Below are 72,089 nucleotides of genomic sequence, written 5' to 3' on the forward strand. Positions count from 1 at the left end.
CGATTCAGGAACTACACATAATTTCATAAATACCAACCTAATGTCTTTATTTATTCACCCTGTTTCAGTTACTAATCATTTGCAGGTTTCAGTAGCAGATGAGTCTACATTACAGAGTACACAATTTTATTCTCAGATACCATGTTCAATACAAGACTACCATTTTAACACGAATTTGAGAATCTTAAAAATGAATTGATTCTAGAAATAGAGTGGCTTATTAAATTGTTAGATATTTCATGGAATTTCAAACAATTAATAATGTCATTTTATTTCTACGATAAAAGGTTTATAATTAATAGTCTTACATCTACCATGCCTAATGAGGGAAAACAAATGACAAGTTTCAAAAAAGAAATTAAGTTTGACAAAGCTACATCATTGACAAATTGTGTTTCTTTATCTCCTCAATTTTTTTCAATCTATACTAACACGGGTTTTGAGTGGCCAAGAGAACAATTAAACTTACTTTTGGATGAGCTTAACTTTTATTTTAGGATCCCACAGAGCTGCCTCCCATTAGATAGTAAGATCATCAGATTGTTATTAAGGAAGGGGCGGTCCCAATTAGCCTCAACCCCTACAGGTACCCTGCATTGTATAAAACAAAAAATAAAAAACTGATTGTAAAAATGTCTAAACAATGTATAATTAGACCGAATAACAGTGCATTTGCAGCACCTGTCATTTTAGTTAAGAAGAAAGATACAAGTTGGAAACTTTGTATAGACTATAGGAAACTAAATAGCATGACAATTAAAAATAAGTTTCATATATCTATTATAGAGGAAATCCATTATAGAGGAATTACTTGATAAACTTCATGCTAGTTGTATATATACCAAACTTGATTTAAAAGCTGGATTTCATCAAATTCATTTGAATCAAAAATATATACATAAAAAACATTTAAAACTAATGAAGAGTTATATGAATTTCTAGTCATGACATTCGGTCTAACTAATGTTCCTTCTACATTTCAATGTATCATCAATACAATATTTAAACCATATTTGTGAAAATTTCTCTTGGCATTTTTTGATGATATACTTGTGTATAGCAAAAATTGGAAGGATCACTCAACTAAAGGAGTAAAGGAGTAGAAGCGGATCTTGATAAATTGTTAGCAATGAAATATTGGCCTATTCCTACAACAATTAAAATGTTAAGAGGATTTTTAGGACTAACATGCTATTATAGAAGATGTATATGTAATTATGGTTTAATTGCTAGATCATTAATTAATTTGTTGAAAAAAATATAGTTTTGTATGGTCTGAAATCTCACAAGAAGCTTTTGACAAATTAAAAACAACAAAGTGTACCCCACCAATTTTGACATTACCTAATTTTAATGATACATTTATTGTAGAGACAAATGCAAACAATATTGGTATGGGGATGTTTTAATTCAGAAACAGCAACTCATAACATTCATAAGTAAGTCTCTTTCTCCTAATAATAAACTTCTTCCTACATATGAGAAAGAATTACTTGCGTAAATTATGGATGTGGAAAAATGAAAATTATATCTACAATTTAAGCCTTTCATAGTCAAAATTGATCATGAACCGTTAAAATATCTATTGGAGTAGAGAATACACACAGTTAGCCATGAAAAATGGTTATATAAGCTTATAGGGTTTGATTTTTCTGTTACCATAAAAAAGGTAAAGAAAACATTATTACAGATGTTCTTTCAAGAGTGGAAGGTCATTGCTGAGCTCTTTCCACTATTAATTTATCTTTTTTAGATACTATTTCATCATTATGGAATACTAATCCGAATCTTTAAAATATTATTATGGATATTCAGAAAGATCAAGACACTCACCCCTACTATTCTTATACCAACAATCATCTTAGAAGGAAAGACAAACTAGTAATAGGATTTGACACGAATCTTATAAATAAAATAATAGAAACAGTCCATACATCATCGGTGGGAGGACATTCAGGAGTAAATGTAACCATAAAGAAATTACAACTCACATATTTTTGGAAGGGTATGACAAAAAACATTCGGGAATATGTGCGTAATTGTCAAGTTTGTCAACAAAACAAACCTGACTCACATCTCCCCAATGGATTATTACAGCCCCTTCCAATTCCTAATCATGTTTGGACTGACATTTATATGGATTTTATTGAGGGTCTTCCAAAATCACAAGGTAAAACTGTAATTTTTGTTATAGTGAACATATTATCTAAGATGACTCATTTTATAATAATTACACATCCGTATACAGCCTATTCAATTGCTATGATTTTTATTGATAACATATTCAAAATGAATGGTATGCCTAAAAGATTTACTAGTGACAAAGATAAAATTTTCTTAAGTACTTTTTGGAAATAATTACTTAAATTACAGGACATAGAACACAAATTATCTACCGCTTATCACCCTCAAACAGATGGACAAACAGAGATAGTCAATAAATGTGTGGAAACTTACTTTAGATGCATTATTAGCCAAAGACCACACTTATGGAGTAAGTGGTTATCCCCAACTGAATGGTGGTATAACATCAATTTTCATTTTGTAAGTGGTATATCTCCATATCAGTTAGTATATAACCAGGAATCATTAGTGCAGGTCCCATATTTGTTGGGAAGACGCTTCTATAATCAATACGAATTTTCCCAATCTTAGATGGAAATAGAAGGGGCTTCGTAGGAGGCAACGCGCTCGTCTTCAATCTCATGGAGGGAGTAGTGTTACACTGTTACGACATGTCTAACCTAAATGTCTAAACCTAGCGTCTAAAGAGTTTCAACAAAAGAATATGTGGTCAAGATGAAGTTAAAGACAATCTAACAGCTGAAATTATAATATAATATTTATTAATTTGTTTATTATTAATTATTGAAACATTCAATAATTACCTAAATACCCTTACTCTTACATATAAAGGGATTAAACATGTAAAATAGTATTACGTTTTGATTTAAAGAAAAACTCACTTCTTTCTTACTTCTTGATTTCATCTCTTCCTTATTTAGTCTTCTTCTTATCTCTTCCTTAATTCCATTTCACCATTTCCATCCATGTTTAACATTATCAACGAAGCAGCACGTTACACATTATTAATGTGAACTTGGTGTAAATATCAATTATTAGTAGCAGATAATGCTAAGAGCATACGAACTGTAACAGGTTTACAACTGGGAAAAAACTTTCATTATAATCAACACCCTCTTTTTGAAAAAAACCTTCAGTCACTAACCTTGCCTTATGCTTGTTAATTATTCCATCAACATTTAACTTTAGCTTACAGACCCATTTAAAACCAATAGCTTTTTACCTTCTGCTAATTCAGTCAATACCCAAGTTTGGTTTCTTTTTAGAGCATCTAACTCTGCTTACATTGCATTAACCCATTTCTTGCTTTTACTGACTTGACCATATGAGTTTGGTTTCTGTAAAATAGAAACATTTGCCAAGAAATACATTTACGAGTAATCTAAGCATGCCGAAGTGTGGCATGGATAGGTTTGTGGTGTATGATATGAGGTAAAAATAGTGGGTTGAGCATGGTTTACTAATGAATCTTAGTTTCTGATGTATAACCAGGTTTAACTATTGAATCATAGTTATTCATATAAACTTGATAATCATGTATCCATGTAGGTTTATGTTTGAATCTAGAACCTTTTCTAGTCTCTCACTCAAGTCAATAGAAATATTTGACTTAGATGAAGAATGATCAAGGAATACTGAATTCTTTTGTTATACTTGAGTTAAAGCATTATTGATTGGAGACTTGTAGATGGTGAATGTCGACTTTCAACACAAGGATTAGGATTATGTGATGGATATCAGATTAAGTAGAAGAAGGATCATAGAAATTGGAATCATCATCAATGTATAAGAATAGAGGCAAATAAATGTCCTATGTTTCACACACTGATGTGATGAAAGGAAACAAATGCTCATGGAAAACAATATCTCTGCTGATAATTATTTTTCCAAAATCAAGATTATATGTTTTAAATCCCTTTTGTCCATCATTATATCCCAAGAAAATAAATTTTGAGGCTCTCGAATCAAATTTAGACTTATGTATGTGAGGATTCGCAACATAGCATAAGCAACCAAAATCTCAAATACTTGAATAATTTGGTTCATGTCCATATAACATGTAAAATGGTGTTTTCCACTTAAGATTCACAATGGGCGATATGTTTATAAGAAATGTGGACATAAGAATTGAGAATGGCCAGAATTTAGATGGAGATTTAGATTCAAACATCAAAGCTCAAGCAACTTGAAGCAAATGCTTGTGTTTACGCTCCACTACACCATTCTTTTGTGGAGTATATACACAAGTATTTTGATGTCTAATTTTATAAGATTAAAATAGATTTTGACATTCGACACTTATGAATTCACTCTTAGTGTTTGTTCAGATTGTTTTAACAGATTTATCAAACTTTTTTTTAACAAGAATTAGAAAATCTTTAAAAGTTTTAACCACTTACACTTATTTGTAATTAAGAAAGTCCAAGTGAATTGACTATAGTTATCTATTATAGTAACCATAAACGGAGTGTTTGTGAAATAAGGTTCACGATAAGGCCCTAAATGTTCACATGTATAAGCTGGAAAAAGAAATCAAATTTTCTTTGACTCAATGGAAGTTTGATCGGATAAATTTCGCATATCTAAATATTTTTAGCTAGCTGCTCAGTTAGAAATATAGAAATGAATGGAAAATACTTCAACACATCAACAGAAGGATGACCAAGACGTTTATGCCAAATTTCAGCAATATTATTTGCATTAAAATTCAAACTATTACATTTTTTTAGAATTAAATGAGAACAAACATGATACCCCACTACTATAGTCTCCCGTTTAAACTCAACACGCTTCTAAATGGAATAAACTCTATCATGGATGCATGAGTTATCCTTTTGGTTATTGAAACTAGAATAATCTAAAACATAGAGATTTTCCTCATTTCTTCCAATTGTGTCTTTCTTTTCAAGGTCCTACAACAGACATTTATTTGTGAAGAAGGATAATGACAAGTGAGAATTCTTAGTCAATTTGGAAACCGATATTGGGTTATATTTGAAATCTGGTATGTATATGACATCTATTAGGATCAATTATGGATGGACTCTAACTAAGCTCATTTGTTTCACAATTTTAAAATATCCATCAGGTAGGTGGATAAGAAACAAAATGGCTATTAGTTCTAAGATTATGCATCATGCTTAGATTAGAACATACATGACCACTACCTTCTGTATCTATAATCTATGAACCATGAACCATATATCATATAATCGTTTATTGAAAGAGCATATAAGAATGAATCAATACCTGCATATCCACCACAATGAGCAAAGTTAACCTAATTTCCTTTGAGTGCCTTCATAATCTCTTGTTGAATCAGCACAATAAGTTCAGTTGGTGCATCATCAACATTCTTCCCAGCATCAATAGAGGAATCAACCAAGTAAACTTTGTTCTTTCCTTTCACAGTCATATCCTTAGAGCCTTTGTACCAGTCTAGAAATTCCAAAAGTTTGAAACATCCATCAACATTGTGTCCATCATTTCCACAGTGAGAGCAATGCATTTGCCTTTATCCTTCTTTCCTTCTGAGTTTCCTAAATTAGTGAATTTGTCTCTGGATTTGTTGAATGGCTCATCGATCATCATTGTCAAGTTTCCCAACTATTATCAAATCTTGTCATATTAACCACCATAGAATCATTTTATTGTTCAACAAGTAACATGGAATAGGTTTTGTTGACGTCTGGTAACAGATCTAATATCATAATTTGTCTCCTAACATGTACATACATCTCATTCAATCTCATCAGGAATTAAATCAATTTATCAGTGGACAATTTATCCAAAATTCTTTTTGATGCATCACATGTACAAATATAGGTCACTAAAAGGCAGTACAACTCATCCCAAAGTTTTTTTAGTTTGGAGATATAAACATTCAGCGACATATTACTTTGAACGATACTATTGGTCTCCTTCTGTAAATTGAACAGAATAAGACAATTTCTCTGTACATTTCACATCTGCAACTCAGTCCAAAGCTCCCTAGCCAATGTGGTATAGATGAAGCACTCATAATTTTCTTTCGAAATTGAGTTAAGAATCTAGGATCTAACCATACAAATGATACAATTCCACTACTCGATTTCAATAGTTCCTTCCTCTAGCTTCGCACAATATCCATTATATAGCATAACTTCATCTTAGCAACAATCGCAATCTTCACTACTCGACTCCACCGGAGGAAATTTCATTTTGCTAGCTGGATCGATACTAGGCTTGTACCAGGATGATCAAAATTATGAAGAAGTAGAAATTCATCTTTAAACTTCAATCGTACTTCACTCATTTTCTCAACAATGACTTTTTCTCCCTTTTCTCCTAACTCCGACACCATCTAGAATTAGGTTAATAGAAAGATATGTAGTGAAAAGAATGATATAAAAACTTTATCAAGGAATTAACCCTATTTATATACACTTATCAAATGAATTAGTTACAAAATGAATAATAGAAAACTAATTCTAAACAAACTATTTACAAATTATTAACATCATAAGCTAGAAATAACAACCTATAGGAAAAATCACATACATATAATTCTACCATAAGGTATATACTTCAAGTCTTAACACCGAAAACCACCTCTTCGTCGTTGCTATCGTCAGACTCGACGACTCCATCTGGGCTCGAAGCTCTTCGTTTCTTGAGGTAGCTAGTTAGGGTTTCTTCCCGCATTGAAATTAATTAAAGAAACTCTAAGTTTGATTTCCATTCATTATTCATTATTCATTATAACAGGTTAAGGCAGAGCATTACTACTGATTTTAATGAACCATATTTTCTTGCCCCAACCAGTTTACACCTAGCCGGTGCAAAGTACATGATTATTCAAGGAGAACCCAGTGCTGTCATCCGTGGGAAGAAGGTAACATTATAATTTTATTTTAAATTAATGTTAAAATATAAAAAAAAAAATTTAAAGATTCTAAAAAAAATTGTTTGAAATAGTTACACTAGTAGAAATAGGGTTTTTAACAACAAACATTAGTGACGGCGAACATACGTTGTGATTAATAAATATTATTAGTGTCGGCGACTATTTCACTGTGATTAATAATATTTATTAGTGTTGGTGATGTAACGCTGATGTTGATATCAGCCACGGCTTTCGTTGTCGACGTTGTGGATAATATTCTGGCTTTCCCGCCACTCTTCTAGGGAATAACACGCTCCTCTCTCATTTATTTCTTAAGAAATTTGAGATTGCCAAATAAGTGAAACTACTGATTTCCTTCTAACCAATATCAAATTGGGGTCCTCTCAATCTCTTTAGAGATATCTCCATCTTCAATTTATTAAAAAGGAAATTGAAGATTTCTCAACAAACCCCGATTGGATATTGGTTAGAAGCACATTGGTTAAAGATCGCATGAAAATATTAAAGCCATTGATTATATTAGGGACGACGTTATGCTATAGCCGTCACTATTAATCAATATTTGGACTATCAACGACCCACCGACAAATATCGTCGCTGATAGTCTTTGGAAAATAATTTTCAAGGCCTATAAATAAAACATTTCTCTTTCGTTTCTCCATAAGCAATTTGAGATTCTCCTAAACTACTAATTTACTTATAACCAACATGGAATCGGGGTTCTTCTGAGATATCTCTATTTTCAATTTGTTAAAAGGAAATTGAAGATTTCTTAAAAGACCACAATTGTTTATTGGTTAGAAGCACATTGGTTGAAGATCACAATGATAAATTAATTAATTCTTGCAGTCACTTAGCACGCTCCTTTCTCGCTTCTCCTTAAAATAATTCTCATTGATCATCAATCTCATCTAAAATATCTTCGATCATCTTTAGTTGTTTAAAAGAAATTAAAGATGAAGATATCTCAGATGACCCTGATTGTCTATTGTCTATTCAAGTCGTCCATCAATTATTTAATTATGATTCCAAAACAAATAATTGAGGATTGTGAGGTATACTAGTAACATTTGATCTTGAAATATTCAATAAAATCTTCAATTTTTAATTTGAATTATCTATAATATTCAACAAAACTCTTATATTTTAAATTTGAAATATCAATAAAATTCAACAAATAATTGAAGATTGTCACAAATGTTTCAATATTTCACAAATTTCTATATTTAAAAACAATTTCATTTTCATTAAATTCTCATTAGACTTTATGGTATGATAAAATATTTCATTAATAAAATATTATTAATGTCGGCTTTAAGGGACGTCAACGTTAATATATTGTAATATTAGTGTCAGTTTTAGGTAAAGTCGACACTAATATGTTTGAGTTTCTACCAAATTCAAATTTTTTTTCGGAAAGCAATATTAGTGTCAAAATATTAACGTCGGCGCACGACAACGCCGACGCTAATAATGATATTAAAAATTTTGGCTTCTTTTTTTTCTTTCTTCTTCGTCGCTCTCCTTCCCTCTCTCGCTTCTTTCTCTCCGCTGATTCTCCGTTTAGTCGTTCGTCCGCCGCCAGTTCAGTGTCCATCTGCGCCCTTATTCATATGTTTGTTTCGTTGGTCCAGGTAATATTATTCTCTATCTCAAGTTTAGGTTATTTGATTTTGGTTGTTTGATTTAGGTTGTTTGATATATATTTTAATTCATTTTGGTTGATTTTGGTTATTTGATTTTGGTTGTTTGATTTAGGTTGTTTGATATATATTTTGATAGATTTTGGTTGATTTTGGTTATTTGATTTTGGTTGTTTGATTTAGGTTGTTTGATTTAAGTTGTTTGATATGTATTTTGATAGGTTTTAGTTGATTTAGGTTATTTGATTTTGTTTGTTTTATGTTATTTGATTTAGGTTGCTTGATACGTATGACTGATAGATTTATGTTTGATTTTGGTTGATAGATATTATTGATAGATTTATGTTTGATTTTGGTTGATATATATTATTGATAGATTTATGTTTGATTTAGGTTTGATAAATTTGATTTATTGATAGATTTATGTTGATATTATTGAATTAAGTTGGAATGTTTGATCTATTTGATATATTTGTTGATTTTGGTTGATTTAATTTGTTTTGATACATGTTTTCTGATAGATTACCGTTGTTTTTTATTTTTAGTTTTACCGTTGTTCTTTATTTTTTTGCGGATATCATGGAATCTAAACGGAGTACTAGACGAGCACTATCGAGACATTTGGACGAGCTCCAAGCTCGTACAAATGATGTAAAGTCCGATGATTCTATATACTTTATGGGATCACAATTTTATGATATTAAGATACTAAATGATCAAGATTCTAGCATTCCCGAGGAGTCTATAATCCCAGAGGGGGTTCTCCCATTCCCGAGACTACAGGTAGTTAATAATAAGGGATAAAAAGGACACAAGAGGGTGACCGAGATGGGATCGGGAATACATTCAACTCACTTTAGACCCAATCAATGGGGAAGTTCTTTCTCGAGCGTCAACTCACGTGTGTCACAACAAACGTTGATGGAGGAGAACAAAAACCTACGAGAGGAGATGAAGCAAATGTGTGCATGGCAGGGACATGAGATGGAATATATGCGCGCACAGCAAGACGATGATGCGCATAGCACAACAGGACGCACGGTAGGATGCTCTACAGACGCAGATTGAGGCGTTTTTGTTTAGGATGCCCCCTCCTCCCCCGATTAGTATTGACATGCAATTTGAGATTTTGTTGAAGCTTGGAATTGATTTTCATTTATGAATGGTCTTTGTTTTTGCTAAATAGGCCTCACACAACAATATTGAAATAGATTTTATAAAATTCAAAATAATGTCAAAACCCGAGAGTATGCATTATCAACGTCGATGTTAGGGGAGTGTCGACGTTAATTAGAGAACCATAAAGGTTCAAACAACCCAAGAGAAATGATTATCAGTGTCGGCGTTAGGGGAGGGCTGACGCTGATAATAAGCGATTATTAGTGTCGGCATTAGGGAGGACCGACACTGATAATAAGCGATTATCAATGTCGGTCCTCCCCTAACGTTAACGTTAATATCAATACTTATCAACGTCAGTTCTCCATCTAACATCGGCGTTAAACTAGAATTATTAATGTCGGCTCTCCTTCACTAACGTCATGGTTAAAGATCATAATATTTTAACGACGAATTTTGTAGTGGCGACGGTCGACGACTTTGTTCGCCGATGCTAATAAGTATTAACGTCGACAATAGAACATTTAGTGTATTTTCCAGTAGTGTTATTATAGAAATGTGACAGGAAAAAAATTGATTAACTATCTTAAAATTAGTGTATATGAATTATTAGACTTGTGATTTTGTTTTTGGGCTATACTAGGAACCCGTGACTCTAAGTCATTGTAATATGGTTGTCGAGAGGCTCGGAGATTACCTCCTTGATCAGGGACTATAGTATGTATGTAGTAGTTGACATCTTTTGACATGCTAATTAACTAGCTAGTTGCAAAATTGGCACCAAAATTTGGCGACCACTTTTGGCTTGATTGAGTAATTTCCTTTTGGAAGCTCATGCATTCAAGATTTTATATCTACAATATTAATGTATATATATTAGTCTCTACAAGAAAATGGTGGGAATGAAAGTGGATTCATTGTAAGATTAAGCATATTAGTGAATGTTTTGATGATTGATCGGATTGTTAAATTGATAGTAGTATTAATGTTAAAATTGAACATAAAATTTGAAACATGGTGCCATATATATGATAAATTTTCATAATAGATGACTAGAAATTCAAAATGGAATTTAAAGTTTTCTGATATATTCAAAATGGACCAAATTTAATCTAATAATTTAGTGTTATATAATTTAATCTAATAATTTAATCTAGTAATTTTCATATATATATATATATATATATATATATATATATATATATATATATATTTAAAAACTTTTCTAAATATCAAATTTATATTTTAATTTAATTAATATTCTAAAATATATCTTGATTATATATATTAACAAATTTAATAACGTTTTCAAACAAAATAGTATCTTATTTGAACAGTGAATGTATTTGTTTTGTGAAATAAAATATTAGTATAAATTTATGGTTGCATAAGGAAATTTGATGGAATAACCCTCATAGGGTTATTACCACTTTTAGCATTCCAGTTATAATTTTTTTATTTTTGACCTTTTGCCAAGGCAAAATGTCACTTTTGCCCTTTAATTAAAAATAAATAAATAAATAAAAAATTTGATTTTCTATTCTCCCCCGTCGTTTCCCCTTCTCCTTTCCCTCCCTCTCTCTCGTTTCCAACTTCCCTTTCCTCTCCCAAAGACGACCGATCAAGCCCAAAGACGACGACGACAACGAAAAGCCCCTGAAACATCGACGACGTCCTCTCCCCCGAACCCCGACGAGCCCCCGACGACAAACAAGAGCCCCCGACGAGAATCACAACTCCAGAACGACGAAGGTGAGTTTATCTTCCCCGTTTCTATCCTAGTTCTCCGTTTTATATCGTTTATATTCCATGCATGCTATAATGGAAGAATGGTTTAGGGTATTGTTTAGGTTTAGGTATGGGTTTAGGTTTAGGTAGGGTTTATTGTTTAGGTTTATTGTTTAGGTTTAATTTTGGGTTTAAAATACTTCTATCGAAGGCTGTTGCAGGCTGTCAATGGCGACGATGCATTTTCGCAGGAAACTGTGCATCTGTCGCAGGCGACGGTGCATCTGTCGCAGGCAGAATATGCACCGTCGTCTGCGACAGATGCACCGTCGCCTGCGACAGATGCACCGTCGCCTACGATAGATGTCTTATTTCCCTTAAATAAGTGGTATTTACTTTCATTATTCTGTCTTATTGTTTTTTTGCAGATGGCACCAACCAAATGCAAAAACAAAACGGTAATTGAGAACTTTCCTGGACGTGTTTCATGGAAATCCACTTGCACCTGCTTGTTAAAGACCAATGACAAGTTTAATCACTTTGGTCTTATGGAAAGGGCTATGAAGAGTCAATTTTAGTATCTATTGAAAGACCCGACTGTCATTTTCTCAGGAACAATAATCCACTAGATGTTGATCGGGAAAAGCAGCTCCAATTCGTAGGGAATAACTTTCTTAGTCAATGGTCAGCAGTTGTACTGGGGCATGAAGGAATATGCCTTGGTAACAGGCCTAAATTTTGGAAGATTTCCTGTGATTGAAGACTGGCACGTTGAAGAATGTCCACCCCTAGTCTATAAATATTTTGGTGGCAAAACAATTGTTAGAGTGACAGAGGTTCAAACTGTTTTCCTCAAATGCTCTGAGAAGGAGGATGCATGAAAGCTTGGGCTCATCAACTTTATTTACCAGTGTCTTTTTGGATCTGATAATAGGAAGAGGGTATGTTTGAAGATCTTCAGCATGGTGAAGGACATGGAAATGTTCCTTCAATTTCCATGGGGAAAGGTGTCATTCAATTCAACTTTGAAGGGTATTGACAAGGACATGAAACATCTTGTCAAAATGCTTTTGAAACGGTGTATGCGCGATAAGCCAAATCAAACTCAACATGGCAGTTATCAGTTTTAAATTTGGCCATTATATTCATTTTGATGTGGTATGTGCATGCACCGTGATGTGCTTCTGGAAAAACCGCGGACAAGGCGTTGACAATACTTGGGTGTCTATCGGATATGAAGACGAGATCCGGGACTGATCCAATTTCCAACCTTAGTTGTTGCATGAAATATGTCCAAGATTCTCTAAATCAACGACATCAAAAGCAACGGGATATAGTTGCTCGTTCGCATCCAATGATATCGCAACCAGTAGTTGACCTCCAACTTTGTGCTTAAGGAAGCTGGCATCGATGCACAATACAGGACGACAACATCCTATGAAACCCCTAATTGAAACCCTTAGAGACATGAACATATACCTGAAGTGTTCTTCCTCATCCGTCTAGATGTCAATTATGGTACATGGGTTCTTCTTCTGCAACATGAACAGGTAGGATGGCAATTCACCATAGGAATCCTCCACAGTTCCTCGCACCGCCATTAAGGCATTTTCCCTTGATCTCCAAGCCTTATTATATGTCAAAGTTAACCCATAACTTGTATGCATGTCTTCCATTATTTTTTAGGCATGTGGTCATGGTGATGGTCCATGTATTTACGTTTGATACACTCCGCAATTATCCATGATGGTGTTTGCCTCACATTGTCTTGTCTCGTCAAAATTGAGCATGTGTGTTCTTTTACAAATTTTCTGATCTCAAACATCTCCGAGAATTTTCCTTTCTTAGCACGCAATTTCCACTTGTAGTTCTCAGCCATACATTTTACAAACCAAAGATTTTTTGTTGACTTCACCACTTTAAGGACAAAGTGATTAGACATCGCATGTCTATGCAACCTCAATTGTATTTCTTTTTTGTTATCAAAAAACGTACCCACTTCCAATGAATTTTCAATTAATGGAGCAGGCGTTTCGATCTCGAGTGGTTCATATAAGAAGTAGTGCTTGGTTCCCTCAATATGGCTGAATGTATTCCAAACATGGGAAGTGCTTGGTTGACTTGGGAAGATATTTTCCTGCTCAAAAACATCTTGCTCCTCACATACATCTCTCTGCTCAAAAACATCTTGCTGCTCAAATATATCTCGCTGCTCAAACACATCTTGCTGCTCAGATACATCTTGTTGCTTTGGGAATACATCTTGCTGCTCAAATACATCGCGCTGCTCACATACATCTCGATGCCTTGGTAAGATATCTTGGTGCTCAAATATGTCATTTTCTGGTCTTTCACTTTGTTGAGTTGAAGGTATTGACTTCTCTACTAAGGAGACACATAGCGGGGCGCGATGATTGGGCAGTGAAGACGAGAGTTCTTGTAAATAGAACGCCACATCGCTGTCTCCAATGATTGTTGCAGGAGGAGAATTCATCATTAACATATTATACTTTACCTTGAACACTAAGTCATATCTTAGTTTGTCCACACCAATAGAATTATAGACAATTGAAGCTAACTCTTCATATGTAGCATTTCGAGGTACATTCACACAACGACACGAACTTGAGACAAAAGAACTAACCCCACAATCATCAGTTTTCTAGTTTTCATCAAAGAGGAGAAAAACACCAACAATAATGTGATCTGCAATTGATAAAAAATCATAGAAGTCAGTGACAATGACCGGTCAGTGTTAATTGCAAGGAGGAAAATGCATCTGTCGCAGGCGATAGTGCATCTGTCGCAGGCGGGAGATGCATCTGTCGCAGGCGGGAGAAGCATTTGTCGCATGCGGGAAATGCATCGTCGCCTGCGACAGATGTATTTCCCGCCTACGATAGATGCATCGTCGTCTGCGACAGATGCATCGTCGTCTGCGACAGATGCATCGTCGCCTGCGACAGATGCCTTCGTCACCTTCGTCGGATGTATATTTCACTGTAAAACAAATCAGCCAAGCTCTAAAACCATTATTCCATGACCTAGCCTACATCCTAGACTCTAAACGACGAAACCCTAAACATTCATCCATTTCCGCGATTAAACGACGAAGGTAGCGTCTAACCTGAATGTTGAAGACGTTCCGGTTTTGTTGATGAAGGAAGGACCTCGTTGATGATGAAGCGTTGATGATGAAGAACCTTGATTAGAAGGGAAATGGGGAAAGTTGATGAAGGAAGGACGGTTGGTGGAGAGGAGGGAAATGGGAGACAAGAAACTGAAAGGCACTAACATTTCAATTTTTTATTTGATTTTTTTTAATTAAAGGGCAAAAAAGGTCAAAAATGAAAAAAATGAAAAAATTATAAATGATATGCTAAAAGTGGTAATAACCCTCTTATGAGGGTTATTCCGTCAAATTTCCCGTTGCATATAAGGTTTGTTGTAGCCAAATTTTCTGGTATATTAAAGGCATTATTTGGGTTTTGAATTATTTAAAATATTTAAATTAATTAAACATTGTTTTACTATTTCTCTAATTCATCACTTACTCACTCATTATTAATGAAAATACTAAAATATTATATTTTAAAGAGGATTGATATTAGAGAAAAATTAGAGTAGAAAATGAAATAACATTATATTATTGCGAAAAAATTTAAGAGAGAAAGTAAAAAAAAAAATTATTATTTTTTCGATTAATATGATTATAGTTCCTTGTTCATTCTCTCTTTCAAATTCTATCATTAATCATTTCTCTATTTTAAATTCTTAATTTTTTTATTATATACTAATAGTATTAATGAGTAATATTTTACTAATATGAATGAGATATTCTTAATATATATATATGTGAGAAATGACATCTAATTGTTGAATATAGAATTGACTTTCATTTGGTTCATAAATATCGTTTATTATAATGGAATGTTCGATGAAAATTATAATTCATAAATCTGTGTGGAAAAAGATAAAAACTTGTCTTTTTTGGGACCAAGGTTATTTGGAAAATAAATAAAAATAAAAAATCCATTTCACTTCATCAATATTCAATCAAATCATTTCAAATCTTATCGACAACCAAAATTAAATTTATCCTAAATTTGTTATGTCTATCTATTTATCAACACAAATTTATGAATTATAATTTACAAATAATTTATTTTACTAACCGACAAGACAAACAATTTATTATTATAAAATTAATTTAGTACATATAATTGAAAATATTACTGTCCCATACCGATTTGATCTTATCCATTCCTTGCTGTCATTGTCAGCTTCACATGCTTTATCTTCATCCACAAGATAAGCTTTTTAATATATATATTTTTACTTTTAATTACAAAATATATAACTAAAATATCACTTTTTATTTAAATAAATCAAATTTATAATAGTTTAAATTCCAAAATTAATACAAATTTTTAACAAATAAAAACAGAAGATATATACCAAGTTTGTGTAATCTTCCGAACGTGGTACTAAATTTGAGTTCGAACATGACCGACAAACAACATATTTCGTTCGTCGGGTTAAATTTGTTCAGTGTTTTTAGTAATTTTTCGAAATAAGTGAAAAACAAAATTAAAAAATATATATATTATATATTTTGCAATAATAATAATAATAATAAGATTGCGAGATTTACCACTATAAAAGCACATTCCACTTTATAATATTCCTTCATCTTCATCACAAAGAAAGAAAAGAGATAATGAAATCGACAGGGAAGGTTAGTAAGGGAAACCCTAAGCAGATGCCGAGCCAGAGGAAGGATCGGAAGTCGGCGACAGGGATGGACGGTATGCCGAAGAAGGGCGGTCACGGCGGCAAGTTTACATGGTCCGGCGACGGTTATTCGCCGGTGGAACTAGGGATCCGTCGAGATACTACTGATGATGAGGACCTCTACTATGATGATCGTGAAGATACCGCCGCCGCCGTGAAGACGAATCAAGAGAAGATCGATTGATTAGGGTTTAAAGTAAAACTGAAATCTGTCTGTCTTGCCCTAGCTAGATTCAAATAAAAATAAATAATAAACCCTCTCATCTGATCATGTAAATATAGAGATTCCTGCTGAAATGTTAATTTTCCTCTTTATCGTAAAACAATATGAGATCGATCCATTCAATTTCATTTTATCATATCTATCTTGTCTTGAGCTCAATCTGAAACAGATAATAATCGGATTTTGAACGAAAGTGAAATCAATCGTTTTGAGAAATGGTTTCAGAAATAAAAAATATTTGTTTCTTAAATATTCAATAAATATTGTATATTTAACTTATAAAATAACTTTATAATTTATTTTTCCGTTTCATTTTTGTAAATTTTCATTAAATAAATTTATTTTCAAATAATTCATCATCAAACAAGCTTTTAAGAAATTTATGCCCATTACTTTGATAATGATTAAACTTAGAACCTTTGGACATGCCATGGTGTTTTTTTTATTATAAGTTAAATTATCTAATGGCCCCCGATTACTCCAGATTAATCATCAAATTATTTTTTAAGCAAATTTGTTCCTCAAACTTTTAAAAAATCATTAATTGTCTTTTGTTAAATTTTTATTATACATAACAGTTTAAAATATTATTTTATATATATTATCTATAATCATTAATTTTTATATTTATATATATTTAATTATTAAATCTCTAATATATATATATATATATATATATATATTATTTTTTATTATTAATTTTTATATTTATATAATTATTAAATCTCTTTTATATAGATAATATATATATATATTATATTTAATATTAATTTTTATATTTTTATATATAATTAATGAATATTTTATATATATAATATATATATATATATATATATATTTAAAAAATGTAATTTATGAGTTAGAAATAAGTGAATAATTGGAAAGTCACCAAAATAATTTACCTTATTTATATATTTATATCGATAAAATAAATAATATATTATATAAATATTATGTATGAAATAGATTTAATAATTATATATATATATATATATATATTAATAAAAAATAATATATATATATATAATATATATTAGATATCCAAATATAAAAATTAATTATTAAAGATAATATATATAATATTTCTCTATATAATATTTAGTTAAATAGAAAATATTATGAAAAAATTGATAAAAGAATCTTTCTTGAAATTTTGAAAGGTGATTTGTTTTAAAAAAAGATGTGATATGAGTAATTGAGGAGTCATCCAATAATTTGTCTTATATTATTTATTTGGAAGAATGTCAATTTTATTTACAAAGTTGGAGCGAGGTGTCAAATTTATTTATAAACTTGCAAAATTCTATTTTTGTTTATAAAGTTGTCAAAATGTGTCAAAAATGAATAAGATAACGGAAGTCATTTAACAGAGTTAGATTTGTATCACGTGGCATCCACATATATATTTTTTTAAGTTATTTGTTTTTTCATTTCAAACAAATCTAGACTTATTAAATAAGTAAATAAAATTATCTCAGTCTTTTTTTTACTTTTTGTTTAACCCTAAACCCTCTTCACCAGCCGTTGCCGTCGCCGCCCTCTTCACCAGCCAAGCCCTAGGGCCCTCTCGCTTCCAGGGGCGGAGCCAAGTGCAAGCTGGCCCAGGCTGTAGCCCGGGGAGCCTTATGTATTTTATCAATAACGACGGTGAATTACCGTCGTTATTAGTTATTTTCCGTCGCTGAAAAGTTATTTTTCGTCGCTAAAAGGCATTGGTGACAACAAACTATAAAACTAGCCCGGATAGATTATTTTAATAAAAAATTAGCCCGGGTAGTTTTCAAATCCTGGCTTCGCCCCTGCTCGCTTCCAAAGTCACCTCACGAACATCACATTAGGGCTTGGTCGTGACGATTTAGTACAGTTACAAAAGGAGCATCCTCATTCTGTTTTGACCCGATATGCAAAAAGAGGACGAATTTGTTAATAAAGGGAAGAATGTTGCTTCCTGTGACAATGAAAATCAAGGGGCGGTCAGTTCTTCATTGGCTTCGGGAAGGTTCAGCCAAAATATCTAGAACCGCAACTGCCACCAATTGTATCGGAAATATCTGAAACAGTTCGTTTATTATATGGACCGAAGAATCACTCGACTACTATTCCACCGTTCTTAGTAACGGGCCCACCTCCTGTTGAGCCAAAGGATCCTAGAGCGTCAATTGTGAACATTGACATTGCCTCTCCAAGTTTAAATGCTGTAGAAGAACAGAGAGGAAGAAAAAAAAGTTCGTCTGTGCCTAAAGATGAATTTGGGGAACAGGCGGTGGTTGAAGAGGAGAGAGGAGACAGTCTCCGGTGGAATTTAACCATGTAGAGAGGAAGGCGTGGAGATATCGTCGGAAGGAACTGTGTCTGATGATTCTTGATTGTGACAGTTAGTTTGAAGTAGTTTATAATTTTCTTTTATTTTCTGTAGAAGATGGTTTAAACTCTTACTTATTTCTTGATTATAATGTGCAGCAACAATATGGTTGTAAACAAAATATAATTATGTAACTTATCTGAATCTGAAAGAGTATGTCTTTTCTTGGATTTTATTTTTTTGTATTTGATATGGAATTATATTTACATGCTTAATGATATTTATTGGTGGTTACGGCTGTTGGCGAAGAGGGCGGCGACGCAACGGCGGGTAAAGAGGGCGGCGACGGCAACAAAGGCTGGTGAAGAGGGCGGCGACGGTGGTTACCGGTGAAGATGTGGGCAAGGGAATTTAGATGAGTAAAAAAGACTGAGATAATTTTATTTACTTATTTAATAAGTCTATGTTTGTTTGAAATGAAAAATCAAATAACTTAAAAAAATATATATGTGAATGCCACATGGATAAATCTAACTCTGTTAAATGACTTCCGTTATCTTATTCATTTTTGACACATTTTGACAACTTTATAAACAAAAATAGAATTTTACAAGTTTATAAATAAATTTGACACCTCGCTCCAACTTTATAAATAAAATTGACATTCTTCCCATTATTTATTATTATTAAATTCGTAAAATATATATATATATATTTTAAATATTTATTTATTTATTAATCATAAAAAATACATTATTGATTGGCTTAGTTGTTTTTACTTTAATTTTGCTAAAAAAAATTTATGGTTATATTGGGCAAGGTTTAAAAATACCGACAGTTTCTGGATGGTCGTTTGGTTCGATTGGAAATCTGGGGTTGCGGAAAATGAAGAAACAGATGTAGAGGTTAATTGGGGATGAAGAACTCGAGAATGTTGACGGCACATGTCAAGTTTGTTCGCTTTGGGCTAAGAATCTAATACATATTCTAAAAAATGGTTCTTCAATTTTTTCTCCTTTCTTTTTTAAACTCTTCCAATCTATTTTCAGCATTATGCATGGTTCCAGATTTTTCAACCAATTATATTTCAAATGTGCTGAATAATTTCATTTTGACTGAAAATAAAAAAAAAATTAAAAAAAAGTTTATCCCAAGTGTGATAAATGTCTCTGTATTTTGAGGAATGGTTATCTTTAGTTGTAACCCTAATCCAATGACAATATTGAAATAAATGTTGAAGTCTTACAATTCTTAGGAAGCATAAGACTTATATATGCTAATGGGCTTTTGGGAGTCTATCAAAATTGGACAATATATAAATAATAACTATTGATAATTAAAGTTTGTATAAATAAGATTCAAGCTTAAATATCCACTTTTCCTTATAGTTCTTTTCGTAGATTTAGTAAATTATAAATTCCTTCACAATAAATAATCAAAGATGACAGTTGTCATCAAATTCTTTCTGATTGACTTGTCTCAAGAATACAAAATTATTTTACTAATAGAGAGTTACATTCCTTTAAGTTGTTAAGAACTGTATTTATTTTATATTAGTATATAAAGAATAACACAAGACAAATTATTGACGCACCATTATATGTAGTCAAAGAAGAGACAAAAGTGTTAGGGCAACTCCAACGGAACCCATACATAAACCCATTCCTATATTTCCCTACAACCGTCCAGCAAATCCCAACAGCAAAATGGGTTTTACACTTTTTTTTTAAAAAAAAACACATATTTGCGTATACACTATTCACCCTGCATACTTATTTTATAAAAGATTAATTTAGTCCTTGAAATGTATTACTATATTAATTTAAATATTAAACTTGTTTAAATAAATTATTTGAAACAATTTAGTGATCTTTTAATTTTTAATTTTAAGATAAAAAGTTATAATATTTTTTAGATATTTAATTAAATCATTAAATTGTATTATACTTAAATTTTATCTAATTTATTTTATATTTGTATGTTATATTTTATCTAATTTTAAGTGTGTTGTGCATATTTTTGTTTATTTAAATGTATTATTGAATTATTTTGTTGTTTATGAATTATTGATATATACTTAATTTTATTTTAATATTATTAAATGAATGAGAAAAGATTGGGGTTAAATATGTAAAGTTGATAAATATATAGATAATATTAATAAGGTTAAAAAGTTAGTGTAAGAAAAGAATATTCTAAGAATATTCTTTTGGGTTTGGAAATGAGTTTTTAAGTTGGAGATAAATTACTGTTTAATGTAACGTTTACTGCATTTTGGGTTTAAGAATGGGTTTGTGGGTTGGAGATGGTCTTATAAGAATATCTTCTAAGAACATATAAAAATATAGTGGACTATGAGAGAAGTCGATGAAGTGAATGAATTGATTGAAAATATGTTAAATTAATGACTGAAACGATTTTCAGAACCTTATATTTTGTTTTGCTTACTTTTTATTGTACCAATTTATTCTAAATTTGTCTTGTTTTGTTGTTCATTACTTAAATATTTTAATTTTGAAAAAGATAGTTTAGATATTTGATTACATTGATAGTAAATTTAAGGCAAAGAATAATAATTAAGCATTACAGTAAAATATAATCAAATTAATATCCCTACCTTTTGATAATTTAATCAGATGATTCTCCTTAGCTCCTTTTTTTTATTTCTTTGAAAATTATGGAAAAACTAGCTGTCACTATCTTTCACCATATTCTTTTACTTTGCGGTTTAAGAAACATTTCATGCGTTTAAAAATTCTCAACTTTAAAATTTAATTATATAAAAAAAAATCACAAAAGATTAACTAAGATGGGTCAGTGATGGAAAAAAAATGTTTATAAAATCACCCAATAACATAACAATTTATATATAATGATGCTTAATTTTTAAAAGGTCCGAATTGTCGGGTCGAAAGTTATGGATAATTTAGATATACGTGAGAGTGAATGGATACTTGGGTCGGATTGTGGGTTGACCTGCCCATAAACTTAAAACGGTTAAAAATAAAATTAAAAATGCTATCACATTTTTACCGTAATATTTTTTCACGATTTTCTATATCATTACTCGTGCAAATGCAAGGAATACATGCTAGTTTGGTTAGAACTGTTGGTTGATTAGTCCAAATTAATCAATTAAATTGAATCCACCAATTAACCTTAACCCTTTAAAATTTTCTAAAAAAACTTCAATGGTAGACTCAAGACTGTTAAAACCTCGAGTTAACTCATAAAATCTTATGATTTTACGATTTCACGTATGATTAACGAGTCTGATTTTAAGTAACTCTTAAATGTGTAAACTTTTATGATTTTAAATTTACGATAATAAGATTTTACAATTTTATAAATAATTTCGATTTTACGATTCTATACGATTTTACTTTAAAAAAACAAATTTATATTAATTAAATTAATAATTAAAATTATTATTTATTTAAATTAATTAATTAATATATTTAATTTTGTAAATATAATTTTTATAGTATTATTTATTTATTATTATTTTTTAATTAATTTTATATTAAAATATATAATTTCTTAAAATTAGTTAAGTAAAAAAATACTTAATTATATATATAAATAATAAGAATATATAATTATTATTTTTTAAATTAAACTCTTACGATTTCACGTAAACTCTATATTTTACGAGTTTATAAGAGTGTAACGATTTAACGCAAAACTCTTAATTTTGACCGTTTAGACTAAACCAATTATAACCCAAATACATTTCTTTACATTAAAAGAAAAGATTTAACTTTTGTTATGAACCATCAAGAACAGTCCTAGGAAAGCCATTAATTTACATATGCTTCACCGAAAGTAGAATAATCTTTTAACATAGATGTCAAAAAGTATGCTTACCAATCAAGAACATTAATGGAATAAAGCAAAGAATCAATCACCAACGCAAACCTCTCTGTTAACAATCGATCATTTTCCCTTTTCCTCTCTTTTTAAATCCATCTTTTCTTCCTTCCATCCATCAATGAAATCATCTCCAAAAACAATATGAACTGTTTTAAGTCTAAAAAACGACCCACTAAATTTCAAACCTCACTCAAACCAGACATGATCTCACAACCAACAACTATTACTCATGATGTTCTATTAAGTTTTCCCCATTGCAGAGTCCATCTATTAGGATCAGGGGAAGCATTAGAAATCGCAAATGGCGATTTCTCCATAATCAGTCTAGTAGACGAAGGAATCGTTCTCGCTACAATAATCAAAGTCGGCAATGATCTTCAATGGCCATTGACAAAAGATGAACCAGTAGTGAAACTTGATTTATGTGATTACCTTTTTTCATTACCCATGAGAGATTCTGAGTCATTGAGTTATGGTGTCACTTTCATGGAAAACAACTCTGGTAGGATTAATTTGGGTCAGCTTGATGAATTTCTCAAGGTAAATTCTTGTTTTTCTTGCTCGGATTCGTCTGTTAAGATGAAGAAGGGTTTGAATTGGAAGGATTATGCTCCGAAGATTGAAGATTATAACAATTTTTTGGCGAAAACTATTGCTCATGGAACTGGACAAGTCGTGAAGGGGATTTTCATGTGTAGTAATGCTTATACCAGTCAAGTTCAAAGAGGGGGTCAAACCATTTTAACTGAATCGATTGATAATAGAAATGGTGGTTCGGTTGGAGGACCAAAGAAGAAAGGTGATGGCAGAAGTGGAGTCAATAGAAATCTCAAAAGGTAATTACATAAAGAGAGTTTATTTATTTTAAATATTTTACGTTACATTATTTTTTATATAACGAAAATATCGATAATTTTTCATTCTAAATCCAACCACTAAATGGTTTAGTTGTGAATGTAGGGTGAGAAATTTGTCAAAGATGACTGAGAAGATGAGTAAAGTAATGTTAGACGGAGTGGGGATAGTGACCGGTTCAGCCATGGCTCCGGTGGTCCGGTCTGGACCGGGAAAGAGATTTCTAGCCATGGTGCCCGGACAAGTTCTATTGGCTTCTCTTGATGCTGTCAGTAAGTAACTCAACTTTTTAAAACATTTTTTGAAAATAAAAACAAAATCTCAAACAGTCACCCAAGACATTATCGAGTTCGTAAATTCTCTATACATACAAGTTACAACTTAAATATGAAATAAATTGCAGATCGAATTATAGACGCGGCTGAAATTGCGGAAAAACAAGCTCTAACGGCTACATCTGGTGCTGCAACAAGAATGGTGTCTCGAAGGTTTGGAGAGAATGCTGGAGAAGCAACTGGAGATGTTCTTGCTACTGCAGGGCATTGTGCTAATACTGCTTGGAATATTTTCAAGATTAGAAAAGCTATTAATCCTGCTTCTAATGGTTTACTTTTAAAGAATGCACAACCAAATTTCAATAATGCTAGGAAAACATTTTGATAATATTTATTTCTAATTTAAGAATTACCCTTTTAAGTAACAAAGGAGTGTGACAAAATTATGTATAATAGTGTGGCTTAAAAGTTAATGAAGATGGGATTTTTTTTCTACTAGTGTGGATTGACATGTGTAATAAAATTGATGAGGGTGTGTATTTGATGTAATTTTATGTCATGAAATTTGGAATGTGAGCAATTTGATAGTGTCTATCTAGCAAAGTAGGAAGAAATGAAGATTTAAGTATGAATATATATATTTTTTTGTTGCATCATTTAAGCAAAACATGGGGTAAAGTTCCAAATCCATACATAAATTGATTAATTTGTATGGTAAGGTTGAGCAAATTAATAAAATTAACTTTTAAAAATTGGACTGAATTCTACCAAACAATTCTTAATATGTTGAAATCGAATGTAAAATAGTTAATTTAATTTTAAAACTGTGTTTATGCGGTTCGATAACGGTTTAAGAAAATATTTATACCAAATAGATTGAATTCCAAAACAATTTTAGTCTACCTAAATATTGAAAATGTTTTGTTTGTTCTAAAATTAATTCATATAATGAATAATTATTTTCTTAAGAATATTAAAATTAATAATTATATAATTGCTATATAATATGTAAAATGATAGTAATTAGTTGATGTCAAACAGATACATATGAGATTGTTTGGGGTTGCTGAAATATGAAAATTTTAAATTTTGAACGTTTAAAAACCGTACATAACACTAACATGAAATAGTTCATTGTAGAAATAGTTCAATTAAAATTTTTATATCAACTTGTTCGGATTTGGGTTATTTAAATAACTTAGAGATAGAAAAAAAATAATGATGGTTGATAATTTTGAGAAGGTTATAATTATATTTGATAAAATGACTTAAAAGGTATTGATATATGTAAATAAAATATAATTTAATAATTTAAAAATAGAGGGCATTTTAGTATTTTGATTAATGAAATGAGTGATGTAATTAGTGAGAAGTGATTAATTGAAAAACTGATTTTGTATTGATTAAATAAAAAAACTTTGAAGAACAAGTCTTATTAAAATCGTTATATGTTGAGGTGAGAATAAATATCATAATTTATGTTTTTGATATATTGAGATTTTTTTATTAAAAATAATTCTTTAATTTTCTTTTTTTGAAAAGTATCTTATAGTTCTTTTTAAAAATAGTAAAATAATATAATAATGTTCTGTGCAAAACAAATATTTATTTTAATATATTTAAAAATTTTAAACGAATTAAAGTAAATAAATAAAAATATTCCTTTTTACATTATTTTTACTGTATCAGTAGAAAATAAAAATAATGATAAACTAAAAAATAAGAAAAAAAACAATTCCATGAATGGATACTTTATGTCATTTATGTCATGTGGATAGGAAAGATAAAAATTAAAAATGTCTCAAAATGTACATTTTGGGACGAAAAAAATTTATGATCCCGAAAATTGCATTTCGGAAAATGGGAGCAACGTGGTAGGCCACGTCAGATTCGTGGTCTTACTTTCGCTACCTTTTCGTTGAGTTTATCATTCCTATAATGACAAATATTTTAATATAAAAGATCATAATTAATCGTCTCTTCTATTTTAGCGATAAAAAATGTGGATATCCTTAACCTTTTTGAGGTATTGGGTTTGATCTCGTAATGCGATAAGTTATGCTCGTTTGGTTTGGTTAATTAGTTATGCTCGTTTGGTTAATTAGTTAAGAGCGTTTGCGGGTTATCTTCTTAATTTATAAAGATTAGTCGCACTTTGAAAGAGATATTGGGTTCGAACTCGTCGTGCGACAAGTTCCGCTCGCCTAGTTGATTAGTTAAGTGTGTTTGCGGATTATATATTTAACCCATGGGAATTAGTCGTACTCCGAAGGAAATCCTGAGTTCGAGCCCGTAATACGACAAGTTTCACTCGTATTATTAATTGATTATTGTTTTCTTTCGCCTCAAAATCAATATGCATCACCATGACTCTAACCTAACTAAAAACTGTCAAAATCAAAAGTTTATGTAAAATTTTAGTAGTTTTAAACTTTTAAAATTTAGAATTTACTTAAAATAGTAAAATTTTAATTTAAAATATATTAGTTATATATTACTATTATTATTTGTGTACATATAATTACATAGGCCAATTTAAATATATATATATATATATATATATATATATATATATATTTAAATATAAAATTAATTAAAATATAATAATAACTAAATAATGCTATAAAAATTATATTTTACAAAGTTAATTATATTAATTTATTTATTTAAATAAAGGATAACTTTTTTCAAAAAAATTTATAAATATAAATTTGATTTTTTTAATGTAAAATCTCGTATAAAATATTAAAATCAAATTATTTATAAACTCGTTAAATCTTATTATTGTAAATTTAAAATCGTAAAAGCTTATATATTTAAGAGTATAATTAAAATCCAATTCTTTATAATTTTATTTGATATAAAATTAAAATATAATTTATTGCTCCCTTTAAAAAGAAAATTAAGATATAAAACATAAATAAATTAAAATCTTAAACTTCATATTTTAAACTTTATAAATTATTTTTAGAAATAAAACTATTTAGATCTATAAAAATAATAATTTTAAGAAGAATTTACTTATATCAAAATTTATAACTATATATTTATATTTTAAACAAATGACATTTAAAATATATATTTTTTTGTTTATAATAAAAATCGAATTATAGACTGACAAAATGTTACTAAACTCACTATATAATTTTGACTTTTAAATATTTATGATAATACATTTAAATTATAAAATATTGAATAATGCGTTAATGTAGGAAGAAATTTTTTTATTTTTATAGACGTAAAAAATAACATTTAATTAATGTAAAAAATGTTATGTTAATTAATGTAAATGCAATCAAAATCATTTAACTTCATTTTGGTAATATATATTTTAATTTTAATAACAGTTTTATTTTTAAAGGTACATTATGTTTTAACTTTTATCTCAATCAATAAGATTTTGAGGAATCAGTAGATACTTTTTATGCATGAAATGTGGTCAAATTTAAATTTAAAAAAAATAATATCTGATTTTAATTTTTATTCATAAATAAATCTGAATAATATTTGACATCAATTTTAAAAGTTAACAAATATATTTTATTTTATTTAAATATATTTTATTATCATGTTATTAATTCTTTTTTATTTTATTTTTATTTTGTTTTGTTTTTTATACTATAATGTATATATATTAAATATTATTATTATATTAAACATTAATATTAATTTTTATTTTTATTTAATAATAATAAACATTATGAAAACACAAAATAATGGCTCAATTGATGTTGGGCCATGTCCATTAACATGAATTACATGGGCTAAGTCTATTTACATGAATTATATGGGCCAAGTTTATTCACATATTTACATGAATTATATGGGCCAAGTCTATTCACAGATTTGGACTATTTTTTTACAGTAACTTTTTATTATTATTTACTATGTGCTTTTTCAAATAACAAAAAAAAAAAAAAAGTTATGTTTAGACTATTTTTAAAAAAGAAGTGATAGGGGAGGAAATTTGAGAGAGAATGAAGAGTGAATGATGTGTCACTAAATCACTGATTGGAAAAAGGATAAAATGTGAGGAGAGATAGAAGAGAAAAAAATTTTATTATTTTTTTTGCTAATCAAATTGTGCAACATCATTCCTTCCCTAAAATTTCATCTCCCAATTATTTTTCTTTTTTAGAATTTAGATACATCATAAATTTTGAAATATAATTAAAATTATACCTTTTTTTTTATAAAATCCTAATTAAATTACAACTCAATACTATATTTGGAAAAATCATAAAATTATAAGTATTAACAAATTTTATATAATATTCTTTTTATTTTATTTTATTACAAATACTTTTAAATTCTAGTTAGTTTAATAAAATATTTTAAATCATTTGTACCGACTTTGAAATTTCGTGATTGTGTTGGAACTAGACTTTAACTATCTGTATTGACTTTTGAAAAAGTTACATTCACAAGCCAGTTGGTAAACAAGAAAATAGAGTAAAGCAATATTAATTAAATACAAATAAATGTTGGGTATAATAAAACAAAATTTTAAAATTTATGAATTTACTATTTTCAAGTAAACTAACTAGTTAAATTTAAATAAATTCTTAAGCTAATTAAGTTGGATATTATATTTGATAAATCATAAAATTACAAATATTAACAAATTTTATTTAATATTCTTCTTTTATTTTATTGTAAATTGAAAATGAATAAAATATTTTAAATCAATTGTACCGACTTTGTAATTGTGTGGTTATATTAATTAGAACTAGACTTTGACTATGATAGACTTTGAAAGAGTTATATCACATGGCCGAATTGGTCCTAATATAGTAATGTGGGGGACAAAAGAGAGAAATTAGGAAAGAAAATCACGTTATTGATTGAAAAAAAAAAAAGAAAAAAAATATAAAAAAATAAAGTAGAGTGAAATCTCTCAATCATTTTAACAAACAAAGACTACTAAAGCAATATTTATACTATAATAACTTTTTTTTAATAGTTTTACTTATAAAAATCTACGAATTTATGATTTAAAATTAGACTACCGAGTAAGTTTTAATAAACATTTAATCTAGTTAAACTCGATATATATTTGGATAAATCGTAATCTTAAAAGTATATTCTTCTTTTATTTTATTTTATTACAAATTCTTGATTGAAATTAGACTATAAAAGAAATTTAAGTTAATGAAATATTTTAAGCCGATTATATCTACTCTATAAATTTTCTATTAGAACTCGAGACTTTATGATTTTGTTCGAATTGAGTTTTTAAGAAATTTGGTTATTTAAAATGTAATTATTGATGATAATTTTGATTATATGAATTATTTTTTGATAAACTATTTAAATGGTACTATTTTAAAATAAATGATAATTTAATGTTTTAATTAATTTTAAATGGTGCATTAAAACAAAATATTAAAATATAGTTTGATTAACATTATTGTTTTTTGATCGGAATGGTAGGAGTTTACTATTTTAAAGTAAATTAACTAGTAAAATTTAAATAAATTCTTAAGGTTAAATTTTTGTAATATTTAAATATGTATCTTAAGTTTTACAGGTTAATAAATTATTTTGATTTTAATAATTTTATACAAATGTATAAAAATAAATAAACTTATATTTTAAAATTCAAAATAAATTATAAGAGTATCTTGTTTTTTTTAATAATAAGTCCATTCAATTTATAACAAAGTTAATAGAGTGTTTCGATATTAAAAAAAAGTACACTTAGATAAATATTTAAATAACATGTTGAACTAAAAATAAATACTTGTAAATTGTAAAGTTAATTATAACTAGCAAAAATTGCCGTACATCTATATTATTAATAAAATAATCATATACAATCAACTTAAGAATAATAATTTTTTTATTATGTATAATGAACACTTAACTCTTTCCCACTTAAGATTGATTTCTTTTTATAATGGTATGTATAAATATATATAATTGTATAAACTAATATATATATATAATTAAATTATATAAACTAATTTAAAATATTATTAGTTGAGTGCTTTAGAATGTTAGAAGTTATATGACTATAAACATCTATTCTAAGGGATAATAAAATAAATTATATAGTAACTTTATCATATATATATATATATATATATATATATATATATATATATATATATATATATATATATATATATATATATATATATATATATATATATATATATATATTATTATTAATTTAAAAAACATAAATGGCATATTAATTGCAAAGTGACGATGATTTGTAGGTTGAAAATTAATTAATATTAATTGATGAGAATTTACAAGTGTAAGATGGATGGACCACACGTGTGGAAGGTTTAGTCAGCGGCATGCACGAAATAGAAATAGAAAGAAGAAAACGTGGTCTGAAGGAGACTTGGCGGGCGCCGCAAAATAGGTCCCCGCACCGGCAAACCAACCACCTGCTACGGTCCCCTCCCCATGTAATTAACTGTCCCACTTTCATTCATTTCACCGTTAATTAGCTTAGAGATTCTCAAGAAGATCAATAAGTTCACCGACCGCTTCCATCGATTTTCCAAAAAAGATCTTCCATATCGTCATAATTATAGCGTCGTGGAGTAAACACGGTGAATCGCGATCACTAATTATTTTTCGAGTCAAATAGTCCACTAGAAAATAATTGAGATAGAAACTCATCAACTTAATTCAACTGAGCTCATGGTTTCTATCCAAACATTCAACAAACGACGATTGACTTAGGCATCACTCACTCAATGACAATCTTGTTCCAAAGTAGGTTTCAAATAGTTGACGCCACTCCTTGCAATGTAAAAACAAGTAAAATGCCATCGACTCCACCTCTTCACAACATATTCTGTAACATATAATCATAATGCACTTTTTTTCATGCATCTATCATTCGTCAAAAATTTTCTATTCATGAAACAACATCCAAAAAACAAAAATTTTGAAGAAAATTTAAAATCACATAAAAACTCGACAATCTCCACAAATAATGTAGACCAGTAGTAAGTATTTGTACTGTTTATATGACTAATTCCTACAAATCAGCTATCATAACTTATTTTCTATTTTTTTATCTGTTTGATATTAATTAATTTCATCATAACTTTTGCAAAATTGGTGGGAATTGAATATTATTAACCTTTAGTCTTTAAGATAAAAGTCTTATACTTCATACTTGAGTTACTAGAATGATTTACTTGTTTTATCGAAATGATTGACCCCAATAAAGTCATGCAATAATGTTAGAGCTAGCTAATTAAACTCTATGTTTGTGGGTGGGTTGGTGGATATTGAGAGAAAGTTTGGTTACAATTTGATAGATGTAATTATTTGAAATCGATAGAAAAAAAATTATGATCTTTAGAAATCCCGATGGGGCCTATAAGGATCAGACCTGTCTGTCTGTCTGTTTGTCTGTCTAAGTACTTCACCGGTGAAACTTCCTCCACCGCCATCATCACCACCAGTCCACCGCCACCGCCACCGCCAGAGAGAAAAAGAGAAGAGAGAGACGTGTCAACATATTTTCTTCATTTTTTTTCTCTGCCGCCAATGTGGAATTTTAAAAAAGGGAATATTATTAATATTAAAGCTGTTTTAATTTGATAATATGTCATATCATGAGGACCCACGACAATTATATATATTCTTGCCACACAAATCACAATGCCGACAAGATCGACATGACTAAACCTGCATACATACATAATCATAATCATAATAGTTTTTCTTCTTCTTTTAAGAGGTCGGCCAACTTTCCTTTGTAATGAATATTTGATTGAAATCTTTGAATTTCAAAAAAGTTGACAACTTTTCTGATAATATACATCATTTGTATTGTTTTTCATTAATGGGTTGTCATCAATTTTAATGATATTATCATATACACGTTGTAATTAATTAATATTTGGTTATAGGAATTGGTTATTAGGTAGGTGAAAAGTGTAATAAAATAAAAGTGATGATTGATATACCCATCAATCTAAAAGGAAGCACCATTCACTAGACAAATGGAAATGGTGAATATTTATTATTTTTATTTTTTTGTTTCTTTCTTAATTTGTTTGATATATATTGTGGATGGAATTGGATGGATGGGCCAAAGTCATTGCAACGAAAAGCAAATATATATTATATATAGAGAGAAAATGCTTATAATGAACGTGTTCAAATAATTAAAAAGAAAAAACAATCCAAAAAGTATTATTTTGTCCATTTAAAAGATATATGTCCGATTCATGATTAAATTTGCCATGTTTGTTTGTGCCTGTGGGTTGCCAAGCAATTATCCTTCATTACTTTCACCTTCTTTTTATATTTTTCTTAAATAAGGCAAATGATTTCATTAATTCAATCTTTACACGGAGAAATAAAGTAAATTCGATGAAGAACAACCAATTAAACATCATACATCACAAATCATAGTAAACAAACGAAACAAACACGACAAAAAGTTTACGGGACTTACAACTTTATAGTTAATGGATTTAATTAGGGTATTCATCGGTTCAATTTTTGGGTTATTCGAGTTTCTCAGTTCGGGTTACTCGAACCGAATCAAATTTGAATTTGATTTTCGATTTTTGAATATATTATATAATAAATTATATATAATTATTGAATTATATGTAATAAATTATATAATAAAAAATAAATTCAGTTTTCGGTTTAATTTTTGAGTTGAAACAACGCGAAAAATAAATTTAAAATCGTATTTAAAATCGAATTAGTTTAATTAATTTTTTATTCGAAAAACCGAAAATAAAATTTAAATTCGGTGAATTCGAATACGGTCGAATATTTTATTACTTCGTCACTGATAAAAGTGCATTTGACGTTATAGTTTTTATTAAATTTTGGGAGTAAAGCGACAAATTAGGAAAGTAAAAGAAAATATAACTACATGCACGTGGGATTAGTCGATCTAATTAGGACTTAAGAGCTTCATCATTAAGGAATAATGAAGTCTTAATTATATGCTAATGTGTACGGAAATAATAATTAAATAACTAATGAAGAAAACTTGATGATGGTGAAACTTAATTAACCAATGAGAGATTATGGGAGATCATGGACTAAAAGAAAGTACTTAGCTTAATTAATTTATTAAGGAGAAGCCTGGATTTTCCATTAAACTTTTAACACTTCATACATTTTATTTTGTTTTAATTTCAATAATATACCTTATAATTCAAGTGGAAATTTTTTCATTTAAAAATAATTTATGTTAAATTGAAGTTATGTAAGGTTATGTTCCTTTTCTAAATTAAAAAAAAAAAAGTATGAATATATTTCTTTGTTTTATTCTTTATAACACATTCATTTGTTTTTTATATAAATATGAACTTATATTTCAAATAATTGAGAATCCATCACCATTTACTTATAAAATATTATTCTTTTCAAATAATTCATTAAAGCACTAACTAAATTCAAAGTGAGTCTTGTCAAATTGATAAAGCCTGTGTGATTAAGATGTGTGAATTGACAGCCATATATGTATCCTCTTTTGTAAGGTTTTATTTCATGAAAATCATTGATACCTTTTCGTTTCATATTCATATTAGGTTTAGGGTTGGTCGTGTTTATCGTTACGAAAGAGAATTGGGTTGTGTTTATCGTTACTAAAGAGTGAATGATTATATTAGGGTTGGTTGTGTTTATCGTTATGAAAAAGAATTGGGTCGTGTTTATCGTTACTAAAGAGTGAATGATTATATTGGTGAAAATACTTAAAAATGTATTAATATTTAGTGAAATATATATATATATATATTATTAAAAAAAAAGGAGGATATTGTAAAAAAAAAAAAAAAAAAAAAATTTTGTTGATAAATTAAATTTTGTAAAATATATGAAATAATGATTAATTTTTTAAAAATTATTTAAATAACTCTTAACGTATTTAAATAATGATCAATTCAAACTTCACAACAACTACCAAAGACTCGGGCATCACCTAGTGAATCACAATCATACTCCACAAAAGATTTCAGATACTAGTCATCTTTGACAAAGTAAAATTAAGTGAGTCGTCGATTCCATCTCTTTATAACACACACACCATCGACTTACCATAATGCAACCTTTTTCCATACTGACACAAGAATCTCTCGAGAAACCCCTATAGAATCACAATATTTTCAAAAACATAACCGTCAATTACATAGATCCCTTATAATCTATTGATTCATCTTTCGAATTTTAGTCTCATTAAAATAATATATGCCACAACCAATAGTTCTTAAAGTGACTTGATGACACACCTCTTCACACTATCATTGTTTACATATACGTTTTAAACAATAATCTTTTCAATCATTGATGAAATCTAATCGGAATAGCCCTTCTTTGGTTCGAGAAACGTTTTTTGGCCTCTTGTATATAACTTTGTGGTTGATCATTTAACTTCTTTAGCTGACAACATTAATATTTGTTAGATGAAGAAGGGCTTGGGTGGAAGTATAAGGAAGGGTGGGATCTCGCGCACATTGAGACATACTTTATTCTTCAATTCAAGGACCTCCCTTAATGGAGATTTATTTTCATTCAACGTCATATTATTTGTCGAGAATTCAATTAAGATATTCTCATTTACATCATAATTTGGCTCATAATTTGGCTCATAATTCACCGATTCCTCATCGGACACCTCGTGAATGAAAATTGACAATTCATTATTTAAATTTTAGGATAAAGAATTCTAATAGAGGTGACTAGGGTTATGTCCCCTTTTCTACCTGATCCATCGCTTCTTGTTGGACAACAAATCCAAAATAAGATGCGGTTGATGACCTCAGTTTTTGATACTTCAGCACCTGCTTGCACTACCCCTTTTCGACATTAAGGATGACATCGCAACCCGAGAGTTGTAAAGACGGATACTCGATTCTAGCCTCACGAAAATATGTTGGCTAATTTAATCCCTCCTTAGTTTGCATGATATCCCTCCTACCCATATCAAATCTCTCTAAATTTGTCCTATCAACAATTAACCTTTCAACATCCGCAAGGCTAGCCATATGGATTTGATCAACGTAAAATGAGATTCTCACAGACTATCTCATTTGCATAAAAAGTCGATGACTCCAATACAAGTGGATTAGATGTGTTTGTTCCGATGAAGGAGACACAACAATAGGACGTTCAGGTCATACCATTACCTTTTACATATTTCTTATATTATCATCACAAATAGATTCCAGATAGCAAATATGTGAATATGAGTGATGCACCCTCATTCTAACACAATCGGTCTTCTACAATAATTGAATGTTATGATCGAGCTCTATAAATCCCCTAAGATCATTAACGACCTAACTAAGAAGATCATGATTTCACATATTTGTTGACATTTCAAACAATCGAATCCATGTACCCTCTCTATCAACCTATGGATTCTCAATATTAACCGACCATCAGCGAGTCATCGGATTCATCGACTATCGATCTAATACACTTATTGATTGACATGATAAATGTTGTTTTAAATTCGTTCCATAGAGCAACATATCTTTCTCAAGAATTGAAGTCATACTAAAAGATGCCATTCAGGTTCGGGCTCGAGATGCCATCGGTTTCCAAGACGACGTCTAAAGAGCCCGACATAATAGTTTTAATCGGATCAAGTCTACTTCGATCGTTATTCTATTATCGTTCATTATTTCTTGAGATAGGTACAACTATGGGGCGCACCTCTAACGTTTAAAATTCAAAAGATTTGGATCTGACATTAATCGCCTTCGTCTCGTCTACCCAAATAGTACGTCTCTCTATGCCTACCACTCATGCAAAAGTTTAAGCTTCGGCCACGCGAGATTCCGGTTGCACCACTCTAGGCCGAGTTTGTTACTTAAGTTGTGTGTCAATCAAAAACCTCTCCCTCACTTGGTTGTGAAAATGAAGTATAGTTGAGAACTGATCTATTTCTAGAGTCCTCCCTCTACCACCAATAACATTGGTGGTACAATGCATAGTCTCTTCGGACCGGACACATGAGATGCCCTTAGGGGTGTTGAGAAAGTCGATTGAAGACCGATGGCCGGTGTGACCATTCGACTCCCCGCTCTTCTCACGATGTTTTGCGTTACTTAAAACATTTTTTTAAATTTATATCTATGCATATTTATCTATTTATTCATTGGAGTTTATTATATTATTATGAACTTTTATTAACATGACTTTTATTTAAATAAAAATTTCTAGTGAGAAATGAATTTCAGACTAAAATATTTCTCATATAAAATATTTTGTGTTTATATTTACATTTTTTAATTTTTTTATCCAGAAATAAATAAATAAAATATTCTAAATGAAAAATACTCTAAATGGAGACATTAAAACTATATATGAACCTTTTGTTTGTTATCCTTTTTTATAAGAATTCTACATAAAGAAATCACCTATAAGAAAAATGTATTTTAAGTTGAGATTACAATCAATCCAAGACTATCTAAACTCCTTAAGTTGAGTTATATTTTAAATTTGTTTAAATCACTATTTTTATTTGAGATACTTTAGTTAGTTTGTATATAATCTATCATATTAATCATTAAACTTATCTTCTTTTAACTTATGTAATATAATTATGGTACAATCAAAATATTTTTTTTTAATGTAACATTAAACAATTAATTAAAACTGCAATGAATCTAAGCTATATATATTATATTATTTTAAATATGCAAATCTATCTTTCAACAACTAAATAATGAACCATATATATACACCAAACGAACTGTCCCCACAAGAAAATTAAATACCCATTGATTAAAACATGTTTGTCAACAAATAAATAGTAACCGTTGAATCAAATTCCCCCATCACGGTCAAGATAAAAAAAAAACTTTATTATTACCTAATCCAATCATTTAATTACCTTATTAAGTTGTTAAATAAATTAAACCACAATCATGCATCCCTTGGAACTCAATTTATCTCAAAAAAAAAAGTGAAAAAAGAAATTACAAAGGAGGGTCAAAATGGGTAGAAAAAAAGTCTGCTGAGTCATCACTAAAAACACTATTATTTCCATGCCACCATGTCCACGTGTCAGGTTGATGATAATACCATTCCTCCACGTCATCAACAAATAAGAATTCCTCATGACTCAACTCGCTAGATTCATAACTCGTCCCCAAACTCGGAAGCTCAACTATTTCCCCCAACATCTCTTCCTCTTCCTCCTCCGGGGACGCGGCCGGCGCCACCTCGTCCGGCGGCGGCGATGGATTAGACTGAGTATCGAACTGATCCATCGCCGCCGCTTTTGTCGCCGCTTCCTGGACGTCACGTGGGGAGCACGTGGCCGGACGTGGCAAGAATTGGGCAATCATCGGAAAATTAAGAATAGCAGAGTTTCCTTTAATAGAAAGTGCGGCAACGTCGTGAGCCCTCGCCGCCATTTCTGGGGTGGCGAATGTTCCAAGCCAGATCCGAGATTTCTTTTTGGGTTCTCGGATCTCCGATACCCATTTCCCCCATGCCCTCATTCGGACCCCCCTGTAAACCGGATGCTTACTATTATTATTATTATTATTACTATTATTAACCCTACTCCTTTTTGATCCTCTGGTCAAGTCGGAGTCGGAGTCGGCGCCGGAAAAACATGATCGCTTTGATCCACCTCTTGTAGAAGATGAAGAATTTACCGACATTACTGTGCTAGTTGACTCGGAATCCGAATTACGTGATTCTGTCAACATTATATATAAATATATTAGGAATGTATGTCAGTGAGAGAGTATGTATATATATATATACACTATACCAGAAGGATTTTGAAGAAGATGAAGAAGATTAAAATAAAAAAAAAAATTAAGAAAAGGGGGGTGGGGACAGAAATTTATTAGTATGAAAATAATTAAAAATGTGAAATGGAAGGGAAGAAGAAATGGGAAGGTTGTTACATGTTTGACAAGACATAATTTATTTATTTATGTATCATCACTCTATTTCGTCTCTAGTTGATTCGGTGATCTCTTTTTTATTTTTAATTCAAGTTGGTCAATTAATTGCTTATAATTAATCAAAATAATCTATAAAGTTAAGTTCGTTATGTTTTTGGGTGTTTCATTTAGTTTCACTTTATTTTAAAATATTATCGAAATGGTTTGGGAAATAGGAAGAAAATGGACGAGAGAATTTGATTGACTGAAAAAATTAAAAATATTTATCTCTTTACCTTTTTTTCATTTTTCTTTTAAAATGATGTCAACTTTTTTAATTCGAAAAAATAATTAAAAAGTCTATAGAAAGATAAATTAGAAATCTAGATATTTTAATTTTTTTTTTTTAAAGAATTGGAGATCGATATCATATTTAATTTACATTCATGACTTTTTCATTTTATTAATTATTTGCATGTTTTGCTTAGTTAGGTAATATTTTGTTACATGTATTCATATACACAGAGTAATATTTTGTAACTATTATATATTATTTCTCATTTTTATCGATAAAAATTGATATTTTGACTCAGTTTTTTTTCAAATTGTGTATGTTTGGTTGAAGGTCTTTTTGATAAAAAAAAAAAGTCATGAACGAGAAACATGATTAATGTATTGTCTAATTGTTGAACAGAAGAAAATAATAAGGGCAACTAAAGATGAACTTTTTATTGTTGTGGATGGTCTTTAAAGTAATGAATTTGAATTGGGGTCTAACAAATAGTACACAACATGTGAGAAAGATGTGTAAAAATAATAAGTATTTTGGTGGGTTATATTAATTTTTGAGGAATGATAAAATTAGTACAGCGAAAACAATACCATGAATCCGACGTTGTTTCTCACGTTGTTCCACGTCAGATTTTGAAAAAAATAATAATAATTTTGGGTTCCGAAATGTGATTTTTCGAAATTCGAAATGTAACATTTTTAATTTTTCTCTTTCCTACCCACATAAACATGTCACGTCGGATTTTTAGACTTACTTTCTTTACAATTTCGCTGAGTTTATCATTTTTCTTAATTTTTTTTATAAATATTTTGTACAATGATGTTTTGGTTTTTATTATTTATGAAAGATTAATTTCATTTTGACTCTAAAAACATTATTTTTTGGGTTACTATTCATGTATGCATGCATATTGTTATTATGTGTGTTGGCATTATATTCAATAACTCAATGAACAGATCATATATCTAATATAAATATAGGGTGGAAATAAATATAATTAAAATTGTATAATATGCAAATTGTGGAGAACTATAGATTTTTTTCTTTAAAATGATACTAAATGATTAATAACCCTAAGTAAATATATATATAAGGTAGGTAGTATGGGCAATAAGATTAATTAAAGGCCAATTTGATATACTTGCGGGTGCAAAAATCTTCAAGGTAGGACATAAATTTAAATGAAGGATATGACTGATCAAATTAATGCATTTAATTATTCAAATGAATGGGTCCAAATATGCCCTAACATTTTGTTATGAGATTGATCAATATGAGAGATTAAATTGTTTAATGAATCTTTTCATTAATTAATTTAAAGAACTCTATTATTTAACTTATGTTAGGTTTATTATTTCCACATAATATACAAACACAATCAAATAAATCATAAAAGTCGAAACAATCTCGACAAAGATAATAATAACGCAAAACCATCATAAATGTGTATGAGAAAAATGAGACAAAAACATCTTAGTCAACACTAATATCTCATGTTTCAATCTCTAATTTAGGTCTAAGCATCATCAAAAGATTAATGTCTACTCTTAACTAATGAAGACAATTTTAATGAACCTATCCATATTACACTATTTGAAATTATTTTCCCTCAATTTAATTAGTAGTGATTGAGGAGGGATGTATCACCTACCCATTTAGTTCAAAACATATTAATAAAAACTTATAAATTATACATATAATATTACCCATAAATTTATTTATCTTTTTTTCATAATAATATTAAATTTTAATATATTAAATTTTTTATACTGTATAAAAATTAATACAGACTTTAGCTTATTTAATTTCATTAATATAGACTCAAACTCTTCTTACTCGAACAACTATCCATTACATTGTAAAAAAAAGACACTAAATGATCTACCACATGGTTATATGTAAGAATGAGGATGTATCTCGAAGTTGAGATAATGATTAAAAATATTATTGTTTAAAACACTTATGGAATCGATAATGATGATGTTAAGAGAGGCGTCATCAAGTCATTATTGGGAACAATTGGTTGTGTCATATATTATTTTAGTATCGAAAGATATATTAGTAGATTGTAAGAGATTTATGTAATTAATAGTTATGTGGTTGGAAGACTTTTTATTCTATAGGAGCGTCTAGTAGGATTCTTGTGGTATTGTGAAAACATGTGTATTATGGTAAATTGTTATCGTATGTGTCACAGAGATGTTGAATCAACAACTTATTTACTTTTACATTGTCAATAGTTACTAGTATCTGGAGTCTTTTTTTATAGAGTATAATTGCGATTCGCTAGGTGATATATACTCGAGTCTTTGAGTAATTGTTTGAAAGTTTGAATTGAGACGGTTGATATGACATCCCTGCATATTTGAGTTATCATCTCAGTTATCTTTTTATGGACTATCTGGTTGAAGAGAAATTATCGAACATTCAATGATCGTAGTCATCTGATGCGTATCATTCATAATACTATTATTATGTTTTCTAAGATTCGTTTCAAAAAATTGGTGGAATCGATCGAAGAGTTAATCGTTTTTCTTGAAGATCTATGAGTTCGATATCATGTGTGGATAACGTGTCTGTATTTTTTTCTTATTTTTATTTTTGTGATTTTTTATTTTCTTTTATTATGTTTTTAGTTGTGTTTAAACTATTTTTATCATTGGTAATATACCTAACTTATTCAATCCAATCTCTCACATAGCGATAAGACCTCTTAAATGTATATAATGTAGTTGGTGTCGTGTGAAAGTATCCGTAAACTAAAAAAAATCCTTAAGTTAGTACAAAATAAAAAAAAATCTCACACATTGTCATTACTCCACTATTTTACAAGACAACAAAAACTTGAACATCTCTGATCAGATTTTTTTTCCGATTTTCTTCAAATACATCGTAACAAATGCGATGAATGTGACTCTAAACTCTAACTTTGAACAAAATAATACTTGCAGCACGATCAAAGTTAGGTTAAAATTATTTTGTGAAGATTAATTTCAGTTTCTTCAATCTACTACATAGGTTGTGAATATATCAATTAAAATGTAAAATAATTCGGTGCATTAATTATATGGCCATTCAAATATGAGCTGTCAAAAAAATAATTGATTTTTATTTTATTTTTTGGTAAAGAAAAAACAATTGATTTTTAATATGAATGAACATGGGATTTTAATTTGGCATTGCCATGGCCATACATTTTGCATCATTCATCAATTGTTGCCCATATGCCAAATCTTATTAAATTAATTTATTTAAGATTTTTTTGTAGAGGGGGGAAGAACTAGCTCCTTTACTTTACCCATATAGAGTAAAATTAGTAATATTATTGTAAAACACACATATAAATAATTAATCATCTAACAAAATTTACAATTTAATTAAATAAAGTAAGATGAAAAAGAACATCTAACTTATAGATCTCTTCTATATTTCAATATATTTACTCAAAATTATGAAAACAGTAAATCCAAATGTTTGATTATATATATTTTTTATTCTATAAAAAAATATAGTATACCCCATATATAATCTGTGTACAGTAACAAACACTTCTTTAATAATAGTTTTAATTTTAAATAATTTATTATCTTATAGTGAATTTTTTCTTGTATTTAAAGTACTAGCTTTAAATTATTTTTGTACTCATATGGAGTACTAGTTATTTAATATTGTGTACAATCTACTTAAATATATGTAAGTAACAGTTCAAGTGTTCCATCATTTTCTGATAAACTTATTGAAAACAATTTCAAGAGATGTCTCACTTTTAATTTGAGTAAGACAAAAAAGAATTCAAGTATTTCAACATGATGTTTAAATAAATTAAATCATGTTTTTGTAAATTGCCTTATATATAAAATTGATTGAGTTTTCGTATAAATTTAAACTCAAATTCAACTTAAAAAAAATATTTTTAAATGAATTCAAGAACATTATTTTCAATTGGATTCAATACTTGTAGCTTGTTTGATCTTTGGTTATTTTAAACTCGTATTTAGGAAGTATTTTTGTATTTAAGTTGATAAGATATAAGTGATTGTTGGTTAAGAGAAGTGATAGTGTTCAAATTAATTAAGGATAACAATTATAATCCGTCTACGAGGAAGTATTTTTGTATTTATTAAGTTGATAAGATATAAGTGATCGTTGGTTAAGATAAGTGATAGTGTTCAAATTAATTAAGGATAACAATTATAATCCGTCCACGGTTTTTTATTCAAATTGCCTAACGAGGCGGGTTTTTCCCAATTTGAGCGGTAGTTGACCAGGATAGAACATAAATTATATTTGTGTCATCACCCCAATTCTAATAAACTTAATTAAATATTTATTTGTTTTTCTTGTTTTAAAATAGTTTTAAGTTTATTTTTTTATAATAATATAAAATTTTAATATATTATAATATATATAATATTTAAAAAATTGTTTATATAATTTTATAAAAAAAAATAATTTTTTTTAAAAAGAATATGGTATAGCGATGCTCTACGGGGATTTTCTAAATTCGAACAGGACGGGGATGGTAATAAAAAAATCCCGAAATAGAATGGAATGATAAACGCATTTTCTGCTCCATTGGCATCCATATTATCAATTATATTTTTTTTTTAACAAGGAGAACTAGCTTGTCACAATCATGTATTTCTACTTTCATTCAAAACGCTTTCAATAAAAATTGAATTTGTGACATTTGTTTTTTTATGTCAACTTTTTCCAACTTAGGTGGTTCTTATCAATTATATAACTTAATTAATTAATCAAAAACTAAAATATCATCTATTTTTTTATCATTATATATATATAATTAATATCATTTAAATATTAAAAAAAACAATAATCAGCTTTATCAAAATCACTCCCATCAACATGTTTTAAATAAACTCAAGTTTGTTAAATAAATGTTTATTTTGTTTAAATAAGTGTTTATCGAACAAGCTCTTTGTAAGACAAAATAATAAAAAAATGATATTCAAACAAAGTCTTTTGAAAATAAGTGTGTTTTTTGAAATTGTACCCTATTGGGTGAGTGATTTCTCCCCTTAGCTTGAATTCAACCGCATTTAACTAATTGTTTTTAACCTTACAGAGTTTACTTTAGTTATTTACATTCAAATCGAGTTTAACCACATAACTATGTACATTCAATTTGTATTATTGTATTTTTTAGTTGTATTATATAAATAAATAAAATTATTATACCTATATAGCTTGTGTCCCCTACAAACAATTCCTTGTAATAGTTTTAATTTTAAGTAATTTATTATTTTTTTAAATGGTTCATCAATATTAAAAAATTTATAATATAACACAAATAACCACAAAATATGATATAAAAAACAAAAATAATACGAAAATAAAATTAAAAATAAAAACAATTATTATAATAATAATTATTGAGGTAGTAAGTATTCGAAAACAACGATTAACTTCCTTACCGACTCCATTGACTTTCCGAAACAAATTTCAGAAAAAGTTATAATAATAGTATGATGAATGATACACATCGGGAGATTATGATCATTGAAAATGTTCGACGATTATTCTCTAACCAGAAAAAAATTGAGATAGTAACTCAAATATGTAAGTTTGTCATATCAGTCGTTTCAATACAAATTTCTATCCATTACCAAAAATTTGGACATCACTTAATGAATCTCATATACTAGTCACCCTCGACAATAACACATACGAAAACAACTTACCATAATACATTTTTTGTAATGCACATATCATTTTTAAGAATTTTACCGTGAATAGCACGCTCCATCCAAATAACGAGATTTTGAATGAAATCTTTAACTTCCAAAACTTTTTTAACAAAAATATATAAAATCATCTTAGCAAACAAATTATAACAATATCATAATTGGAACTATTCATATTAACGCATAACGTCTTATTTCGACAGAGACATATGTTTGAGTCCTACCAGAAGCAAAACTTTGTTATAAGAAAAGAGCTTTGTTATAAGAAGAGAGGTCTCTAATATTTAGTATCCTTCTATACATAATTTAACTAGATCGAATATCAAACATTTATTTAACTGTGATATATGTAAATATAGCAATAGAAACAAGCTTAATATACATCCCAGTTAGATTTTTGACACTAAATTAAGTCTCGTTCCAAAACTGATTAAAAATTCATTTCTCGCCATAAATAACTTTGTTATAAGAAGAGAGCTCTCTAATATTTAATATCCTTCTATACATAATTCAACTAGATCGAATATCAAACATTTATTTAAATGTGATATATGTAAATATAGCAAAAGAAACAAGTTTAATACACATCACAGTTAGATTTTTGACACTAAATCAAGTCTCGTTCCAAAACTGATTAAAAATTCATTTCTCGCAATGAATAACTTTGTTATAAGAAGAGAGCTTTGTTATAAGAAGAGAGCTCTCTAATATTTAACATCCTTCTATACATAATTCAACTAGATCGAATATCAAACATTTATTTAACTGTGATATATGTAAATATAGCAATAGAAACAAGCATAATATACATCACAGTTAGATTTTTGACACTAAACCAAGTCTCGTTCCAAAACTAATTAAAAATTCATTTCTCGCGATGAATATGTACTGCTTGTGAAATTTCTTTCACTTAATAATTTATTATCATATAGCCAAGTCATATTATTGATATTTTTCTGTATTTAAAGTATTAGCTTTAAATTGTTTGTGTGTTCATATGGAGAACTAGTTATTTAATAGTGGGTACAATCTACCTAAATAGGTTAGTAACAATTCAAGTGTTCCATCATTTTCTGGTATACTATATTGTGCCCTATTTGAAAACAATCAAGAGATAGGTCTCACTCTGAATTTAAAAAAGACAAACTTTTTATTTTCAAGCATATCAACCTATCAATGTTTAATTAGCTTAAATAATATTTTGTAATGTTATTGATGTTTTCTTGTATAAATTTAAACTCAAATACACCTTAAAAATGTTTTAGAATAATTCAAAATGACTATTTTTAATTGGATTCAATACTTGGAACTGGATTGTGTTTTCTGAAATGTTATATATGCTATTGGGTGAGTGATTTCTCCACATTTGCTTCAAAACGGTGATTAAACGACAATTTATATTGGTGACATTCAAAGTTCAAATATATTCGATGTCAAGTACACAACTGTTATATCGACCCTTACATATATGGTGAGATATAAGATTTTAATTGATATAAGAAAATATATTAGAATAAATATAATATTTTTTTTAATAAATAAACTAATCTAATCTACAATTTAAAATATATCAAATAATTTTAATCTGAAAATAAAATCTAAATATGTATAATATATTTATAATTATTACTTATTGCCTTTAATAAAAAGAAGTATGTATATTAATAAAACAAATAGTAATTTTATTGTTGATAAATATTATATTTATTAATTAATTCAATTATTTTTATTAAAAAAAAATTGTTTTGTTTTTAGATATTATTTATTTATTTATTCTCTCATTTATTTAATAGAAAATTTTATTATAAATATTTATTATTATTACTTATTGCAAGTTTTTTTTTAATCAAAATATATTTAAAATTAATACTATGCTAATATTTTTGGATTTATTTTTGTTTAATTAATGAATTTATAAAAATGATTGATTGTATAAAGTTAAATATCTAAAAAAAAGTATAAATCAACCCAATTCGTACCCTAATTTAAGTACATTGTATACAAAGAAAATTCAATTCTACATAAAAAGAAAAAACTAACAAGATAATTTGAAACAAAATATTTTATTTTACATGTGTTTAAATTTTTTTTACATATGCCAGAAGAAGTAATAAGAATGTTTATGAAAAAATCCCAAAACAAAAACACATTTTTATTACATGAATGATCTCCCCTCCTAAGTAAAATTTGACTATAGTTTAAATCCTGAGTAATTCAGAGAATGGTTTTAACTTTTTCATTATCCCTCATGGAGAAAACTCTACAATCATTTATAGTAAAAAATACAGTTTTTACTACTTACCAATCCTCCAGCCATTCTGGAGCTTCATCCAGATGTCCTGGCGATGCAAAAACAGCGGTTCCTCCTCCACATTCATCGATGTGGTTCTCAAGATGTTTCATTAAACGAGACATGATTTCCTGAGGAACTCTCATGCTTCCATTTCTAACGTCGTTCCAGTTCATACCATCAAACCATGGATGATCCTTGATGGACTCGATGCCTTGGCTTCCAAGCCTCGAGCTTTCTTCAACTTCCAATAGCTGAAAGATTATTATTCATTTCTTCACATATGTTAAATGGTGTCTGTGCTTTTTACCTATTTAATCAATCTTCCTGTACTTTTAAAAATGCCTCTAAAGAGACTTTATATGCAAGTTCAAGAGGGACCAAATTAGTTTTTCTCCAGAAAAAAAACAGCAAATTAAAATTTCAGACTTTAATTTTGCAAATTTTTTTTTTTCCTCGAGGAGGCTCACATGACTGCCTCCACTTAATTCAGGGCGTTCTGAGTAGAAATCGAAGATAGACCTTTGAGCTATCTAGAAGAAAAGGGTTGTTTCTGAGGTACAAACCTTGGTGATAATGTCAACAGCCTCGTGGCTAAGAGTGTCGGGAAGGGTTAATTGTCCTTTCGCGATCTTAGCAAATGTTTCAAGCTCACTTTCCCTCCACGATCCAAATGGCATTTCACCTACCAATATGAAATAGATCAGCACTCCTACAGCCCACCTGTCACATTTTATAAGTAACCATGTTAAGCAATAAGCATAGAAGAAAACATGCAATCTATACACACCCTTTTTTCTTTATATATATTTATATCATACCAATCGGAGGGAAGACCATGTCCTTTCCCTTGGATTATCTCTGGTGCCAACGTGTCAACCATCCCACACTTTGTAAATGTTCTTTCACCCGATAAATTCTTGGCAAATCTGAAGTCAACTAGCTACGGTAAGAAATATAAGATATAATGTTGTCAGCACAATACATAAATAAACAGCTCAGGTAGAAATTTTAAGCCATATGATCGTTTAAATTCAACCAACCTGCAGATATCCTGTTACATTAATTGTCAAGACATCAGGAGATACACCCCTGTAGAGAACATCAATCTGAGAAAAGGTAATATATCAGTTTCCAATTCATAAAAAGGTGGAAATCTAACATTCACACTATTTTGGACCTTGTGTAGATCTTCTAAGGCGGTGACAACACAGGCAGCACAAAATCGTGCTGAAGATTCGTCGAGTGGCTTATAAAGTATCGATGCGATTGGGCATACAATGTTTGTATTCAACAGTATTCCGGCGTGTGTCGCGTCAGCGCAGGTACAAAGAACTTCTGGAACTCCGGCCGAATTAGAACTTATGTTTTTCATCAAGTTCTTTTCTTTAAGAACCTGAGCTTCTTTTCCAAGACTTGTTATTTTTTGTTTCGAATACCTTTTCAAAGTGAGAAATTTACCTGAAAAAGGTTGAGACAGTAAATATGAGAGAAAGATAAAGACATCAACACGAAGAAACAACCTGTATCGTTTAGAGCTACGACCCCTATCTCGCAGCAGTCTGTGGTGTACACACATTTCCTCCATTCCTAAACAGAGTCAACATTTTTTTTTTAAATCAGAAGATTACATCTTTCTACGAAAAACAGCAGACTAAAGAGAGAAAAACATACCATATCAGAGAGATTGATCTTTCCAAGTGCAGAATAATCAATGGATTTTGAAAATGTCTCCGATGGACTTGACCTAAACAAGAGATTCAAGGTATTAATATCTGAAGGATTTGATATTCAACCAAATATATGAATGAATTTACCTGTGATCATCCTGGGAAAGTTTATTTAGGGGACCAATAGTGGAATCGAACTGTTCTTTCGTCAAAACAGAACACACAACATCACCCACAGCAACAACAGTCAGCATTCTGACATGCTCACCAAAAAGTGTCCATTCACCGAAGTAACTTCCCCTGTTCTTCTCCACCGAAAGTTCGTTATTGCCTTGAATGCCATCCTCCTCTTTTCTCAGGTCAGAAAGAAGACTGCCGATGTTCGGATTGTTTAATACTTCAGAGTCGATGGTAATCTGTACTTGACCTTTCTGGATAATGAACAATCCAGAAAGGAACTCTTCCTGCATATGAACTCTGGATAAATCTATGTAAAAATACTAAAACTTAAAGTTGAAAGTATACATCAAAAGAGCCATGTTTACCTTATCAACAATGATCTGTCCATTTGAGAATGAAATTTCAGAGAGGGAATCTGCTATTTGACTTAGCTGTAAAATTGTTAATCTCGAGAGGAGATCTACTGATCGAAGTAACTTCAATGAGGATAAATTTGCAAACTCTGACACAAGGATTCCCCGAAAATCTTCTCTTTTTAAAGCCCAAAGTGTTCCATCTGTCACTGCTCGCACTGAAGCCTGGAGCGGTTTATTATACCTGAGCATAGTGAGTGAATGCTTAAGAAGGAAACACCAAATGCAAATGCAGACATGTTTGTTCTGCAAATATAAGTCGAACCAGAAGAAGATTCCCAGATATTAAAGTAGGTCTTACATAAGTGCTAGCTCCCCAAATGATGACATTTTCTCTGCAGTATACTTTTGCAGAACTCTAGTGACAACTCCATCTGCTTCTTCCTGTCATTGATGTTCTTAAGTTATTCAGGGAATTCATAGTTGACATGTCCACTCCACAAATATTTATAGAGAAAGGCGCAAACCTGAGTTGCCAAGACCTCAAATTCCCCACTTCCAACGACATAAAAACTGTCACCTTCACCACCCTGCAACACAGAGTGAGTTGTGGATTTCTCATGTTTTAGAAACCAAAAGATTCACCACTTCACATGAAAAAGAATTGGAAATACTTTTGTTTTCTGTTTATGGATCCAGATACAAAACGTTTGAAAGCTAAACTTATAAGTTTAGTTTCTAAACTTGTATTTGGATTCAGATCCAGAAATAAAAAAAGTGTTTTCAAAGGGAGCCAAAAAATGTCTATATCATGTCCAAGTTGAATTGGTCATAAATCCAAAAGATTAATCATATAGAAAATTTACACCAGTGAAGGGGGTAAAACTTGTCCAAATCAGTTGCAAACAAAAATTCTGAATGACCAATTACTGACCTGTTTTACTACAACTTCTCCAGCTTGAACCTCAACTCTTTGCATACAATCCAGTAGAACATGACACTGAGAGTCTGTCAGCTTACGGAAAAGAAAATGATCGTGCAATGCCCGTTCAATATGTGCCTGCCAACATATATATGGTTGTGGAACTTATAAATTTATAATCAATCTTTTTTTTTTAAAAGGTCAAGTTTTATTAAAAAGAACGCAAGATGCGTTTAAAAAATTTATAACCAATCTTATAAGTATAGAATATGAACAAAGAATCCAGATGGCTTCTTACTTCTTCTTCCCAAGTCTTTCTGTGAGATGGAGATGGAGGAACCCAAGTCGCTCCATTCTCTAAAGAACTTTCGATAGCTCGAATTCGCGCACGTGATAGATCGTTTCTTACACGTTGATTCTTGGACATCCAGCTCGTGGTTGAAGGAGATTCCGATCCAGTAACCTCAACAACTTGAGGAGTAGGAGCTCTAACAATACCGTCTACAGTTTTTAACTGAAAACTAGCATCCTGTGAAAGAATAGATGCTTAAACCACAAATTCAACTAAAATTGTTGAATAAAGGAAATTTGCTTACATTGGTTAATCCATTAATATGTACAACTATCACAGTGATATCATCAGTTCGAGTCTCGTATTGCAGCCAAAGTCTGTATGACTCAGCAACAATAGCAGCACAAGCATCTCGGGGATCTTTATGTTTTAGAACCTGGACAACACAAAATCAATATATATATAAAGTAAACACGAAAGCAATCCATTTGAAAAACTTCTTGTTTTTGTTTTGCATCTGCATCCAATTCCAGATACAGAAACACAAATAAATTTCTGAATCTGTCTCGACTAAATTTAGTTTCATAAACAATAGCAGCATGCATCTCGGGGTTCTTTATGTTTTAGGACCCGGACAACACAAAATCAATATATATAAAGTAAACACGAAAGCAATCCATTTGAAAAACTTCTCGTTTTTGTTTTGCATCTGCATCCAATTCCAGATACAGAAACAACACAAATAAATTTCTGAATATGTCTCGACTAAATTTAATTTCAAAAACAATAAGTACCTTACCATATCAACGACAGCTTGGCTCGAAAGGAACTCAAACACACCATCACTAGCAATCACAAAGAAAGGATGATCTGGAGTAAGCTCCAAAACAGCGATCTCGGGATTTGCAACAACTCCAACTGTTTCGGCAATAGAATCGCCTATACTTCTAGTAAAAGCTGTTCCAGGATACATTCCGTTTTCAACCCAGAGTCTAGGAGGATCGCCATCATCTTCTCCTTCTTCAGTACCCCAACACTGTACATCTGGGTCTTTCAGCCCTTCAATCTGGTCCAAGGTAAGAACCCTAGCTCCACATAGCTTAACCCTTTCGAGTTCATCAACTCGAAATGGAGTTTGATCTATAGACAGGTCAACAGCTTTGATATCATTCCCACTCCTCTCAGCTACAACAGCCCTCGAATCACCCGTATTAGCAACATACAGTGTTCTACCACGGATTAAAACAGTAATCGCGGTTGTCCCACTCATACTGTCATCTAAAGAATCAGCGTGCAGTTGTGAATTTGTTGCTAGAAACGCAGCATGACAAGCCTGAACAGCGTTTGATTTGAATTGGCTATTCCTGAGTAGATTCTCACATACCTTCCTCTTAACAAATTGAGAACATTGAGCTCCAAATTCTCCATGTCCATCAAAAACCCCAAAGAAATGGTCATTGAGATTGGTTCCAAATGGTGTGTGAATGCAGAAACTATCTTGATTAGCTTTGTCTAGTGCATCTGGGTAATACCCTCTCTGAGATAAGTATGAATATTGCAACTCATAGTTCCCAAACGGAACCTTAACACTGCGTGATCCCTCTGGAGGTAGAAATTGCGCTGAGACTCTTGAAAGCCTAGCTATGCCCACCTCTGAATCCCTAGTTAAACTCAGCTGATTCAACTGATCCCTTCCTTCCCCGTCTAAACCATCTGAAGAACCAGGTGAGAAGACAGAGATCTCTCTCTCTTTAGGACTTTCTTTGATTTCCCCATTTCTAGGTGCACAAATATCACCAATCCAGACCCTCGAACAAACACAACCCATCACTGAATCACAGCTACCGGAGTCACTAAAAGCTTCATTAGTTATCCAGAGTTATTATCAGCGCTGGAATTCACAAATTACCAAAATCAATTATTCAGAACAAATCTCTCAAGACTTAATTCTTCTTCCACTTTAATACCCATTTGTGTAAATTATGAAAAAACTTAAACTTGCAAAAGGAAAACATACAAATAATCAAAAGGAACTTCATAATAAGGATAAGAAATGCTTACTGGTTAAGTTTATAGATTCTCGGATCAAGAATGCTGGCGGACGATAACAGCAAAACTTGAGACTCAAAGGGAGAGACGTATCAGTGCATGTGTGGAAGGTCAGGAGGACTTCAGCCTTTTGTGTGGGGAGCGCAATAATTGCACGCGCTCTGTATATCCACGCGCCGGCTTGGACGGAAGGGAATGGGCCACCTCTGCACACTGAAGAAGAAGAAGATGATGACGATGGTCAAGCCAAATTCACAAATCACCATACTCAATCTAATTCAATTATTATATATATATATATATATATATATATATATATATATTATTATAATATAATTTTTTATTATTATATGAATATCTCGATTTTTGTAATATGTATTTAAAATGTTATTGGGTTTATAAATATGAAGTTATTATGCACTAATTTAAGGAATAATATAGATTCATTTTATTGAAAGATCTAATAAAGAAATAAATAAAACTTAATTGAATAAACCAAATTTTATCGAAAAAAGATAGAACAAAATTTGTAAGAAGAGTGGATTGAAAAAGATCATGATGTATTTAAACTTCATATTTAAGAATTTTATACCAATCAAATAATTGAGAAAATAATATAACAAAACAAGAAAATAAATCTAAGCTTGAATACAAAGATCAATCTACCAATGATGTAGATGAAATCAGAGATGATTCATTAGTAGAGACGGGTCAGGATTCTGAGTTGGGTATGCTTGAAAAAATATTTAGATTGTGTGCCTTAAAAAAAATAACGATAAAATTTTGAATTAAACGAGGGATAAAGGTAAGTTTTGTCATTTTTTAATTATTAGATAATTAATAAATTAAATTGATTTTGTTTAGAAATTAGGGGTACTGTCACATTTTTTTTTCCGGGTAAGTTGGAGCCCCTATATAGATCCGCCACTAGTCAATAGGAAAAAGTCATCGATGAACCACTTGAATCCACCTAAAGTAGTTTTTAAAATTTTTAAATATGATTTAATTTAAATTTATTTAATTTCTTATATGTTGATCCATTTACAGACTAAATTCTATTGATAAACACTATGAAATATATATAACATTTACCAACCTAAAAAAACTTAATTTAATATCTATAATACTTAACTCTTATAATAAATATAATAAATATTTTAGTTATAATTAATTATCAAATTTTCAATCTTGATAGAGTAATTAATTGTGTTGAATTTTTTGGATTTTCTTGTTTATGCTAATAAATGCAAGTCCAAATTCTATAGAGCTCGTGTAGTTTCCTTCTTATTTTCAAATCTTTTTTACTTTTGAATTTTTTTTTTATTAACATTTTATAATCGATCAAACAGAAATTATACTTTAATGCATTAATTGGGTTAGCATTGTGTGGTTTGAATTGATTGGTACTTTGATAATAAAGGTTGGGTTATTTAAAAGTTACAAATTTCATATACCATGAAATAATGTTAATTTATTTTACTCTTAACAAAAACATTATACCAAACAAGAAACTAACAGGATGAACTTATGATGCAATTCTTGGCTCATTACTAAAACATTATTTGAAAATTATTTCATGGTGGGGGCTTACCAATTACAAAAAGGATGGCCAATTATGATATCAATGACTATTGTTTTTCATATTTGTGACATTTTTGTGTTCTATCATCATTTGTACTTTGATTTCTCAGTTACAATTTTTCTTCTTTTTTTTTTTGAATTATTTTAAAAAAATATGTTGTTTGATAAAATAAAATGGGTTATTTGACATTTTTAAAGATAAATTATTAAAAAATTATATTTATATTTGAATTTAATTACATTATTGAAAGTAATAATTATTAGACTACGATAAATAACTCGTTTAATGAATGGGTTATTCGAATAAACTCAATTTTTATCTCAAAATTCAATCATCATATTATTAATTTATTTATCTTTTAAAATACCAAAATTATCTCTTACTTTTTTTTAATATAAATTAATTATTAAATAAAAATATAGAGATAATAAATAAATTGGTCAAAAATCAATTTTTCTATACTTTTAATAGAATAAGCTTTTTTTTTTTTTAAATCCAAACAAAACTCAAACCACTCTCAACCAAGCTCATAGTGCAATGACCCAAAAAAAAACCCTACTAAAATGAGAGCGTGAAGGCACGCGCCATATCCAAAAAAAAGTGCAAGATATTTGCGGTCAGGATAAAGCAGGCATGAATGAGAGAATATAATAGAATCGATGATTGGAATATAATAATTAAATTATATTAAATCAAATTAATTATTAAAAATAAATAAAATAAATTTTATGGGAATGAAATAGAATTATAGAATGGGTGGGCAGATGCATTTTCACATCAACTATCAAGACAGCTAAACAATTCAATCCCTACTTTATTGCAGACCAACCACAATAGACCACAACAATAGATGACCTATTAAAATTTTCATATTAAATTTGCATTTTAAACTAAAGTAAAAAAATTATGATTAGACAATTTAAAATAAATTTCTGAAAAATAATCATATCTCATTTAACTTGTTTAGTATTATACATGTTTATTGAATTAGGAGTACAAATTAGAAAATTATACTTATTTTTGGTATATCAATAATATCAAATTTTTCGGTAAATCGAAATTACCGGTACAGGTAAAAATATAAGATAAGTAAATAAATAATTACTATTAAAATATAAATAATTTATATTTAATTTTTCAATTTAAGAATTAAGTTGGTAAAACCATTATTAACTTTTTAACAAAATCAACTATTCGTAAATTTAATTATTTTTTTAAAAAATTTGAAGTTCAAATATTAATGTATATATTTTCACTCTCAAACTTTAATATATTTATTTATTAAATAAAAATATAATTATATTGTAATATTATAGCGTTTGTTATATGGTATCAATTATATATGGATTGATTTAAGGGTTATAAGTGGTAAGGGAGTATTAATTAAGAGGTATAAGTTATATATGTTATTTGGATTTAGTTGAAAGTATAAGATAGTTATAAATTGTATAATTTTGTATTTAATTGAAAAATTGGAGTATAAAAATGTTATATAAAATGTAAAAGATATTTTTGTCCTTTATATTTATATAAATTTAATTTAATTGTTAAATTAATATTTACTTATTTTTTTATTATTTCTCTCCAATCATGTGTTTTTTTTTATTATTACTTATAATTTGTGAACACATTTTGTGTTATGTTATAAAATAATGTTAACAAAAATAGTTTTTTTGTTCATGTTAAATATTGAAATTTTACTTTTCACCTATAGTTCTTTTATTTATTTATTTATAGGGAAATCTTAAATTTTATTTAGATCTCATTTAAGAATAAGTTTCTTACCTCTATATTAAATTATAACTTTAGTAATAATAATTATTTTTACCTTATTTAAAAATGTATGTAGTACAATAATTGACAACCAATTAAGTTAACTTCCTTGATAACATAATTTTATAGATTCAACAAAGTATAATTATAAAAAGTGTAATGTATCGAATCTAAAATATTTATGACCTAATGGTCTTAAAACACTTACAATTGTACATATTTTTACAATGACAAAAATAACATGTTATCTACCTTACTATCAATAGCAGTAGTGTATATGTCTACCTTTTCTTAACCATACGAGAAAGTTTTTCGATAAACAATTATCTTTCAGCATCATCATTTAAAGATGTAAATATATCAATAAATTGTGCATTTGTAATTGCAATAGTTGGATTTATGTTATCAACTGGATCAAGAGGAAGAAAAGAAATCATTTCACATACTTGCACTCTTTTCATTGATAAATCACTCTTTTCATTGATAAATCATGTTGGTAACTAGTTTTAGCAACTAATGCAGCCAAATTGTTTGTTGCCTTTGTAAAGAATTCTCGCATTGTGATTGTTTGTTGCCTTTGTAAAGAATTCTCGCATTGTGGCATTCATTTCCTTCATGCATGTCATTAGAGGTTTGGATTTATTTCTCTTATTCGGTCTTTCTTTTTCTACATCACTAGTTCTTGCATTAAATGACCCCGATATAGGCTCTTTTTCAACATTTTCATACTCTATATCATTAGTTCCCACTTCATTCTCCATTACTGTCATTGCTTCTACAGGTCCTTCAGTAAATTCTCTAGTTGCTCGATCTTTTCCATATACAATACACCAATCCTTATAAAATGAAAGAGATTTGTCTCTCAATTTATGTGCATTAGGATCAACCTATTCAAAATAAAATTATAAAATATGAGACTAATATATGAAAAAAATAAATAAATATAACATTGTTTACCTTAACACGTGCCTCCAAATCAGCATCGTCATCATAACAAGTAATGATTTTGTGTATCTCATTCTATCCAAATCCTGATAAAGTGCACATTCGATCAACAACTGCAGTATATATATTCTTTTTCAAACCTTAATTATTTAGTCAATATGTGGTGTAGGATGTAAGTCAGTACTAGGAAACGCAATCAACATCTTTCATACAAAACATTTAGGCATACTGACCGAAATGCATTATCCGTCTTCATTCATAATTTTACAATAACTTTCAATGCTTCAATAAAAACTTGTGTTTTGTCATCCTATTTATAGTTTTTGTTCTGAGTTATACATGATTGATAGATGGAGGAATAGATTAGAAAGTCGATAAGCATCGCTCATAAGCAAGTAGCATAACTATGCTTTGCAAAAAAGAAAATTCGAGTTCATTTTATATCGTTTCAAAAACCATACAAATTGCATTATGATCGTCATAATTATCCACTTCACCAATGTAATATTCATCATCAGTATCATTCATCTATTTATAGTGATAATTAAAATTTAATATTATTAGTAGAAGATGTATTAATATAAACATACATCAGTCACATCTCAAACAAAACTCAAGACTAAAAAGCAATATGAAGAATTAATAATAAAGTATTTAACAAATGTTGATTAAGACATACTCAAGATTAATAAAGTAATATGAATCAAAAGTGAAAGTTTATATTTGGTTCTTATCAGATGCTATCATTAGTAATTTTTCATAATTACTTACTACAAGTGTTTTTTATTCTCAATCAATGTTATTACTTATTATTGTTTAAAGAATATCTTAATCATGATGGATTGATCAATTTCATAATTAGAATAGATTGATCAAAATCATTCCTAACTAATGTAACTTTAATTTACTTCTTTTAGTTTTGTTTATCTCTTTTTAATTTATCTTTATTTTTCATAAAAGAGCACAGGATTAAAATCAATTATTGTATACATGTTATAAGTAATCTTATTACTTTGTATTAAGATAGTACAGGTTATAAACAATCTTATTACTCTAATTGGTACAATTCAAGTACTAAGCTAAGAAAAAGAGAAAATCACTCAAATAAGTATTAGGGTGAAAAAGTTTGAAACAATAGTATTTACACATGAACCTGTGACGAGTATTGATCTGATTATCTCTTGAAGGTCAAAGAACAACTGTAAGACTAAAATGATATATTTTGTATTTTATCATATAGTTTTTCTAAGCTAGTAGATACTTAAAAAACAGTCAATTAATCAAAAGATAGAAAAAGAACATCTCAAGAAAAAAAATTATATTGTGTATGTTAAAAGACATACCTACTCAAATCTTATATTCTTAGTCTCGTCTTCAAACAATGGGTTCGTCCTCAACTTCTTAGGCATCAGCCGATATAAATACTTGATTTTTTTAATCTTCTCTGAATCTTCCTAAATTTATGCTTGTAAAATGAGTTTCCTGAATCTTCTTCGAATCTCTCCAAATTTATGCTTATAGAAATGAGTTTCTTAATTCTTCTATAAATCTCTCAAATCCTGAATCTTTTACGAATCTCTCCAAATTTATACTTGTAGAAACGAGTTTTCTGAATCTTTCAAAATTTATGCTAGTAGAAATGAGTTTAAAGAAAAGATAGTTTAAGAAAATGAAAAATATAGAGAAAAAAGTTTCAGATTTAAGATGGATGAAAAGAGAAAATGAAGAATTACTAGATAAAAGAAGAAATGGATGAAATTTTTAGAAAATATGACTTTCAAGATAAAAAAATATAATAAAAATATAAAGATAAATAATAAAATATTTTTTTATTCTGGTTTGTAACTGGTTCTATTATGTACAAGTTTGTACCTAATTTGATTTGATGTATAAATTATATAACTTTTTAACATTGTTTATTATTCTATATTTTTATTCTATTGTTTATTTTATACTGCCTATATATAAAATTCTTAGGTATTTTATTTTACAAAAATATAAAATTAATTTGTTTTCTCTACCGTGTTTGATTTTTATTTCAAAATAGATTTAATGAACTTTAAATATGTTTATTTTCAATACGAATGGTATAATACTAATATCATACCAAAATTTCAGTATATCGTTAATATTCGGTATGGTCGATATGTTACTTGTATCATATTGAAATTTCGGCATAGTATCGTTATAATTTTTCTATACTGAAACTTTTGGTACGATATTTGTATGATTTTTCCTATACCGAAACTTTTGGTATAGTGTATAGATAAAAAAAATTATGGTATACCGTATTATCCACACCTACTTAAGAGCTTATTTGATCTTAGTTTTTTGGGATTCTTTTGGAATTTAAAAAAAAATGGATGAAGTGTTAAATTTGGGTTTTTATTGGGTCAATTGAAATTCTGAACATATTTCTTTCAACCTCACAATTTGTTTTTTTTTTATTATTAAAATGATACAAAACGAGTAACAGTTGCAAACATCGTTAATTTATTATATACGTGAAAATTATAAATAAATAAATGTCATTATCACTAATTTAATTACCAAATTTAACAAATGAAGGAATTTGACTACCAAATTTTAAAAAATTATAAATTTTCTAATCAAAATCTCAAGTGGTTAAAATTTGATAATTAAATTGGTGTCATGAATATTTTATTTATTTATTTATAAATTTTATATAAATAATAAGTTAACCGTGTTTCAAATCGTTAAATAAATTTAACTATAAAAAACTCTAAATTGTGAGTGTTTATTGAAAAGATCTAAAATATCAAATGATCCCTTATTTGAGCTTTTAATTAGTTTAATTACTAAAAATATCTTTTGTATTTAAAATTAATAAAAATAAAGTAAGAATGCATTAATTAATAAATTGATGAATGTGTTGAATATAATAATAAAAAATAATAAAAAATAAAATTTATAAAGAAGTGAGAAAAAAACTAAGATAAATTAGTTACAGGAACTCTTTTAAATTAGAGTTTTTTAAATATTCATTAACCATTTTATTATATTATTTTTCAATTATCAAATTACTTAATTTATTAAATAAAATAATATTTTTTTTATTAAATTTAAATTTTAAATAATAAATATTTTTTTAATTTTTATAAATCCCTCACTTTTTATTTTTTATCCACCACCACAGTTATTTCTTAATAAAAAAATCTCATCATTAATTTATATCAAAATCAGAGTTCATTTCGAAAGTCATTGTTAATATCTATTAAAAGAAATGATACGGGCAAAGACACACTAACAAAATCAAGACCATGAATTCAACGTGCCCTAACACGTGTGTAAGAGGGAGAAAAGAAAAAAATAAAGAAAAAAAATCTTTAAATTCATTTACATGTTTCTGTTATTTAATCTCCCTCTGTCTCAACTCTCTCCGGTAAAAATCGTCTCCAAACTCAAAACTTTATATCTATTCATTCCATGAACTCAAACAATACAAAGTTTTTTTCATCGTAATTATAGATTTCAAGCTTTAGTTATACAAAAAAAACTTTTTATTATGCATAGATAATGTCTAACTTATTCGACTTTAATGTTCAAGAATGCAATAGAGATAACGTCGGAGAAGATGAAGCATTGAACAAATCGTCCGTTGAACCCGAAAAGTACAAAACAAGGTCATGTTTTAGCTGAAGAACATGGCTTATAAAAACAAGAACATGGCCACGTTCTTGTATTTTTTTATTTTAAAAAATTATATTTTTTTCTAAACAATTTCATGTTTATAAAGTGAAGTTAACATGAAAAATACACAATGTAAAGTGATGTTGTTAATAATTATATTAATATGTATTTGAAGAACATGACCATGTTTTTACAAGGACATGTTCTTTTAACTTTTCAGTTTAAAAAAGACTTGATTTTTTTTTCAAACTAATTTCATGTTCAGTTCCTTACAACTCAATTTCCAGCGCATTTGAACTTTATGTTCAGTGCCTATGAACTCCATATTCAACGTCTTTTTAGTTAAAATCTTAGTTTTTTCCAAACCAATTTCATGTTCAACGCCTATGAACTCTATGTTCAGCGCATATGAACTCCATGTTTAATGCCTTTTTCAGTAAAGAAAACTTAGTTTTTTCACAACGTCATTTTCTTTTAACTTTTTAGTTTAAAAAACTTCTCTTTTTTTCTAAACAATTTCATGTTCATTTAAAAAAAATAAACACGATCATCAAGGCCAAGTTTTTTTTAACTTTTCAGTTTAAAAAACTTTTTTTTCTACACAAGTTTATATTATTTTTTAAAAGAACATGGTCATGTCTTTACACGGCAATGTTCTTTTGTAGCATTATAAGTTAGAAGTTATTTAATCAAGGACTAATTTAGAATGAACTTTTCATAGTAAAATTTCCAATATTTAAATGATATTTTCTTCCCAAGAGGAAATGCGTGAATTTTATTCATAATATGCCCAATTAACTGGATTCATCATTTACAAAATAGGGACCAATAATGGTGAAAATAGTAAGCATAAATACTTCACCATTGCTTGTGCCGAAAGTGGTATGAAACCATCGAGGTCCAAGAGTGTTTTACAATCTAGACTTATAACTAAGATAAACTACAAAACTAAAATTAATGTTGTTATTAGAATGAAGGAGAATTTGTGATAACATACATTAAGCCATGTGAAGACACGCCATATTAGATCCTACAAAGTAATGGACACACATGCAAAAAGGAGATTGAAGTTAAACGGCGAAGTTTTCAATCGTTTGTAGTGAAAGATGGAAGGTATCATAACTTGTCTTTTGATAAGAGAACATGTAGAAATTTAATTACACAAGCTCGAAGGTTGAGGTTAGGAAATGGGGATGTTGAAGCACTTATTTATTATTTCTTAATAATGTAGAGCATGAACTCTAACTTTTTATACTTGCTTGATTTGGATGAGAAATTTCAAATTAGAAACGTGTTTTAAGTATATGGAAGTGCATGATTGTCTATGAGTATTTCTTAGATGTTATCATTTTTGTTACAACCTATTTGACTAATCATTATGACATTCCATTTGCTCCATTTGTCGAAGTCAATCATCATGATCAATCTATTTTACTTGGATGTGGCTTATTGTTAAGTAAAGATTCAAAGTCTTTCACTTGGTTGTTCACTACTTGGTTGACATGTATTTTTGGTCAATCTTTAAATGTCATAATCGCATATTAATGTCGATCCATGGTCATTGCAATTGAGCAGGCATTTCCTAAAGCTCATCATCGTTTTTATTTGTGGCATATCATGAAGAAGTTTCCTAAAAAATTAGGAAGCCATGCTGAATACAAACTAATAAAAAAGGCTAAAAAACATTATATATAACTCAATTATTATTCAATAATGTGGAGACGATTGAATGAGAATGATATAAAATTTTCTGTTGGAAGATAATGACTAGTTGAAGTCTTTATTTTTATAAAGATCTAAATGGATACATATTTATGTGAAATGCCAGTTTTGGAAGGGATATCCACATCTCAACATCGTGAAAATATGAACGCTTTTTTGATGACTTTGTGCACTCCAAAACATCTCTCAAATAATTCGTGGAGCAATATGATAAGACTTTGTTGAAGAATATTGAGAAAAGAAAAGAAACTAGATTTTTAATCGTTTAATTCTCTCATACCAATTTTCAGTAATTATGTTGTTGAAAGACAATTCTAAAGCTTCTACACTCAAGACATATTTAAGTTGTTCCAACAAAAAGTTAGAGGGTTGATGTTCTGCAATATCTCCGTGTTGAAAGAGGTAATGACAACTTTTATATTCAAAGTTGTGGAGAATATTTTGGGGGTAAATGAAAAACATTCAAGAGATATTTCTTACAAGGTGCACTATAACAAACTAGAATGCAATGTTAAATGTTAATGTCGAATGTTTGAGTTCAAAGGTATTTTATGTAAGCATAGCATTGTTGTGTTGAGAAATATGAAGGTGAATAAGGTCTCAATGTGTTATATCATGGATCGGTGACATAAATATATTAAGCGTGAATATCAATCTGTCACCTACATTTATGATTCTGATATTACAATGGAAGAAAGAAAACGTTACAATAGTCGAACTTCATTGATGCAAGAGGTTCACATTTTGGAGCAAAATCTGAAGACAATTGTTCTGTTTTGTTGAATAACATAAAAGACTTGAAGGAACAATTTATGTCTTTAGAACTTAATCATGGAAGGAATGACAAAGTCACAAAATTATTTTCATCAACAGAATACGTGATACACTCTTCTGTGATAGTAAGAGCTCATGGTTGACCACAAACTAAACGAAAACAATTTTTCATTGAGAAAATTGTAAGGAAATCGGCATCGAGATTCTGAAAAAATGTTTGACTGTATTATTTTGTATCTTAATTATTTTCCATGGGATTTATGTTATGTTTAATAAAAGTTTTATAATTTTTTCTGTTTACAGCTTCAATCCCAACATCAGCTCCACAACCTTTAAATGAAAGTTTAAGCATGAATGACACTTCATTGGCGTTTCTCCTGTCATATCAACTTTCGCAGATAGGGTCAACATTGAATGCACAAACAGACGTGAATGCCTACTATCCATTCAAAACACACATGATTATGATATTTTTTTGTGAACATTGTAAAGACATGAAAGCATAGTAATTCTACATTAATAATAACATGATAATTAAGAAAATTTATCCGTTAAAAAATTGTGAAACTTTATTTTTTAAGGATTGAAACTTAGTTTTTAAAAAGAAAACTATTTTTTTCAAAAGAATTCATGTTTTAAGCGCCTATAAATGTTATGTTCATCGCCTATGAACGTTATGTTCAGTGCCTATCAACATCATGTTCTTATCAATTTTAAGTTAAAATAACTTAGTTTTTTTCAAAACATTTTTATGTTCTTTTTTAGAAGAACATGACCATATTTTTACAAGGCCATGTTTTTTTAACTTTTAAGTTAAAAAAACATAGTTATTTTTCAAAAGATTTTCATATTCAGCGTATATGAAGGCTATGTTCAGTGCCTATAAACGTCGTGTTCATGGTCTATCAACATCATGTTCTTGTCATTTTTCAGTTAAAATAATTTTTTTTAAAGAATTCATGTTCAGCGTTTATAAACGCCATATTTTTGTCAATTTTAAGTTAAAATAACTTTATTTTTTTCAAAACAATTTCATGTTCAGCGCATATGAAGACTATGTTCAGCGACTATCAACGTCATGTGATCATGTCTTGTCATTTTTAAGTTAAAATAACTTAGTTTTTTTTTCAAAACAATTTCATGTTCAGCCTTTATGAAGTCTATGTTTAGCACCTATAAACGCCATATTTTGTGCCTATCAACACCATGTTCTTGTCATTTTAAAGTTAAAATAACTTAATTTTTTTTAAAACAATTTATGTTTTTTTAAAAGAACATGACCATGTTCTTGTATTTTTAATGCCACGTTCTTGTATATTCTTGTTTAAAAAAACTTGTGATGTATTTGATCCACGTTCTTGTATGTTCTCATAACAAAATATACATTTCTATTAATCATAATCATAACAAAATTACTATAACAAAATTTGTTCAAATATACATTTGTGTCTAATCTCTACGCATTTCTAAGTTATTTTTACATTTTTATTTTTTTAGAAGTCTAAAAATAAATGAGTCAATGAATTTCTATTTATGTTGTTAATTTTTGAATGGGAATAATGCCAATTTTACACACCAAGTTGTAAGAAGGTGTCAAATTTACTTATTAAGTATCAAAATTCCATTTATATGTATGAACTTGTCAAAAAGTGTCAAATATATTTAAAATAACAGAAATGTTAAACCGCGTTGAAATTTTTGCCACATGTAATATCCACATATTTTTTATTTTTTTAAATTGACATTACTTTAATTATTTTTTATTCAAACAAAATTAAAATATTTTCTTATTTATTTTCTCTCTCTTTACCCTCACAACTTACCATTTTCTTTAAATATTTCTCTCTTCATTTTTCCATCTATGAGTAATTTTATTATTAATAATAATATTTAATTGATTAATTATAAAAATTGTTCTAAAAAGTAACAAGTTATTAAGACTTGGCCACAACACTAACAATTTAGGAATCGGCCAACAAAGACTTCACCACAACATTGACAATTTAGGATTCGATCAATGAATGTTTCAACCAATGATGATGATAGTGTAAGGTTTAACTGAGAAAGACTTGGATTTGAGGGTTACGTCTGGGAGTTGATAAAGTTTAACAAGGTGAGTATTATGAAAACTAAAATTAAAACAAGTCGGTTAAGGGAGATTTTACCTTGATTCGGCATTGTCCGCTAATGGCGACAATGATTTAGGGTTCGACTAATGAAGATTTTGTCCACAACATCTATGATTTAGGAATCGGCCAACAAAAACTTCCACCAACGACAATGACTATTTAAAGTTCAGTTAGGGAGCACTTGGAGGTTAGAAGATAAAAATTCAAAAGAACTTGGGTTAATCAAAGAGATAAAAGTTAGAAAAAAATGGAGAGTTGTGGAGGGATGAGAGAGAAAGTAAAAATAAGTTTTGTTTAAATGAAAAAATAATTAAAATTAATGTCAATTTAAAAAATAAAATATGTGGATATTAAATGTGGTCAAATTTTTGAGGCCGTTTAATATTTTTGTTATTTTAAACATATTTGACATTTTTTGACAAGTTCATACATATAAATAGAATTTTGATACTCCCTCAGTCCCACTCAAAGCTACTCAACTCACTCCAATTTTAGTCTCGTTACAAGGTACTCACTCAATCATTACCTTTCACTTTATTCTACTTTTCTTACATATTTTTAACTTTCCAATCATTACTAACTTTACACTTCAAAATTTTAAACTTTAACACAATATTAAGAAAATTAACAAAATTACCAAATTAATTAACAAAATTAACAAATTAATTAAAAAAACCAACCCAAAACAAACCCAATAAAAACCCAACCCAAAACTAAACCCAAAACACTAACCAAACCCAAACCTAATTAACTAAACCCAACCCAAAACTTTACAAACCCAAAATCCAAACATAAAAAAAACCAAAAAAAATGTGAAAAAAATCCCTAACGTTTTAACCTAATCTCGAACATTCCTAAACTATCTTCATTCATCAGCCTCCAAAACAATACTCCGTCTCTCTCTCTCTCTCTTAAACTCGCCCCCTTTACTGTTTCTCTAAAATGGCGACCGATCCGCCATCTCCTCCACCCAAATCATACACCAAAACAACGTCGTTGCTTTCTCCACCACTCGATCTGTGTGTCAGTGATGAATTGGACGGAAAAAAAAGTCCAAATAGGCGACGAAAAACTTATCCAGTCACCACCACTTGACGAAGACGAGAATTACTCCATGAACGTTGGGAATCCCAAAAGGAGGAGGCTTTCGAGGAACTACGTGAGGAAGCGTAAGCCATTAGAAACTCAGGAAGAGAAAGAACAGTGGCAAGCACGCCTAGAATCTTTCCTCCAACGCAGTTGCCTTCCTAAATCGCCCGATCCACAGGTATTACGTCGTGTAAGTAATTTCATGTTGTGTTTTCATTTTTCTATTCCTAGATCCGTGTTTATTATGAATTGTTAAACAAAGATAAACATGAATCCACATCTAAACTCCACTATTAAACATTCCTTAACATCACAGTGGTTTACATTATCAATATACATTCATCTTGTGCCAGTCTTTCAGTTCACATGGTTTGTTTGATTCATAATCATTCAAGACCTAACCAACAAAATAAACCCTAACATATTTTCATTACCCAAACCAAAATAAACCCTAACATATTTTCATTACCCAAACCAAAATAAACCCTAACATGTTTTCACTACCCTAACCAAAATACAACCAGAAGATAAACTAGTAACCTTACTAATTCAGTAGCTTTAAACTTGTTCTGCCTCCAACTTCATCAACTCTAAGATAACTGGTAACATGGCCTCATTAAGGCCTGCATCAACACAGTAATCAACACATAATGACACCAAATTGTTGTCTACCTCCAAAACTTCTGGTAGTGCTCCTTCCCTTAAAAGAGTTTGTTTCTTCATATGTGGCAGTCTATAGTTGTTATGTCCTCTTTGCATCATAATCTCAACCATACAACTCTGAAGACTTAAAAACACAAAATTTAATTTCATTAGCTCAAGTTTTTGAAATAAAGTAAGAACAACTAACACTAATTCATCAACATTCATAGGTGCCTCCTCCTCTTGTATTGATTGCAATGTCCTGAACCAACCTAGGTCATTCACATTCAAGTCTGGTGAAAGAGCAGGTTGTTGCATCAGATGGATATTAAATCCATCTGATGAAGCAACTGCTCTCCACTGAATGTCATCATCACTGAAATGTGGTCTGGTATTATTCTGCTGAATCACAATATTTGTTCCTTCTGTCAATGGCCACAAAGCTTTCAAATATGGAACAACCTGTTTTTCAAAGACATCCATTCATTTAATTATTCACCAAGTGTTATAATTCAATAACATTTCCAGTGAACCAGATTGCAAAACATAACTCAATGATGAATTAAATCAATACTTTTATTCTGAGAGTTACCCTATTGATCATATAGTCCTTAATAACTTCTCTTGTAATAGAGGTAATTGCTTTAGTCTCCAATGTCCTTGCTGCCCTATTAACATTTGACCTCTAGGCTGAAACTTGTTCAATGAAGGGATACATCCCTATTTTTCCATCAAAAATACATAAACCTTGTGAATCATAGATTGGCCTACACACAGCACATAAAAACATCACTTTTATGATATAATTCTTGTTTTGACATGACCTGTAAAGGTCTGGTTCATCAGGTGATAAGTAGAAATTCTGGGCCGTCTTTGTAAGATAAAACCACTTCTCATCTATGTGGACAATGTGTGCCATAGATTTAAATCTGAACTTATTGATTGTTGTGTCAACTACTATAGACTGCAGGCAGAATTGTAGTCTCAATAACTTCTGTGCACTGGTAAGTGAGATTTTAATTGCATTATTGTGTGTTCTGATCTGTTTTGCCTGTTTCCACCTCCAAAATGTTGATTTCCCAACACCTAGGGCTTGTGCAGCCCTTCTAATGGTTGATCTTCTTTTCAACATGATTGTTTTGAACAACTCAGGGTCAAACAGTTTGTGTTTTTGCCTTACTAAACCTTGCTTTTGATTAGTGAGGTAAACTAGCAACCCATCTCCATTTGTTCTTTAGCTTGAGTCCAAATTGTGGTGATGGTTCTTCTATGAAGTCCAAATTGTGTTGCTGCCTTTGTAAGTGTACCCAACTTCAAAGAGCCTTCCTTGTAGTGGCTTAAAATAAACTGAACAATATTGTTCCTTACACAATCACTTAAATTTGGTTTTTTGTTTGTCATATTTGTGCAGGAACTTGGAGTTAATGATGAGAAATTGAATACAAAGAAAGATAGTGAAGAGAATTGAATGCTGTAATATGTAATCTGAAACTCCAAAATGTGTTTTTGCCTTTTGTAATGAATGCTGAATGTAGGCATCTGTTTATATAAATGTAATTTAGGTGGGAAATTTCAATGATCTGTAATTTATGTATTGGAGGGAAATGTTTTGGACATTTGGAGGGAAATGTTTTGGACATTTGGAGGGAAATTTGTAGTTTCTGACTAAAATGTTAATTAAAACTGATGTTAGTTGCTAAATTATGTACTGTAGCGAACTGTTTGCTCCACTAGATGTCATCAAATTAATTTAAGTCTGTACTGCAGTGTTCATTTATTAGCTTATGTTCAGTTTTCTTAATTCTTGTTCCATTTGGGCACCTGAGTAGCTAAGAAAGGGACAGAGGGAGTACTTAATAAGTAAATTTGACACCTTCCTATAACTTGGTGTGTAAAATTGACATTCTTCCCATTTTTGAATTCAGGATGGCAGTGATGTATTTGATCCTCAACGCCTCCATTATTCTCTTTCCTACAAGAAAACAAGTCAGGTAAGTGAAGAAAACTCTTAAACAATTAAACATGTTAAAATTGTATCTTACATTTTCTTTTGTAGTGCCACAATCTCATTTTTCTACAATCCAGGTATATGTCTCCATATGTATCATTGTATATACTCCACAATATGTTTTATTTGTTTTTGTTTTCCATAGAGATTTCAAGACCTGTATAGTGAACTCAGTCACGACATCAACAATTGGAGATTTTATATTTTACAAAAACTTGATAAACCTATCATTCTATTGTATCAGGGTAGTAAAATAATATAATATAAATATGGAGAAAAATTATTGTATCAAAGTAGGAAAATAATATTTTGAGAAGTTCAACGTATTACCAATGTTTTAGCTGTACAATATTTAGCCCGTCATTCATAATATTATGGCAATGACATGTTGTCTATTATTTGGATTTATTGGAACGCCATGTTTATGCAGAAAACATAAAATGGGAGCTATGTACAATAAGGAGGAAAATCTACAAAGTTACATGTTCACACTAAGATGGTTAGATAGCTAAAAAAATAAAATATTTAGAGATGTTATTTACAAGTTTAGCTGTCTCAAAGTCTTCTATATCAATAATTTCATTTCATCTTTAAGAGATTGTTCATAAGACTATTATCATGTAGCCAAAATTGCAAAATAACATCAAATCACATTAAAAAAAACTAATAAACATCACTTCAATTAGGTAGAGCTTACATATGATTTTGTAGTGAATAAAATTTTCTTAATCTTTCGTCTTTGTTCTTGTTTATCCCGCGAATTTAGCACAAACATTGATTATGCTGGAGTCCAAATATTTGCAACTTTCCATTGTATGCAAAATTGATGTGGTTAGGGTGGCATACTCACTTCTGAATAATGGAGCCCTATAAAGAAAATTAAGAAAACAAATGTGAAGCTAACAAAATCTTATAATGACTATGAAGAGTTCTAAAAATGTTACCTTAAGTTATCATGTTCAAATACCAAGTCCACAAGTTCTTTATCGCCTATCTTGGCATTCTTGAAGGTAATGACATGTTTCTTTAAGAGTCTGGTCAATATCGGAGATATAGGAAGGTAATGGCATGTTTTTTTTACTGATATACTCTCTACAGGTACCCCTTTGTTGGTACACCCTTTGCAGGTGTTTTTTTTTTTTTTTTATAGAGGGTGTTTCAAATGTTCTTCTCTTTTTGAAGTATTCTTTGAGGGCATCCATAAGTAATTGATTTGTGTATATGGCTTCGTATAAGATATGAATATCGTCTTTATATATTTTCGTTGATGTTATCTTCGACAACGATTGCGTGACACATGAAATCCTCTATGCAGCCCTCTATGCAGCTTCAACCATAGTCTGAGCACTTTCTGTAAATATCATGAAATCAACTGTAGCATTGGATGGTGGTTGCTCTAGCTGCGGTGGTGGATGCGGTGCCTCGGTGGTGGATGCTCCAACTGTGATAGTGCATGTAGTGGCGCTCTACATGTAGTGGTTGCTCTGTTTTAAGTGGCTCCTCTACCATACGCCTACTGTTTGGAAGTGGAATGCGTGGAACTGCTCTTCCAAATCCAAAACCTCCTAGATTGATTTCTATGTCCAATCTCTTCTTAATCATATAGTCATCTCAACATGACAATATTGGATATCGTCGATTGTATTATCGTCTTATTGTGCAATCGACGACTCTATCCAAGTAACATAACTGAAAATATGTATATTCAATACCTTACAACATTTACATTTGAATAAACTATAAAAATAAAGTACTGATATTTGAAAAGGAGTAATTACCAATAGAAATGTCTGGGGTTCGTTGAAAAAATAGTTTTTATTTTTTTTCCATTTGTTGCAGGAAACAATCAATCCCTTTAGGGTGAATTGACACCAGTTGAACTTTGAGATGTTATCAACATCATCAGAGATTTAAAGATTTTAAATCTGTAATACAAAAATTTGGTCAGAAGTGTATGATGTTTGGAATGTCAGTTTTTAGATTCACTGTATACCTGCATTGCTGATTCTGTGAGGTTCATGGAAAGTTGTTAACAACATAGACTACAAAATTTATCTTAAAATTGTTGTCAATTGCTCGGTTCTTTTTTATCTTCTATGGCATGTCCCTTGTTTTGGGAGCGTTGTTATTCTGGAATCTTCATCTTCTCCACCACTCCATCAAGAAATGATTGTAATGGAAGTTGATGTTGTCGTTTTGAGTAGACTCAACGATTTCGATCTCTCTAAGGATGTCCAATATGCATTGAACATGCTCTTCGTATTGGAACTTCGTCGTCATTCTTGAGGATGAGGGCACTCCTCCTGCAGTCAAATGATCTGACAACATGTCGAGAGAATTCGATTGGGCATTTTGAGATTGCAAGTGAAAGCAGCCCTCCAAAGTCAATGTCATTGACGGCCTCTTTTTGTTCGTCTGACAGTTGTTGAACGAGATTGTAAAGGTCACTTGATGAAGTCCTTGTCATGAAAAGGTTTTGACTAAATTTTTGCCTTTTGAGGGGAGATTAACAATCTCTAGATTCAGCGGTAGTTGTGGCAAGTAGAACAAGATTCATGTCTTTCGGTGGCCTTTGAGATCCACTACACTACAAGAAAATAAACATAAAATTGTTGAGAAGAAAATTCAAGTTTTTAAAACAAAAAAAAGTTAAAATTACACGACTTTGTAAAAAAACGCTTCATAGGTACTGAATATTAAATTTTTGAAAAAAACTAAGTTTTTTTAACTGAAGAAGACGCTAAACATGAATTTTTTTTATAAAAAAATCTAAGTTATTCTAACTGAAAAAGGCATTGAACATTGAGTTCTTAGACGCTGAACTTGAAAAAAAAAATTGAAAAAAATGGTTTTTTTAACTGAAAAAATCGCCGAAGAAAAAAAACTATGTTTTTTTAACTGAAAAATGCGCTCAAAATGAAAAAAATACAAAACATGGTTTTACAAGGTCATGTTTTTACACGAACATGGTCTTCAAATACATATTAATCTAAATATTATCAACATCAGCAGCATCTACTATCATCTAACAACTAAACCTACAACAAAAATAATAAAAACCTAGAAATTACCTTTCTGTGTTTGACGTTTGAAAGCGATTTCAAAAAGTTTGATTTGTTCTTGAAAAGTTAAAGAACATAACAACAAGATAAAGATGATAAAATGAGAAAAAATGAACAAAAATAAGATTTCGAGTCTAACAAAAACTAAAGTTTCGAGTATAAACATAAAATAGGGTTTCTAATGTTTGTTGCGCCTACTTACCATTTCAAATGTAGAAGGAAATCGCCGCCGAAGAAGAAAGTTGTCAATCACTCTTCTATTTTTTTGATTGACGACGAGAAGATTTTTTTTTTCTCTCTTACCCCGTATCATTTCTCATCTATGAAATAATAAAATTTAAGTTGTATGAATTTTTTTTTCTTGAAAAGAAATAAACTGAACAAACTAAACAATGGGATAATAGCAAAAAGAAACCGACAGAAATATCTGTCGATTCTCGTCCGTCCGTAGCACAATTCGGCAAGAAGAATGAACCAATCTCACATGATCAGATGCCTCTTGGCTCTCATCACTCCATAGCCATAGAGGAGAGATTACAATCAGATTCTATACGACACGAATACAGAATTCAAACCCGGTCGATTTTTGCACTTTCCTTATCCAGAGAGGTGAAGGACCAATCAGATGCTCAGAATTATTCCCATGGCGTCCTTCGTTCGTCCTTCCCTATCTACATCCACCCTTTCTTCTTCTTCCTCCGCCGTCCCTCGTCTCGCCTCTCACAACGACTCCCGGAGGAAGATCACCTTTTTCCATCTTGCCACTGGTAAGTAAGCCCTGTTATCATTTCATATTAATTGATTATTTTCCAGACCTATTACAACGCAATCTTCCTTTACGCCTTCATATCATATCAATGTCTTTTAATTGTTTGCAAATCTGTATTCCTAAGCATATGAGAATCATTGCCATGACTAGGTTTTGGTAGATTAATTAAGTTAACAAAACTGTAGCATTGTGAATCAAAGAAGCAAAAAACTTATACTGATTATTCATCCAGTGAGTCCACAAACACAGTTATCAACCCTAAAATCTTCTAAGTTTTCGAGAGGAGTGGAAGTGACAATTGCAGCTCGAGCTACTGGAAATGTTGCTCAAGAGACCGAAGAAGATACATTGGATTGGATACAACAAGACAAGAGGAGAATGCTTCATGTCGTTTATCGTGTTGGAGACATGGACAGGACAATAAAGTATGCAGCTTTCTTTAGTACACACTGTTTCCTATTCCATGGACTTGTTGAATTTAATCTTGAGGAAACTGACTGCAGATTCTATACTGAGTGTTTGGGGATGAAGCTGTTGAGAAAGCGTGATATA

At 29.5% G+C, this 72,089-nt stretch overlaps 5 protein-coding genes across 7 annotated transcripts in view; 2 read left to right on the top strand and 3 right to left on the bottom strand.

The window, feature by feature from the left end:
- Positions 1–22,771: 22,771 nt before the first annotated feature.
- LOC124915303 (senescence/dehydration-associated protein At4g35985, chloroplastic-like) lies at positions 22,772–24,369 on the top strand. The gene is made up of 3 exons (XM_047455996.1): positions 22,772–23,488; positions 23,613–23,779; positions 23,911–24,369. The coding sequence occupies exons 1-3, from the start codon at positions 22,794–22,796 to the stop codon at positions 24,165–24,167; spliced, it is 1,119 nt and encodes a 372-aa protein (XP_047311952.1). The 5' UTR covers positions 22,772–22,793; the 3' UTR covers positions 24,168–24,369.
- A 12,061-nt stretch (positions 24,370–36,430) lies between these two features.
- LOC124916028 (ethylene-responsive transcription factor TINY-like) lies at positions 36,431–37,455 on the bottom strand. Its single transcript, XM_047456763.1, has one exon. The coding sequence runs from the start codon at positions 37,453–37,455 to the stop codon at positions 36,715–36,717; it is 741 nt and encodes a 246-aa protein (XP_047312719.1). The 3' UTR covers positions 36,431–36,714.
- Positions 37,456–45,679: 8,224 nt separating this feature from the next.
- LOC124916753 (protein phosphatase 2C and cyclic nucleotide-binding/kinase domain-containing protein-like) lies at positions 45,680–51,623 on the bottom strand. 3 transcript variants are annotated; one of them, XM_047457514.1, is made up of 16 exons: positions 51,404–51,618; positions 50,142–51,233; positions 49,647–49,778; positions 49,349–49,579; positions 49,063–49,188; positions 48,656–48,718; positions 48,490–48,572; positions 48,141–48,372; positions 47,743–48,059; positions 47,600–47,672; positions 47,449–47,515; positions 47,106–47,386; positions 46,969–47,034; positions 46,747–46,868; positions 46,492–46,648; positions 45,680–46,179 (listed from the first exon to the last, which is right to left on the bottom strand). In XM_047457514.1, exons 2-16 carry the CDS (start codon positions 51,168–51,170, stop codon positions 45,934–45,936), a joined length of 3,225 nt encoding a protein of 1,074 aa, XP_047313470.1. In that variant the 5' UTR covers positions 51,171–51,233; positions 51,404–51,618; the 3' UTR covers positions 45,680–45,933. The 3 variants fall into 3 exon arrangements, 2 of the variants coding, with proteins under 2 accessions (XP_047313470.1, XP_047313471.1); XR_007096909.1 differs by lacking the exon at positions 45,680–46,179 and having other exon boundaries at positions 46,553–46,648; positions 46,747–46,854; positions 51,404–51,619; XM_047457515.1 differs by lacking the exons at positions 45,680–46,179; positions 46,492–46,648; positions 46,747–46,868; ... (2 more) ...; positions 47,449–47,515; positions 47,600–47,672 and having other exon boundaries at positions 47,855–48,072; positions 51,404–51,623.
- Positions 51,624–65,614: 13,991 nt separating this feature from the next.
- On the bottom strand, positions 65,615–66,830 carry LOC124916029. The gene is made up of 5 exons (XM_047456764.1): positions 66,523–66,830; positions 66,415–66,465; positions 66,291–66,366; positions 65,907–66,160; positions 65,615–65,843 (listed from the first exon to the last, which is right to left on the bottom strand). The coding sequence occupies exons 1-5, from the start codon at positions 66,828–66,830 to the stop codon at positions 65,615–65,617; spliced, it is 918 nt and encodes a 305-aa protein (XP_047312720.1).
- Positions 66,831–71,171: 4,341 nt separating this feature from the next.
- The window catches only part of LOC124914228 (probable lactoylglutathione lyase, chloroplastic), a 2,423-nt gene continuing 1,505 nt past the window's right edge, over positions 71,172–72,089 (top strand). The window contains exons 1-3 of the mRNA XM_047454737.1: positions 71,172–71,535; positions 71,770–71,962; positions 72,041–72,089. The exon at positions 72,041–72,089 is cut by the window's right edge and continues 76 nt beyond it. Of these exons, the coding sequence (XP_047310693.1) occupies positions 71,394–71,535; positions 71,770–71,962; positions 72,041–72,089 (384 nt within the window). The 5' untranslated portion in view covers positions 71,172–71,393. The remainder of the gene's footprint in view (positions 71,536–71,769; positions 71,963–72,040) is intronic.

This window comes from Impatiens glandulifera, chromosome 9, assembly GCF_907164915.1.
Source record: "Impatiens glandulifera chromosome 9, dImpGla2.1, whole genome shotgun sequence".
Classification (NCBI taxonomy): Eukaryota; Viridiplantae; Streptophyta; class Magnoliopsida; order Ericales; family Balsaminaceae; genus Impatiens; species Impatiens glandulifera.

Coding starts and splice junctions, on each gene's coding strand:
- LOC124916029 (XM_047456764.1), bottom strand. CDS start 66,830: ATGTTGAAAAGAAGATCAACCATTAGAAGGGCTGCACAAGCCCTAGGT. Junction 66,466..66,522: donor GATGAACCAGACCTTTACAG/GTCATGTCAAAA, acceptor TGCTGTGTGTAG/GCCAATCTATGATTCACAAG. Junction 65,844..65,906: donor ATGAATGTTGATGAATTAGT/GTTAGTTGTTCT, acceptor TGTGTTTTTAAG/TCTTCAGAGTTGTATGGTTG.
- LOC124916028 (XM_047456763.1), bottom strand. CDS start 37,455: ATGTTGACAGAATCACGTAATTCGGATTCCGAGTCAACTAGCACAGTA.
- LOC124916753 (XM_047457514.1), bottom strand. CDS start 51,170: ATGGGTTGTGTTTGTTCGAGGGTCTGGATTGGTGATATTTGTGCACCT. Junction 49,779..50,141: donor GCCAAGCTGTCGTTGATATG/GTAAGGTACTTA, acceptor TGTGTTGTCCAG/GTTCTAAAACATAAAGATCC. Junction 47,035..47,105: donor CCTTAGAAGATCTACACAAG/GTCCAAAATAGT, acceptor ACCTTTTCTCAG/ATTGATGTTCTCTACAGGGG.
- LOC124915303 (XM_047455996.1), top strand. CDS start 22,794: ATGAACTGTTTTAAGTCTAAAAAACGACCCACTAAATTTCAAACCTCA. Junction 23,489..23,612: donor GTCAATAGAAATCTCAAAAG/GTAATTACATAA, acceptor TTGTGAATGTAG/GGTGAGAAATTTGTCAAAGA. Junction 23,780..23,910: donor GGCTTCTCTTGATGCTGTCA/GTAAGTAACTCA, acceptor AATAAATTGCAG/ATCGAATTATAGACGCGGCT.